The sequence below is a fragment of the Scyliorhinus torazame genome, chromosome 1 (assembly GCF_047496885.1).
Source record: "Scyliorhinus torazame isolate Kashiwa2021f chromosome 1, sScyTor2.1, whole genome shotgun sequence".
Lineage (NCBI taxonomy): Eukaryota > Metazoa > Chordata > Chondrichthyes > Carcharhiniformes > Scyliorhinidae > Scyliorhinus > Scyliorhinus torazame.
In genome coordinates, this window is record NC_092707.1 from 162,122,534 (window position 1) to 162,179,995 (window position 57,462).

The following is a 57,462-nucleotide window of genomic DNA, read 5'->3' on the forward strand; positions in this document are numbered from 1 at the left end:
GAAGGCGAGCTGCTTTAATTCTTTTTCATGTTCAAGTTGCTTAATCTGCAACTGGATCTTTGCCATTTCTAATGAGTCAGACTGTATCTCAGGCAACTTTAAATGCTTAGCCACCGCCATAATTACCTCATCTTTTCACATTTTGTCAGGTAATGTTAACTGCAATGGTTTTGCCAAATCTAACAGTCTGCTTTTAGTGTCTGTCCGTAAGGTACTGCGTGTGACCGTCACCACCCCCAAAAACATCTGATCCTCTGAAAGAGCCATTGTCCACAACACACTCCCCACTTAAACTAAAATACCACACCTGAAAAGCAACCCCACAATATGCTCACCCCTCACTGCCTTTAAGTTCACTAAGCCAATCCAATAGATAGACGTTTATCCCCCTTGAGCCCCCAATTGTTATGGGTCAGGGTTTAGAGACCCCAAAGTGTATCATGGAGTTCACCTGACCCACAACTTTGAATAGATTGTGGTGTGGGGAGCACACGGCTCACTCTACAGGTATGGTACAGCAGAAATGGACCAGTATTTTTTAAAAACAAAACAATGTTTATTCTATGAATTCAAGTTAACCTTTTTAAAACAAATAGCGAATATCTTAGCAACCATTAATTCAAAGATAACCCCCAAAGTATACAACACTAAGTAATCCTTTAAGCTGCCGTTTTAACATCCAAAAGACTTAACAACGTTTAAACAGAAGCACATCAGGGCTTACATTCAATACTGAAAACATTTAATTTTCTGAATTCACCAAATGATCAAGAGATAGTCCTTCATGGCAGAGAGATCAACAGTACAGCTGTTTTGGCTGAGTTCAGCTGCAATGCACTGCAAAACGAAACCAAAAAGACAGACACACCCAAGCTTTTCTCAAAGTGAAACTAAAAAGCAGAACCAGAGCTCAGCTCCACCCACACTCTGACATCACTGCAGTAACATGAGCAGCTAACCATTTCTTAAAGCGACATTCTCATGACAGTATCTTCTACAATACCTTCCTCACCGCTGATGTCAGGATCACCAGCATATAATTACCTGGATTATCCCTGCTTCCCTTATTAAACAAAGGGACGACATTGGCTATTCTCCAGTCCTCTGGAACCTCTCCTGTAGTCAAAAGATGATGCAAAGATATCAGTCAAAGCTCCAACTATTTCCTCTCTTCCCTTCCACAGTAACCTGGGATATATCCCATCCAGCCCAGGGAACTTGTCTACCTTAATGCATTTTAAGATATCTAACACTTCCTCCTTCATAATGCTGACATGCCCCAGAGTATTCACACACCCATCCCTAACCTCGACATTCATCATGGGCAGCACAGTGGTTAGCATTGCTGCCTCACAGCTCCAAGGTCCCAGGTTCAATTCCGGTCTCGGGTGACTGTCTGTGTGGAGTTTATACTTTCTCCCCGTGTCTGTGTGGGTTTCCTCCGGGTATTCCGGTTTCCCCCCACAGTCCAAAGATGTGTAGGTTAGGTTGATTGGCCATGCTAAATTGTCAGTTAGTGTCCAAATGGTTAGGTGGGGTTACTGGGTTACGGGGATAGGGTGGAGGCATGGGCTTAACTAGGGTGCTATTTGCAAGGGCCGGTGTAGACCTGATGGGCCAAATGGCCTCCTTCTGCATTGTAAATTCTATGAAACTCTTTGCCCCTCTCCTTGGTGAATACCGATGCAAAGTACTCATTAAGGATCTCACCCGCTTCCTCCGACTCCACGCATAACATCCCTCCTTTGTCCTTGAGTGGGCCTATTCTTTCCCTAGCTACCCTCTTGCTCCTTATATCTGTATAAAAGCCCTTGTGATGACCCTGCTTGCCAATTACGTTTTGTGGCCTCTTTTAGCCCTCCTAACTCCCTGTTTGAGTTTGATCCTACTTTCCCCATATTCTACAAAAGCTTTGTCTGTTTTTAGCTGCCTAGACCTTAAGTATCCTTCCTTTTTCTTTATGACTAGTTTCACAATTTCCCCCATCATCCATTGTTCCCCAATCCTGCCATTTGTGTCCTTCATTATCGCAGGGACATGCCTGTCCTGCACTCTAATCAACCGCTCTTTAAAAGACTCCCACACATCAAATGTGAATTTACCCTCAAATAGCCACTCCCAATCCACATTCTCCAGCTCTTGCCGAATTCTGTTGTAGTTAGCTTCCCTTAATTTAGCACCCTCACTGGAGGACCATTCTTGTCCTTATCCATGAGCATTCAAAACTTGTGGAATTATGATCACTGTTCGCAAAATGTTCCCCGACTGAAACTTTGGTCACCTGGCCAGGCTCATTCCCCAATACTAAGTCAGTGAAGCCCCCTCCCTGGGTGGACTGTCATCATACTGTTTCCAAAAAATCCTCTTGGATGCACCTAACAAATTGCTCTCCATCTGAACCTCTGGACCTAAGGGAATCCCAGTCAATATGGGGGAAATTAAAATCAACCACCCCAACAACTCTGTTTTTTCACATCCTTCCAGAATCTGACTACATATCTGTCCTCTGTATCCCACTGGCTTTTGGGAGGCCGATAGTAACATGTGGACAGCACGGTAGCATTGTGGATAGCACAGTTGCTTCACAGTTCCAGGGTCCCAGGTTCGATTCCGGCTTGGGTCACTGTCTGTGCGGAGTCTGCACATCCTCCCCGTGTGTGCGTGGGTTTCCTCCGGGTGCTCCGGTTTCCTCCCACAGTCCAAAGATGTGCAGGTTAGGTGGATTGGCCATGATAAACTGCCCTTAGTGTCCAGAATTGCCCTTGGTGCTGGGTGGGGTTACTGGGTTATGGGATAGGGTGGAGGTGTTGACCTTGGGTAGGGTGCTCTTTCCAAGAGCCGGTGCAGAATCGATGGGCCGAATGGCCGCCTCCTGCACTGTAAATTCTATGATAATCTATGAAACCCCAACATTGTGATTGCACCCGTCCTATTTGTGAGCTCTACCCATAATGCCTCACTGCAGGATCCCTCCAAGATATCCTCCCTCATCACAACTGTGATATGTTCGCTCACCAGTACTGCAATTCCCCCACCCTTTCTGCTACTCCCTCTGTCCCGTCTAAAACATCGATATCCCGGAACGTTAAGCTGCCAATCCTGTCCCTCCTTTAAAAAAAAAATATTTTTGATGAAGGCATTTGTATAAATAGTAAATACAAACAAAAACAAGAGCAAGAATAAACAGGAATATCATAATAAATAACTAGCTAACCAACATCCCAACCCCCCTGCCATTCCCCTCCTCCTGTCTTGTCTTCCCTATTTCAACCCCTTTACCTCCAGCAAAATCTGTCTCCAGGCTACCAGGGAGGCAAAGGCTAGGACATCGGCCTCTCTCACCCCCTGGACTCATGGATCTTCCGACACTCCGACTATTGCAACCTCTGGACCCGGGACTACCTACCTTCACCACCAACACCTCAGACATTACATCGCAAACCCCTGCCAGAACCCCTTCAGTTTTGGACAAACTCCTGTGAACATGGTTTACGGGCTTCCCCACGCACTGCCCACACCTGTCCTCTATCCCCTCAAAAAAACTGCTCACCCTGGCCACCATCATGAGCGCCCTATGAACTATCTTAAAGACTGGATAAGGCAGACGACGAGGACATATTCACCCTCCTCAGGGCCTCCTCCCACATCCTGGCCTCCACTCACTCCCCCCTCCCCCAATTCCTCATCCCATTTCAGTTTGACTTCCCCTATCGGGGCTCCCTCCCAATCCATTAGCTCCTTATAGATCACGGACACCTTACCCTCACTCACTCCTTCACTCGGTAGCACCTGCAATCCCAAAGGCGGCAAAACGGGAAAGGACCTGCTTCCTCACACTGTCTCAAACCTGTAAGTATCTAAATCAATTCTTCCTCCAAGTCCTCTAAACTCGCAAAGCTTCCCCCACAAAAGGTCCCCAAACCACTCGATCCCTGCCTGTCGCCACCCCCGAAACCTCCCCCCATCCCTCCGGGGCAAGCCTGTGAATGTCACAAATCAGTGTCTACACTGAGGCACCTTCCAACCTCAGATGTTGCCACCATGCCCCCATACCCTCTGGGTCGCCAACACCACTGGGCTCGTGGAGTACCTGGCCAGCGAGAACGGCAAAGGCGCCATTAATGATGCCCCTAAAGTCGTTCCCCTGAAAAATGCTGCCTCCATCTGTCCCCACACCAACCCGTTCCCCATTACCCACTTCCTCACCATTAGCGATGTTTGCTGCCCAGTAATAATTAATTATATTTGGCAAGGCCTGCCCGCCCACAACCTTGCCTCTGTTCCAACAACACCTTCTTAACCCGGGAAGTTAACCTCACAAACCCCAAGATCAAAGTGTTGACTTTCTCAAAGAATGATTTGGGGATGAAAATCGGGGGGTTCTGAAAAACAAATAAGAGGCTTGGCAGCACCGTAATTTTCACTGTCTGCACCCGCCCCACCAGCGACAACGGCAACACATCCCACCTCTTAAAATCCCCCTTCACCTGTTCCACCAGCCGAGCCAGAGACAGCTGGGACTATAAGAACTGAGCCCCAAATTCAAGTCGCTCTCTTCTCCAGCTCTTCTCCACCGCTTCTCCAGCTCTTCACTCTTCAGCAGCTGGTCGAAACTGTAAGTCTTACTTCAACGCTCGCTACGAGATAGGCGCTCCTAGCTATCAATCTGTACCAACTTCAAATCCCGCAGGCTCAGAACCCAAACGAAAGGCCATTTGTTTCCCTGACCTGGTGGGCCAGTTCCAAGTTAAGTATCGGCCTGTTAGTTGTAGAAGTAGCTTAAATGTAGAATTTGTGCATGAGTAGTGATTACTGTGTATAATAAATGTGCTTTGATTTAAATCTTACTAATCGGTGTATTGGATTATTGATCATTACTCGGACTTGAACCACGTGGCGGTATCATAAAGATACCTGGCGACTCGAGAGCAAAGGTAATAAAACCGAGCAATTGAACTAAGGCAAAGTTAGCAAATTATTTGGCGACATCCTGATGGGACCCGATCTAGAAATGGAAAACCATTCCGGGAGAACCCAAGAATTTGAATTAGAGATCCAATTGTAAACAGAAAACCACAAGTGTTCAAGCAGTTCTGATCAATACTCATAAATTCGGAAGTGTGTGTATGCATGCGTAACTAACAGGGCTATAAGGTAAAACTGATAGATTTTTTGTTGCGACAAAACTGTCGGAAGTTTGTATATCGGAAAGTAGCGAAAGCCGTACCCGTATTTACAGCACCGCCTTAATACCCCTGTCCCAAATTTGAAGAGCAGCATTCGGATTAATACCCCTGTCCCAAAATTGAAGAGCAGCATTCGGATAGGAAAGATGGCAATGCAGGCAATGCAGCGCCTAATGAACCCAGAGAAATTTGCGGTCGCAGCGACCAGCAGCAGTAGAGTGGGACAATGTCCCATTTGGGAGGAAGAGATCAGGAAATATCTCAAAGGGAAAGGATGGCCCCTTTGGAATGAATTCCGTGACAACGAGGAATCAGGCCCCGGGAGTATAGGACATACTTGGTGGGAGAACCTGAGCGAGATCCACAAAAAGAGCTTGGCACAATTGCGAGGCACAGAGGAGGTCGTTAGGATCCTCCGGAAAGACGTAGAATGCATACATCGAATGAGTAAGGTCGATGTAAGCAAGGGAGAAAAGGAGAATTTAGAATTGAGAAGGAAATTGGCAGCAAAAGATGTAGAGGTGGAGGATGCCAAAAGGGCACACCAGTCTTGTCTGGCGCACTTAAGCAGCTTCCAGTCTCAATACGAAAAGGCCTATCAGGACACGCAACGTGCAGTCCTGGTACGCGAAGAAATGGAAAAGCAGGTAGAGGCATTACAGAAACAGTGTAGTGACGTCAAGGCAGCATTAAGAGCACTTCATGCTGCCACCACAGAACAAAGACAAAGCACGCTAGATCACGCAAAGTGCCGGAAGCAGATTGCAGAGCTGCAATCGCTGCTTTCAGTTCAAAAAGTTTTCCAGGAAACCTTTGGAGAAAAATTAGATCAGGAACACGGCCCTGATTGGGAAGAATTGAACGAAACAGTGCAGAGATATGTTCAGGGAACATGTGCGCAAGGAAAGCCACAAAAGAGAAAACGCCCCAACCCCCCACACAGCAGATAGTTCAAGCTCCAATGAACCCAGTAACCACCCACCGCACAGCCACATCGGACGATGCGGAATTTCTATACTCCACCCCCTTAACAGTGACCCAATTACGGGACGCGTGCGATAAGATCTCACACCGTTCCTCCCCACCTCAGACCCCCACCATTTCTTTGCCACAGTTAAGCATCAGGCGACCATGTACGGCCTGGATGAGCGAGAGCATGCAAAGCTCACAGTTTTAAGTTTAGACCCTTCAGTAGTAGCAGCCCTTCCCGATCCACAGAAGGTAGGAGGAGGCACCCTTGCAGAAATGCATACCGCGATCCTGGATGCGATTGGGTATAACCGGGATGACCCCGTAGATGGCCTCAACAAATGTAGGCAAAAGAAATCCGAGCACCCCACAGCGTTTGCTGGACGCCTGTGGATTCACTTTGCAGCAGTCTTTGGAGACTTAGACCGTGCCCAGTTGTCCCCAGACAACATGGCCAAATGGACCCGCACCCTTATCTCCCATGCCACAGAAACAGGACAGAAAGCCTGCACGAGTTATGATCCCTCAGAGGAGGCCCATAACGAGAAGTGGGTCGTGAAAAGATTGTCCCCCACTTGGGAGCAATCTATACAGAGCAAACCCGCTGTTAAGAATACAGAGGAAAAGCAGGCCGGCGCAGATATGCAGGCAGTAAAGACAACACACCAGAACCCCGCATGGTGAATGAGGGAAAGAACAGTCCCCCACCCAAGTCACAGGAGTGTTACAACTGCGGACAGTTGGGACACTTCGCAAGAGAGTGCAATGCCCCTAAAAAGCCACAGAGAACCCAGCAGAAGGGCACTCTGAGTAAGAAAAAGACAGAGCCCATTCATAGCATTAGCGCCCGTTCAGATCAGACGGACTTGACCAGAACGGACTGACGGTGTACGGGCTCCCCCAGTTGGGTCTGCGACACCCTTTGGGATAGGTCCGGACGACCGGTAGTTGCAGCGAAAATTCGGGGACAGCCCATCGAATTTCTCTGGGACACAGGAGGGACCGGCACCACAATACATTCCTCCACCCTGTTTCAAAAAGACACGGGGCCCACTACAGCCACTATCACCCTCAGCGGCTTTACAGGCCACTCACAGCAGGGACACATCACAGCCCCTGTACCCATTCAAATCGGTACCATCACCACCAAGTACCCCGTAGTTTTAGTTGACCTGCCCCACACAGCAGAACACATTCTGGGAATCGATTTCATGAATTTCCATAATCTTTCATTCGATCCAGTCAACCAGTGTGTCTGGAAGATGGCAAAATCCGCAAGAGCCCCCGCAACGCTCAACATAGGAGAGTACGCGAACAAAATTAGCGCAGTAGGCAAATTTTGGTTCAACCCGACCACGCTTAGTACGGGCAAGCAGGTTAGGGCAGTTCTGCAAAAGAACAGGGCAGCATTCGCGACCCACAAGCACGACTGTGGACGGATGACTGGCTCCGTACAAATAACAGGACCTGACCCTAGACCCCCAAAACAGTATGGATTTCCCCAAGAGGCAGAGGGAGAAATCTCCATGGTAATAGAAAGCTCATTAGAGCAGGGCGTACTTAGATCAGTAGCCTCCACTAATAATGCCCCGATTTGGCCAGTGAGAAAGCCCGATGGATCATGGCGACTGACCATCGATTACCAGGAACTCAACAAAGTCACCACCGCAGCAGCCCCCACAGTAGCAACAAGTCCCGAGACCATGCTCAAGCAGGGACTCAATTCCCGATTCTTTACGGTTTTGGATGTCAGTAATGGATTCTGGTCCATTCCATTGGCAAAGGCGTGCCAGTACAAATTTGCCTTCACCTTTAAAGCACAGCAGTACACGTGGACATGTCTGCCACAAGGCTTCCACAACTCCCCCTCCATTTTCCACCGACAGCTGGCAAATGGTTTAGCCAAATTCTCTTGCCCCGAATGTCTGGTTCAGTACGTAGACGATCTACTACTGCAGACAGAAACCAAGGAAGAGCACATTGAGCTTCTGTGCGAACTCCTGGAACTAATTCACTCAATCGGTTGCAAAGTCAACCCCAAAAAGGCCCAGATTTTGGAAGAAAAGGTGATATATTTGGGAACAATTATCACACATGGTAAACTCGAGATCGAGCATAAAAGGATTGACTCAATTGCTAAATTGCCCCTTCCCCTGAACATTTCAGCCCTCCGGTCGTTTTTAGGACTGGTTGGCTACTGCCGAAACCACATTGATGGTTTCGCCAGCAAGGCAGCGCCCCTCTCAGACCTCCTAAAGAAAGGAGCCCCGTGGGAATGGCTTCCGCAGCATACGGATGCTGTGGACTCTTTAAAACAGGCACTCATAGCAACCCCGCACTACAAGTTCCAGACCCGCTTTCCCTTACGCCGTAGAGGTAGCAACCACAGACCGCACCCTTTCGGCCGTGCTCCTCCAGGAACGGCACGAACAGTTAAGGCCCGTAGCTTACGCCTCCAGAATTTTAGATGCTGTGGAGCAGGGATTTTCAGCCTGTGAGAGGCACCTGCTCGCAGTACTTTGGGCAGTGCAGTATTTTTCATATATTACCGGACTGAACCCCATCACAATTCTCACCGAACACACCCTCACCCAACTTTTACTGGACGGACGACTCAAGGGCGGTACAGTAAGCCAGATTAGAGCAGCTAGATGGACCCTTCTCTTGCAGCGATGGGACATCACTGTTAAAAGAACAAAGACGCACACCTTTTTAGCCAACAACTTACAGTACCCCGGAATCCCCCATGAATGCGAAATTATCTCTCCACACCACAACACAGGCCCCTTTATCGCTAAACCCCCCCCCCAGAAAGATAGATAGTTCAACCCAGAGCCCTCAGCACACAGACACGTGTGAGCCCATAAAGATCTATGTGGATGGATCTTCCACAGTCTTGGATGGGAAGCGCATAACAGGTTGCGGTATATATGTTGAGGACGCGCAAGGACGCGCCCTTGAGGAAATATCGTTAAAACTTCCAGGCCACTTAGGCGCGCAGGCAGCAGAGCTTGCGGCCATCGCAAGTATAATGGAGCACCCAGATTCCTTCCCCAGCCCAGCAGACATATACTCAGACAGCCTCTATGTCTGTAACAGCCTCACGGAATTCCTGCCCCTGTGGAAAGCAAGAGGATTTGTTTCCGCAGACGGAAAACCCCTCCCTCAGCCCCATTGCTCCATCACATTTTAGATCGAGCGCAGAACAGGACTTTTGGGATAATCAAAGTTCGCAGTCACCATCGTTCCTCCCCCCCCTGGAAATGTGAAAGCCGACGCACTGGCTAAGGCAGGTTCCAGGCATGGATATTTTTGGACACCCCCCAAAAGCGCACCAGTGAGTGCAGTTCAGGTCTCACAGACAAAGATCGAGGATCTAGTGGAGGCCCAGAAGCAGGACAGCAATCTCAGGGAGATTGTAAAAGGAAAATATCCAGCTCCCTATGAGAGGTTCAAAAATGGACTGACCACACATGACGGTGTGGTGTTAAAAGACACCCTTTATGTGGTTCCTGAACAGGACAGGAATCAACTGATTTGTTTGTTCCATGACGGTCATGGACATCAGGGAATCGATCCCACTACAGCCCATCTCAAGCAGCTTTGTTGGTGGCCGAATTTAAAGGAAGATGTAAACCACTACATCGAGAATTGTCTTATCTGCGCCCAGAATAATCCGGATAGATATGCCAAAAAGGCGCAACTCAGCCACACCCGACCCGTTAATGGCCCCTGGACTAACCTCCAGATTGATTTTATAGGACCATTGCACCCTTGCAGGAATGGCTATAAATATGTACTTGTGGTAATTGACACATTTACGAAATGGGTGGAAGCATTCCCAGCCCGCACAAATACTGCAAAAACCACAGCCAAGATTTTGACCCACCACATCTTTACAAGATGGGGACTCCGCCGCAGCATTGAATCCAACCAAGGCTCCCATTTTACGGGACGTGTCATGCAGAACGTCCTCACGATATTTGGCATCACCCAAAAATTCCACATAGCATACCACCCACAGTCGAGTGGTATCGTGGAGCGCATGAATCGGACCCTAAAATCCACCCTCAGAAAAATGGTCCAGCAGAACAACACCACTTGGGACTTAGTCCTCCCTTTTGCGCTGATGTTTCTGCGTAATACAATTTCTACTTCCACAGGTTACACCCCACACACCCTCATGACCGGACGCCCCATGAAAGGCACATAATATTTATTAGGTTTAGACGGCCCTCACACATGAGAAAGCAGTACAGCAATTAGTTGAAAATGTTAAAACGGCTCAGCTAGCAGCCGCAGTAAAATTGGGCATAAGGAAGAAACAGAGCAAGGCTTGTTTCGACAAGACAGTGCATGCGACTGAGTACAGTATAGGACAGCAAGTTATGCTCTCTGTATATAACCCCAGCACATTCCTGTCACCAAAATACTCGGATCCGTACTCCATTGCGGATAAAGTAAGCCCTTCCGTATATAAAATAAAGTACCCCAACGGTAAGACTGCGTGGTTCCATATAAACCAGCTGAAGGCATATGGAACACAGTCGAACCACGCACACCACGTCATGCTCGACGCAGCACACCACACCCCGCCCACAGCCAACGTAACCCTACCATCCCCTAACACGTCCAGCCCAGCCACGGACTCGACCTCGACTCCACCCCAGAAATATACACTCCGACCCGGAAGGCCCACAGACTGCAGCAGCAGAGACAGCGACTGTGACTCGGACGATAGCCACAGCACCCCTCCCTACTCTCCCCATGCAACAGGACCCACACCCAGCGATTCTGACTACGATCCAAGTGATCCCTTCATGATCACTTTCCAAAATAAACCCCACCACCGACCACCGAACTACACTGACGACCCCGATTCCGTCCCCACGCAGCTAGACACCCACTATTGGCACCGAGATAACTCGTTCCGACTCGTCCGCAACGACGAAAGCGACCCCACCTCACACCATGCAGCCCTTTCAGCCCTGATACACTCAAGACTTTGGCACCTGGGAGAAGATGACGACCTTGGGTCTGACTCCCAAACCGAGAACCCCTTTGCGACCCTGTTCGCAACCGAGAACTGAGGTGTCCAGATGATGTTTTAAAAGGAACCGCTTGGGAGAAGTGGTGTCCTTTCTGATGGAACCTGCAGCATGTTTTATGTTGTTTGTTAGTTTGTTCAATGTTGTATGTCCGACAGGAAAAAAAACCCAGCCCCACGCCTTTTCGGCCGAAACCTCTGAGGACTTGCCCGCAGAGACTCACTACTGCCAGACACTAGTTCAGCGGAAGTAGCTTGTCTGCAGAGACTTGTTAAGGTCCCAGACGCCAGTTCAGTGGAACTCGACTGTCGATGGAAACCCAGACCCCCGTTCGTAACTGCCCTTCTGGTTCGAAGGAAAGAACCACTACGGCAGCCCCACCACGATGACTACATTTCTTGCCCATTCATGTCGGTTGCTCAGGCAGTGGAGAAATGACTTGGGACCCGCCCTGCCTGGGAACCCCCCCCTCTGGTCAACTACGCTCGGGTAGGGAGACACGGCATTGGTAGCCGTCCTACCCAGGGACTCCATCCAACTCTTGCCCGTCGCGGCCCATACGCACCTCATTTTGGCAATTTTAGTTCAAAAAGTTTTGTTTTGTTTCAGGTAACCCTTGGGTTGCCAACCACATGCTATTTACATCCTGAAACATTTGGATGGTAAATTGCACAGGCTGCGAGGCGGCTGGCACTGGTTCAGTATTTGAAAGTGTGTCTTGTCCTATAATTCGGTTTTGAAAAAAAATGAGGGAGTCACACATAGTGACCAATTATAAAGGGAGTAATTGGCACTAAAGGACAGACAGACTATCGTACGGGATGTTGAACAAAGATAGTTACAGACGCGATGCTTGTTTCCACAGAAGCTCCAGGACCGGAAAAGAAAAGAAAAGGAAAGAGAAGAGCCATGAGGACTTCCTCCACATGGATCATCCTCATAATAATGGACATTTGGTTCGAGTGAACGTGAACCCCATGACTTCAAGCCCCCCAACCGTTAATGTTTTAGTTCCCCGCAGTACCCAGAGCCCAGTCACCAGCGACACCACATCATCTTGGTGTGCCAGGTTTATAAACCTGGTACTCTCTGTCATATGTAATAGAAACCTTACTAGTATTAGCGATACTCTGCTGCATCGTGCAGACTATGCGTCTAAGGAAATGGAGAAGGAGAGCCTACCGCCCTCGAACCCCGGTATATAGGATCAGATCCCCTGTTTTCGGATACGACCAGACCCCCGACCCCCGCGATCTATAATAAAGAGCATTCATTTGCGCTTTATTGTAAATAAAGAAATGTAAAGAACTGTTCATGAGCAAATTGTACGATCCTGAGCTTGACTGCCAAGCCATGAAAAATATGTATAAACTGCTATGATTTTGTTTGTATGGTTGAGGAAGGTAGAATGATGAAATGTTTAAGTGAGTGTAGTGTATTAAGAATAGTTAGAGGTTCCCAGTTTATTGTTTTGTAATGCATGTCCCTGTTTGACATAGCGCCCTTAGAACTGTCAGTTAAATTTTTTTTGCATAGTTATGGTCAGTGTAGAGGCCAAAAAAGAAGTGCCCCCCACCCCCCCATGTCAGGGAATGGAAAGCAACATAGTTATGTGATCCTTCATGCTTCGCGTTAGGATCACAAGGAGGGTATGTAGCCACTTAAAATGGCCAACTCCCGATTTGAAATGGCGAACGGCAAAGGCTGATGGGAAAGTCAGCCAACAAGACAAAAACGAGCAGCTGCAGGTTGGCTGTGTATTTACCTCTAGAAAAGCCAGACACTATCAATACCAGCAACCATCAGCATAACAAAACAACAGCCATCTGCATACTAATGAGCAATCCCCGGGAACAATAAGCAACATTCAGACACACAAAGCAAAACCAGACTCTTCGGTGCCAGCAGGAGCCTACACAAAAGGAGGTGAACGAGCACCTCAAGACCGCCCATCGATCAGGGAACCGCTCCAGCTTTGGAGAAAATCGAACCAAGCGATTGGGTCAAAGTCCAATCACATGGGACCAGGTACAGGGTCCACCCCGAAAGGCAGGAAGCCCCTGGGGACTATAAGAATTGAGCCCCAAGTTCAAGTCGCTCTCTTCTCCAGCTCTTCACTCTTCAGCAGCTGGTCGAAACTGTAAGTCTTACTTCAACGCTCGCTACGAGATAGGCGCTCCTAGCTATCAGTCTGTACCAACTTCGAATCCCGCAGGCTCAGAACCCGAACGAAAGGCCATTTGTTTCCCTTAGCTGGTGGGCCAGTTCCAAGTTAAGTATAGGCCTGTTGGTTGTAGAAGTAGCTTAAACGTAGAATTTGTGCATGAGTAATGATTACTGTGTATAATAAATGTGCTTTGATTTAAATCTTACTAATCGGTGTATTGGATTATTGATCATTACTCGGACTTGAACCACGTGGCGGTATAAAGATACCTGGTGACTCGAGAGCAAAGGTAATAAAACCGAGCAATTGAACTAAGGCAAAGTTAGCAACACACCGATCCCCTCACCCGATCTGTTGTTACTGCCCAGTGGTAATATTGCAGGTTTGGCAGTGCCAGACCTCCCTTAATTTTTCTCCTTTGCCATGTTGATTAGGGGACTCTTGGATTCTTGCCCCCCCCCCCCCCCCCCTCCCCACACAAACACCATAATTAAGCTATCTAGGTTCTGGAAGAAGGCCTTGGGGATGAAGATCTGTTGGGACCTAAACAGGAAGAGGAACCTCGGCAGCACATTCATTTTGATCAACGACAGGGAGAGTGGCAGTGTGTCCCACCTCTGTAGGTCCTTTTGAACTTCCTCCATCAGGCTGATCAGATTCCATTTGTGGATCTGTGTCCAGTCTCTGGCTATTTGGATCCCCAGGTATCGGAATCTGTTTTGGGCTATTTTGAACAGGAATCCCTCTAGCTCTGTCCTTCCCCTGTTTGGGTTCACTGGGAATGCCTCACTTTTGCCCGGTTGAGTTTGTAACCTGAGAAAGTTTTGAACTCTTTTTGGATCTGCATGATTGCTTTCAGTCCTTCCTGTGGCTTTGAGACGTACAGGAGCATAGAATGAGACTCTGTGCTCTCTGCTCCTCTTTGGAGCCCTTCCAGTTTTCCGCGCCCCGTAGGGCTATCGGCCGGGTTTGATTGCTAATGCAAACAGGAGTAGGGACAATGGCATCCCTGCCTTGTGCCTCTTTGTAGCTGGATGTATTCAGAGCTGGTGGTGTTAGTTCGAACGCTCGCCTTAGGAGCTTTGTACAGGAGTCTCACCCCAGGTGGTGAATCCTGCTCCTTGCCCAAACAATCCCAGTATCTCGAGGAGGTACTTCCATTCGACTTGGTTGAAGGCTTTTTCTGCATCCTGGGAGACGATCACCTCTGGAATTCTCTCCCCGAGGTCGGGGACGGGGGGTCAGTAATACGTTATCAGCCACCTGATGTTCGCAGTGAGTTGTCTACCCTTGACAAAGCCCATTTGGTCTTCGGTAAACACCACCGGTGCGGCGTTCTCCAGCCTTTTAGCCAGGGCCTTTGCGAGTATTTTCGCATCCACATTCAGCAGCGAAATGGGTCTATATGATCCACATTCCATTGGGTGTTTGTCTTTTTTGGGTATCAATGAGATTGTGGCCTGCGCTAGTGTAGGAGGCAAAGTGCCCCTTGCCAGCGAGTCTGCAACCATGGCCCTGGGATGTGGGCCAGGGCCGGTGCAAATTTTTTGTAGAAGGCCGCCGGAAACCCGTCGGGTCCCGGTACCATCCCACCCTGCATAGAGCTATTGCTCTCCATGATTTCACCCAGATCTATTGGTGCTTCCAGCTTCCCCCATCTGTCCTCCCTCACAACCGGCATTTCCAGTCCGTCGAGGGACTGTTTCATCCCGCCTGGGGGTTCGGAGGTGTATAGCCCTGGTAGAAGGTGTGCTCACATAAATAAAAAGGCCAATTCCTTATTTGTAATAGCCTTCAGCTGTGGAGCTGGGGCTGCTCACAGATAGTGGGAGTTAAAGTGACCTGCAGCATATAACCAAGAGTAAAGCTCTGTCCCGGAATTGTTTGGTGGGCGAGGCTTTAACTAATTTACAATTCACTCAATTCGGCCAAACTGTCTGTCGGTCAATTTGGAACTGCCCGTTCTTTCACACAATGGGGCCTTTCAGCCAGTGATGTCAACTGGCTGAAAGGCCCCATTGTGTGAAAGAACGGGCAGTTCCATTTCTAAGGAAACAGCCAGTCTAGAGATACTTTCTTAACAAAAACTGTGTTTCTCCAATAATGTCTAGATGCATTTGTGGATAAGTTGGAAAATTGGCAGGTGATGGTATGGGAAAATTTGTAGCAATATATTTAAATACATATCTCTCTTAAATTGACGGACAGACAGTTTGGCTGAATTGAGTGAATTGTAAATTAGTTAAAGACAATCACAGCTGCAAAGAAGGCGCGAGACCTTAAGATAATAACCTCCTCAAGAATCATTTGTCGGGATGTAAAAATCCATTCCGGAATCAATCTATCTCTTTCTGAAACCTATTTTCTTTGCTTGCTTTTGCTAAATCGCCATCTTTGTTTAATTTAAATCACTCAGTTATTTTATACTGTGTATTACGATTTGAAGAATTACCATGGTTTGTAATTGAATGAAAACTCAACTACTGTATTCGCTAAAGACAATCAATCTGACCTAATCTTGTATTGACAAATAAAGTTTACCAGTGGCACAAGCTGACAAACAAAGTTAAACTGAACTTGCCAAAAAGCACAGACTTGACCTCTGTTATTTGGGAACTACGAAGGGATAACGGATATCCAGGGTTCCGAATAGACAGAGATCCATCACACGGTCAACCTTTTGTCATTAGTTCTGTCCGGCCTGTAGTATTAGGGTGTTCAGAACCATAAGGGATAATGTGGGATCGGGGAAACAGGACTGTCCACATTATAATGTAGAGTCACATGGGAGTAGTAGTGAGTCTGGTCAAGTCGATGTGTCAATGCACCTAGTCAGGACAATATCTGCTATATTTGCACATAGTTTTGTATTATTAATAAACAATTATTGTTTCATCATACAAACCTCTAGAGCTCTTCATGAAGCAACATACCTTACAATACATTAACCCTTAGTCCCAAACATCCTAATAATACATATACTGCTCTATCACAGACCTACTTGATGAAAGACTATCAACAAGTATTAACTCTGACAGATACTACCAAAGTACCTCCAGCAGTTTCTGTTTTTCTCGGGTTTCCAACTGTGATTGAATAAATTCCTGGAGATTTCATTACATAACTTGTCTCCATGCTCCAGCCATTAGTTGGCCAATGCACTGCCTCAATCCCTATGTCAACTGGAAAGCAAAAGGACTCATTATACCCAGTTGGATGATGTTTGATTTTAGCCAAACAGCCTTTTTAGAGATGAGTAGAAAACTGGTTAGCAGAAAGAAAAAAGTTGGAATAAATGGGTCTTTTTCCTATTGGCAGGCAATGACTAGTGTGGAGTACCGGAGGGTACTGTGCTAGGACCCAAACTGTTCACATTGTATATTAATGATTTGGATAAGGGAACTAAATATATTGGGCGGGATTCTCCAATAATGGGGCTATATCCCCACGCCCGCGAGAAAACGCAAATCACTCTGGACTTTTTTTAGAAAGTCCGGAGTGGTTCTCCAGCTTGTAGGGGGCTCGCAGGGCCCTGGAGTGCTCCACGCAGCTCCGGCTGCCGATACGGGGCCCTGACTTCCAGCTACGGGTCCGTGCAACATGGCGGACACACACAACGGGCCTGGCCATCGTGGAGGCTCCCCCCGGTGACGGACCCTCTGCCCCCACCAGGACGGCCACCGTAGCCATGACTCCGAGGCCCGCCGGTAGAACCATACGTGAACCATGCCAGCGAGAACTCGGCCGGTCGATCGCGGAGAATCGCCGTGGGGACCTCGTTCAACGGCCCCCGACCAGCGCTGCGTTGACCGCTCACACGCGACTGGCGGCGATTCTCCAGTCGCCAGAGAATTGCGGGAAGGCGTTGGACCCGATCGCGGGTCCGGCGCCCCATTCTCCGCCCCGGCGCCGAGCGCGATTACGGAGCGGCGGCTCGGAGAATCCCAGCCATTATCTCTAAATTTGCATATGATACAAAGTTGGGTGGGAGGCTGAGCTGTGAGGAAGATGCAGAGCTGCATCAGCTGATTTGGACGACTGAATGTGTGGGCACAGCAGATGCAGTATAATATGGATATATGTGAGGTTATCCACTTTGGTCACAAAAATAGGAAAACATCATTTGAATGGGTGTAAATTAAGAGAGGTGGATACTCAGCGAGATCTTGGAGTCCTCGTGCACCAGTAGCTGAAAGTAAGCGCGCACAGACAGCAGGCAGTAAAGAAGGCCACACATGTTGGTCTTCATAGCAACAGTATCTGAGTATAGGAATAGGGATGTTTTACTGCAATTGTATAGGGCATTGGTGAGATCACACCTGGAGCATTGTGTGCAGTTTTAGCAGCCTTATCTGAGGATGTTCTTGCTAAGGATGGAGTGCAGAGAAGCTTTACCACACTGATCCTTGGGATGGCGGGACTGTCATATGAGGAGACACTATGTTGGTTAGGATTATATTCATTGGAGCTTAGATGAGTGAAAGGGGATCTCATAAAAACCTATAAAATTCAAACAGGATTAGTCATGGTAGATTCAGAAAGAATGTTCCCGATGGTGGGGGGTCCAGAACTAGGGGTAATAGTTTGAGGAAAAGGGAGAAACCTTTTAGGACTGAGGTGAGAAGAAATTTCCAGAGAATGGTGAACCTAGGGAATTCACTACCACAGAAAGTGGTTGAGGCCAAAATGTTGTGTAATTTCAAGGCAGGATCAGAGTATTGAATTTGATGATCAGCCATGATCACAATGAATGATGGGGCAGGCTCGAAAGGCCAAATAGCCTCCTCTTACTTCTATTTTCTATATTAGTGTCACAAGTAGGCTTACATTAACCCCGCAGTCTGTCCGAGTACACTGAGGGAGAATTCAGAATGTCCAATAACAAGCACATCTTTTGGAACTTGTGGGAAGAAACCGGAGCACCCTGAGGAAACTCACACAAACCACGGGGAGAACCTGCATACTCCGCACCGACAGTGACCCAAGCTGGAATCTAACCAAGGACCCTGGCGGTGTGAAGCAACAGTGCTAACCACTGTGCATCCAGCCATAAGAATATTATCAATAACTATTAATTATTATAAATAATCTAGAGTTATTACAAATTGTGACTGTCCACTACGAAGACCCTCTACCAGCACCCTGAGGTAACAGTATCGGGTGGTTGTTCTCTACTGTCACCTGCTGGTTGGAGGTCTTGTATATCACTATAGACATGACTGCTTATGCATATCATCACAGACCCTGTGACAGTGAAGGATAAGGGAGAAACTTTTTAGGACAGAGGTTTCTATGTGTGTTTCCTCCCATTTTCAATACTTTTATATCTGGTAAAGAAAATGGCAAAAAAAAACAATCTTTAAAAAATATTGCTGTGATGTATCTCCAGGATTGCAACACAGCAGTGTCCTGGAGATTGATCTTCCAATTCCTGCAGATGCTCCAGGCCAATCCTGGAGGGTTGGCAACCATTAAGTCCATGCCGTTTGTTTTTCAACACCCCTCTTTCACTGGTTAATTTTCTAACTTTACTCAGTCCTGCTGCAAGGTCACAGATCTGAAACGTTAATTTCCATCCCCCCCCTCCCCCCTCTATTTCTCTGCTCGACAGATGATTTCCAGAATGTTCTGGATCTTTTCCAACCGTCCCAGAGTCACCACGCGCTGAGGGCTCTGGGGGTCGTAGTCCATCAGCCTCATAATTATATCGCGATGGATTCTGGGTGCTGTAGTCCAACGCCTTTCCATTCCGCGCAGGCGAGGACCGGCGTGAAGAGACTACATCTCCCGGCGGACCCCGCGCATGCGTACTCCGCCTTCCTCGGGATCTTGCGGTCAGGATTTTGTTTCAGAAAGGAGCAGCGAGGCGCTTCCTTCTCTCCCCTGTACTCCGAGGTCGCCGGAAAATGTCTCGTCAGGCAAATCGAGGTACCGAGAGCAAGAAAATGGTAACTTATGGTTTGGAAATTCTGCGGTTAGTGAGGCCGAAAGCATATCGAATTAAGTTTTAAATCTGTCAGTGCTGGGCCTGGTTTGGAGCTGTTGACCTAACTCTGGATTTTTCCCCACGGCTGGGGCAGGCCCTCATACTTTGTTCCTTAGAACTGCATATGATATGCATGGAGGTACGCCCGTTGTGTTTTGAGTGTTCACCTTTTTTTGATGTACCTTAAGTATGTACAGTCCAGTAGATTTCTAGTCTCCCATATCCTGACTGTAACCATCACCCACCCATCGGTAGATCTGTTCTCATCTGAGTTCAGTGCTTATCTTCTTCAAAAAAAATGTAAGCCTTGTACTTGGGGTCATCGTTTGAGGATAAGGGTAAACCTTTTTAGGACTGAGCGGAGAAGAAATTTCCAGAGTAGTGAACCTCTGGAATTCACTACCACAGAAAGTAGTTGAGGCCAAAACGTGTAATTTCAAGAATGAATTAGACATAGCTCTTGGGGTTAAAGAAATCAATGTGTGATTAAGTACAAGATATACTGGTGCGTGTCACATGATGGCAATTTTTACAGAAACAACAACTTGCATCTATTTACAACCTTGAAACTTACCTTAGATGTGCAGGCTGGAGTGAATATGATAATTTTCAAATCCTGATATTTCAGGGCTCATAACATCTGCACCTAAGAGTTAAGAACATAAGAACTAGGAGCAGGAGTAGGCCATCTGGCCCCTCGAGCCTGATCCACCATTCAATGAGATCATGGCTGATCTTTTGTGGACTCAGCTCCACTTTCCGGCCCGAACACCATAACCCTTAATCCCTTTATTCAAAAAACTATCTATCTTTATCTTAAAAACATTTAATGAAGGAGCCTCTACTGCTTCACTGGGCAAGGAATTCCATAGATTCACAACCCTTTGGGTGAAGAAGTTCCTCCTAAACTCAGTCCTAAATCTACTTCCCCTTATTTTGAGGCTATGCCCCCTAGTTCTGCTTTCACCCGCCAGTGGAAACAACCTGCCCGCATCTATCCTATCAATTCCCTTCATAATCTTATATGTTTCTATAAGATCCCCCCTCATCCTTCTAAACTCCAACGAGTACAGTCCCAGTCTACTCAACCTCTCCTTGTAATCCAACCCCTTCAGCTCTGGGATTAACCTAGTGAATCTCCTCTGCACACCCTCCAGCACCAGTACGTCCTTTCTCAAGTAAGGAGACCAAAACTGAACACAATACTCCAGGTGTGGCCTCACTAACACCTTATACAATTGCAGCATAACCTCCCTAGTCTTAAACTCCATTCCTCTACCAATGAAGGACAAAATTCCATTTGCCTTCTTAATCACCTGTTGCACCTGTAAACCACCTTTTTGCGACTCATGCACTAGCACACCCAGGTCTCTGCACAGCAGCATGTTTTAATATTTTATATTTAAATAATAATCCCTTTTGCTGTTGTTCCTACCAAAATGGATAACCTCACATTTGTCAACATTGTATTCCACCTGCCAGACCCTAGCCCATTCACTTAGCCTATCCAAATCCCTCTGCGGACTTCCAGTATCCTCTGCACTTTTTGCTTTACCACTTCTCTTAGTGTTATCTGCAAACTTGGACACATTGCCCTTGGTCCCCAACTCCAAATCATCTATGTAAATTGTGAACAGTTGTGGGCCCAACACTGATCCCTGAGGGACACCACTAGCTACTGATTGCCAACCAGAGAAACACCCATTAATCCCCACTCTTTGCTTTCTATTAATTAACCAATCCTCTATCCGTGCTACTATTTTACCCTTCATGCCATGCATCTTTATCTTATGCAACAACCTTTTGTGTGGCACCTTGTCAAAGGCTTTCTGGAAATCCAGATATACCACATCCATTGGCTCCCCGTTATCTACCGCACTCTTAATGTCCTCAAAATTCCACTAAATTAGTTAGGCACGACCTGCTCTTTATGAACCCATGCTGCGTCTGCCCAATGGGACAATTTCCATCCAGGTGCCTCGCTATTTCTTCCTTGATGATAGATTCCAGCATCTTCCCTACTACCGAAGTTAAGCTCACTGACCTATAATTACCCGCTTTCTGCCTACCTCCTTTTTTAAACAGTGGTGTCACGTTTGCTAATTTCCAATCCACCGGGACCACCCCAGAGTCTAGTGAATTTTGGTAAATTATTACTAATGCATTTACAATTTCCCTAGCCATCTCTTTTCGCACTCTGGGATGCATTCCATCAGGTCCAGGGGACTTGTCTACCTTTAGCCCCATTAGCTTGCCCATCACTACCTCCTTGGTGATAACAATCCTCTCAAGGTCCTCACCTGTCATAGCCTCATTTCCATCAGTCACTGGCATGTTATTTGTGTCTTCCACTGTGAAGACCGACCCAAAAATCCTGTTCAGTTCCTCAGCCATTTCCTCATCTCCCATTATTAAATCTCCCTTCTCATCCTCTAAAGGACCAATATTTACCTTAGCCACTCTTTTTTGTTTTATATATTTGTAGAAACTTTTACTATCTGTTTTTATATTCTGAGCAAGTTTACCTCATAATCTATCTTACTCTTTATAGCTTTTTTAGTAGCTTTCTGTTGCCCCCTAAAGATTTCCCAGTCCTCTAGTCTCCCACTGAACTTTGCTACTTTGTATGTTTTTTCCTTCAATTTGATACTCTCCCTTATTTCCTTAGATATCCACGGTCGATTTTCCCTCTTTTTACCGTCCTTCCTTTTTGTTGGTATAAACCTTTGCTGAGCACTGTGAAAAATCACTTGGCAGGTTCTCCACTGTTCCTCAACTGTTTCACTATAAAGTCTTTGCTCCCAGTCTACCTTAGCTAGTTCTTCTCTCATCCCATTGTAATCTCCTTTGTTTAAGCACAAAACACTAGTGCTTGATTTTACCTTCTCACCCTCCATCTGTATTTTAAATTCCACCATATTGCGATCGCTCCTTCCGAGAGGATCCCGAACTATGAGATCCTGAATCAATCCTGTCTCATTACACAGGACCAGATCTAGGACCGCTTGTTCCCTCGTAGGTTCCATTACATACTGTTCTAGGAAACTATCGCGGATACATTCTATAAACTCCTCCTCAAGGCTGCCTTGACCGACCTGGTTAAACCAATCAACATGAAACATAATATTGTAATCCTGGTTTAGTATGTATATGTCCTGTATATGTAATCCTGATTTAAGACACTGTGGTAAACCACTGTGTTCTGATATTAGAGGTTGTATGGTAGAACCAGCACTACAGGTTCACCTGTGCTCCCTGCATGCCATCTCTGCGTGGCCTCCAGCTCGCAGCCATTTTGTCAGCTGCTGTGGGAGGCCACATATCTGATACTAATAAAGCCTCAGTTTGGATTCAACTTCGTCTCCAGTCAAATTGATCGTGCCTCAATTTATTAGTATCTGATTCAGAAGATGGACCTCCGGATTAAACCAGATCGCCTGCAGCTGGATCCACATGCAAGCGACGCCAGAAATGACTTTCAGCACTGGCTAGCTTGTTTTGAAGCGTATATCAACACGGTGCCGACCCCTGTTCCAGAGGCTCAGAAGATCCAAATATTGTACTCCAGACTCAGCTCCAAAGTCTTCCCGCTGATCCAGGATGCGCCCAATTACGCTGATGCCATGACTCGACTCAAAGAAAATTATGCACAGAAGACGAACACGCTCTTTGCCAGACACGCACTCGCAACGCGTACTCGACTACCTGGTGAGTCAATCAAGGACTTCTGGAGGGCCCTGATCCCACTAGGTCGGGACTGTGACTGCCAGGACGTTACAGCTAAGGAGCACTCGGATCTCCTTATGAGGGACGCTTTTGTAATTGGATTGGTTCTGATGTTATCAGGGAGTGGCTCCTAGAAGGTCGCCCTGCGCAATGTCGTAGGACTGGACGGTCGCCCTGCGCAATGTCCAGTCCTATTCCCCCAACTGCGCGGTCCACTCCTCCTACGCTTCATGGGCCCCACATGCAACCGCCCCAGCGGGGACACTACCCACCCAATACGCCTGCGCTTTGCACAAGCCAGTGATCTCTTGGGGGGGGGGGGGGGGCGCGATGCTATTTTTGCGGCAAGCAAAAACACCCCCGCCAACGCTGCCCGGCCCGCGCTGCCCTTTGTAAGGCCTGCGGGCAGAAGGGCCACTTTGTTGCGGTGTGCCAGGCCCGCTCAGTGGCCGCGGTCGCCCCCACCCCCCCCTCCGGTCACGAACAATGGGCGCCGCCAACCTCCTCTCCTCCCCAGGCCATGGGCGCCGCCATCTCCCCTGCACAACACATGCGTTTCATGGGCGCCGCCATCTTGCTCCACCCCTGCGACGTGCGTTCCATGCGCGCCGCCATTTTGTAATCAGCAGGATCTCCGGGCGCCGCCATCTTGTCCACCCCGCAGCACATGGACACCAACCGCGTTCAGGACCTCAACTCAACAGCCACCTCACTACCCAATGATCAACCATGGCAATCGACCAGTCCCGACCACATAATCTGACCAATGCATTCACCAGCGTGAAAGTCAACGGCCATGTGACTTCCTGCCTACTGGACTCCGGGAGCACCGAGAACTTTGTACACCCAAATACGGTAAGGCGCTACTCCCTTAAGGTACACCCTACCAATCAAAGTATCTCCCTGGCCTCCGGATCCCATCGCGTAGCGTCCGGGGGTACTGCACGGTCACGCTCACAGTCCAAGGCGTAGAGTTCCACAGCTTTCGCCTCTACGTCTTCCCCAACCTCTGCGCTGCACTTATCCTCGGCCTAGACTTCCAGTGCAACCTCCAGAGCCTGACCCTTAAATTCGGCAGACCCTTACCCCTCACTGTGTGCGGCCTCGCGACCCTAAAGGTCGATCCTCCTTCCCTCTTTGCCAATCTAACTCCAGATTGCAAACCCGTCGCCACCAGGAGCAGACGGTACAGCACCCAGGATAAGGCCTTCATCAGGTCCGAGGTCCAGCGGTTGCTTCGGGAGGGCGTCATTGAGGCCAGCAACAGCCCCTGGAGAGCTGAAGTGTGATGTGTTGCGTGTTGAAATAGTGCAACACTATTTTATTGAATCATTAACTGTTTAAACATATTCAGACTGTGGGTGAATACGATACTAGCTTTAACTAAATACCTTTTTGTTGTCCTAACCAGTCGATGCACTCAGCACATGGTGAATGTCTGTGTTACAGGCTGTGAGCTCTGTCCTCCTAGCTAGCTGCAACTCGAATGAGCGGGAACTCTGATGCTCCCTGTCTTTATCGTGCGTGTGCTCTCACTGGTGATTGGCTGCGGTGTGTGTGTTGATTGGTCCCACTGTGTCCATCAGTGTGTGTCTGCACCATGATATACTGGTGTATATTATGACAAAGTGGTAAAGTCTGGGGAAAGAAAACGAATGGTCGTGGACTACAGCCAGACCATCAACAGGTACACGCAGCTCGACGCGTAACCCCTCCCACGCATATCTGACATGGTTAACCAAATTGCACAATACCAGGTCTTCTCAATGGTGGACCTGAAATCCACTTACCACCAGCTCCCCAACCGTAAATCGGACCGGCCATACACCGCCTTCGAGGCAGACGGCTGACTATATCACTTCCTTGGGGTCCCCTTCGGAGTCACCAATGGGGTTTTGGTCTTCCAAAGGGAGATGGATTGAATGGTCGACCGGTACGGCTTGCGGGCCACGTTTCTGTACCTAGACAATGTGACCATCTGCGGCCATGATCAGCAGGACCACGACGCCAACCTCGCTAAATTTCTCCGCACCGCCACTCTCCTCAACTTCACGTATAACAAGGAGAAGTGTGTGTTTCGTACAAACCACTTAGCCATCCTCGGCTACGTGGTCCAGAACGGAGTTCTGGGGCCCGATCCCGACCGCGTGCACCCCCTCATGGAGCTCCCACTGCCCCAAGGCCCTCAAATGCTGCCTGGGGTTTTTCTCATATTATGCGCAGTGGGTCCCAAACTATGCCGTCAAGGCCCGCCCACTCATACAGTCCACTCATTCCCCTGACGGCTGAGGCCCAACATGCATTTGCCTGGATCAGAGCTGATATTGCCAAAGCTGGAATGCACGCTGTAGACGAGACACTTACTTTCCAAGTAGAAAGCGACTCATCGGACTTCGCCCTTACCGCCACCCTCGACCAGGCAGGCAGGCCCGTGGCATTCTTTTCCCGCACCCTCCATGCCTCCGAAATTTGGCACTCATCCGTCGAAAAAGAGGCCCAGGCTATTGTGGAAGCTGTGCGACATTGGAGGCATACCTGGCCGGCAGGAGATTCACTCTCCTCACTGACCAATGGTCGGTAGCCTTCATGTTCAACAACACAGCGGGGCAAGATCAAAAATGATAAAATCTTGCGTTGGAGAATTGAGCTCTCCACCTATAATAAGAGATTAAGTATCGCTCTGGCAAACTCAACGAGCCCCCAGACGCCCTATCCCGAGGTACGTGTGCCAGCGCACAAGTAGACCGACTCCGGGCCCTGCATGACAGCCTTTGTCACCCAAGGGTCACTCGGCTGTACCATTTCATGAAGGCACAAAATTTGCCCTACTCTGTCGAGGAAATAAGGACAATCACCGAGGACTGCCAGGTCTGTGCGAAGTGCAAGCTGCACTTCTACCGGCCGGACCGCGCGCACCTGGTGAAGGCCTTCCGCCCCTTTGAAAGCCTCAGCGTGGATTTCAAAGGCCCCCTCCCCATCTCCGATCGACACACACATTTCCTCAGTGTGATCGCTGAATACTCCCGGTTTCCCTTCGCCATCCCATGCCCCGACACGATGCCTGCCACCGTCATTAAAGCCCTTAATTCTACCTTCACTCTGTTCGGCTTCCCCGCCTACATCCACAGTGACAGGGGATCCTCATTCATGAGTGATGAGCTACGCCAGTTCCTGCTCAGCAGGGGTACCGCCTCCAGCAGAACGATGACCTACAACCCCCGGGGAAACGGACAGGCAGAAATGGAGAATGGGACAGTATGGGGGGCCGTCCAGCTGGCCCTGCGGTCCAGACATCTTCCGGCCTCCAGCTGGCAAGAGGTCCTCCCTTCACTCATTACTCTGCACTGCTACTAACGGTACACCACATGAAAGTCTTTTTGCCTTCCCCAGGAAGTCCACATCCGGGGTATCGCTCCCAACTTGGCTCACAGCTCCGGGAACCGTGCTTCTCCATAAACATGTGCGGCTCCACAAGACGGATCCGTTGGTGCAAAGGGTGCACCTGCTCCACGCAAACCCACAGTGCTCCTACGTGGCGTTCCCCGACCGCCGCCAGGATACTGTCTCCCTCAGGGACCTGGCATCAGCAGGTTCCACCCTCACATCACCCCCGGCGCCACCCTCTCCTCCCCCGCCGCTGCCATCACCCACCCTAGGACTGTCCGTCCTCCCCCTGCCCACCCCCGTTGATGAAGAGGATTTTGGCACGTTCCCGGAGTCAACTTTGACCACAACAGCGCTAACATCGCCGTCACCACTTCGTCGATCTCAAAGGACCATCAAAGCGCCGGACCGGCTGAACCTCTGACCGGCCCGTCGGATGACCAGAGACTTTTTGTACTGCTCTGTAAATATTAAAAATTGCTAATTGTATATAGTTATCCACCACCCCTGCCGGACTCCATTTTAACAGGGGTGAATGTGGTTAACCACTGTGTTCTGATATTAGGGGTTGTATGGTAGAACCAGCACTACAGGTTCACCTGTGGTGCCTGCATGCTATCTCTGCCCAGGAGGCGGGTTATAAATATGCGTGGCCTCCAGCTCGCAGCCACTTCGTCAGCTGCTGTGGAAGGCCACACATCTGATACTAATAAAGCCGCAGTTTGGATTCAACTTCGTCTCCAGTCAAATTGATTGTGCCACAGACACTTAAAACTGTCTTTTAATAAACTGATCTGGATTTTTTTGTGAGGGCTTTTGCCTGGATATGTTGTGAAGTATCATGTATGGAACGATCTGCCTGAACTGTATGCGGGACAATACTTTTCACTGTACCTCTGTACACCTGACAATAAATCTAAATCAAATCAAGTTAAAGCTATGATGATTTTAGTCCATTGAACTGAAAAGACGCTTGGAAAAGTTCAAAGCCAATGTTATATATAGTTTGTTTACAAATCATCCATTGAAATTAAAGCTATTCAAATAAGGCATTATTATTTGAATTTCAATCCCAACGGATTATAACTGGAGAAAATAAAGTAAACGTCTCTGATGTGGCAATTTCCTGTGCAAACTGTAATGTGATCCAATTAATGTTTCTGACTTTTCAACTGACTTATTTGCCCAGTTCAGTCGCGTTGCTTTATGCATACCTGGCCAGCATCTCCATTTTCCCTTAAATACTATATATGTGTGTCAAATTTGGTTCATTTTAAATCTTTATTTGAAAAGAAAGAGGTTCATTTTAAGTTTGCCAAATCTTGTGTGTCTCAAATTTGAATAATGTTTGTAAACGTGATAGCTGATGATAAGCATCTCCATTGCAACATTTGGGGTTTGTAGTCAGATGGGGGGGAAACAGAAAAATATTGGCAACCAAAGGCCATTTGTCTATCGATTTGTAGTCCTCTTCAGTGGTCACTCACTAATGCGTAGGATTGCCTACCTAAGAAACTCCGTGTCACTAGTCATGGGTTCTGTGGATTCTTGGATGGCTGATTGAGCCTGATCCTAAAGCAAAAATGTAATAGAGGAATAAACAGCTTTTAGATTTGAATTCCAGAAAAATTCTACTTTATGCAATCTTGTATTTATTTAAAGAGTATCTTTTGAGACTTTTTTCTGTCCTGTTTGGAATGTACAGAGGAGATATTAGGCAGTTCCTCAGAGTCGAGAATGACTTGCTTCCACACTAAAAATGAGTTCTCAGGTGATTGAGGAGTCTAATCCTCAACGTACAGTCTCTGTCCCAGGTGGGGCAGACGGTAGTTAGCGGAACAGTTGGGTGGGGTGCTTAGGTTGCCATGTGCTCCTTTCACTTTCAACGCTCTGCTTCAGCTTACTCTTGGTGATGAAATTCAAGGTGTTCAATTCCTTCCCAGATGCTTCTCCACTTTGGGCGGTCTTGGGTCAGGGATTCCCAGGTGTCAGGGACATTGCAAGTTTTCAAAGAGGCTTGAGGGTGTCCTTAAAATATTCTGCTGTATTGGTCATTAACTTGAACAGCAATGTCAGTAGTATGAGAAGAAGCCAGTCCACTTTGTATGTACGAAGAGCCTGATGGTTATACTTGTAGAATAAAAGTACTTAAACTAAAACAATGCACTAGTTTTAAGCATATGTCAAAATGGTAAGTCCCAGAGGTCTACAGCACAGAAAAGGCCTTTTGGCCCATTGTGTCTGTGCTGGTCAAAAGCAACCACCAATGTATTTTAATCCCGTTTTACAGCACTTGGCCCATAGCCTTGTATGCTTTAGCATCGTAAGTGCACCTCTACATACTACTTAAATGTTATGAGGGTCTCTGCCTCCACCACCCTTTCCGGCAGTAAGTTCCAGGCACCCATCACCCTCTGGGTGAAAACGTTTATCCTCACACGTTTATCCTCACATCCCCTCTAAACCTCCTGTCCCTTAGCTTAAACCTATGCCCCCTGGTCATTGGTCCCTCCACCAAGAGGAAAGTTTCTTCCTGTTTACTCTAACTATGCCCCTCATAATTTTATACATCTCGATCACGTCCCCCCCACAGTTTCCTCTGCTCCCAGGAAAACAACCCCAGTCTATCCAATCTCTCTTCATAACTAAAACACTCCAGTCCAAGAAACATCCTGGTGAATCTCCTCTGCACCCTTTCCAGTGCTATCAGGTCCCTCCTATAATGTGGATTCCAGAACTGCACACTGCTCTAGCTGTGGTCTAATCAACATTTTATACAGTTCCAGCATAACCTTCCTGCTCTTAAACTCTATGCCTCAGCTAATAAAGGCAAGCATATCATGTGCTTTGACCACTTTATTCACCTTGCCTGTTACCTTAAGGGACCAGTGTACATGCACACCAAGGTCCCTCTGATCCTCTGTACTTCCCAGGGTCCTGCTATTAATTATGTATTCCCTTATCCTATTTGTCCTGCCCAAGTGCAGCACCTCACACTTACCTGGATTGAACTCCCATTTGCCACTGATCAACCCATCTGAACAGCGAGTCTATATCCTTCTGTAATCTAAGGCTATCCTTCTCACTATTAGCCACCCCACCAATTTTCGTATCATCCGCAAACATACTGATCAACCCTCGTACTTTAAGTTTAAATCAATTTATATCAACCACAAACAGCAAGGGCCCAACACTGATCCTTGTGAGACCCCATTGGATGCAGTTTTCCAGTCAGAAAAAAAAACCTTGGCCATCACCCTCTACTTCTTGCCACTCAGCCAAATCTGGATGCAATTAGTCAAATTTCCTTGGATCCCATGACCTCTTACCTTCGCTAACCACCTCCCATGTGGGACATTATCAAAAGCCTTGCTGAAGTCAGTTTGCTACTGAGATCAACTGGAGAATAGGTTGTCTGTAGTTTAATTCAGTAGTAATTTAATCAGACTGTACCTTATCACACATCATGTGGTTAGACTAATGCTTCCTTAAATGACTCCTTTTTGAAAAATGTTGCCCATATTAATGTCATGGACTGCATCTCTATATTTTAAGCAGTAAATTGGTAATACGGCAGTTTTAAGAAATGTGTAAAGAAATCTGGATTTGTTAGTATTAGAATTGCTCATATTGATCCTGTGGAGCAGTTTCCATACAGTCAGTTCCCAAACTTGGTTCCACTGTGGTGCTGAGCATCATGTAAGGGAGCAGAAGGTGAAAAGCATAAATAAAGGGTCAGCTGGGAAGAAGTTACTTTCGACCGATCTCACATCTTATCCAGGAAGATTAAGTAAATGAGAAGAGACCTGATTAAGTGCTGTTGATCAGTGTGGAAAAATGAGTAAGTACTGCTAAATTAATATTTTTAACTGAATACATGGCAGAAACACAAATGTTTCCAACCAACTATTCTAATGTTGCTTGTGGGGGCATGAAACTATTCCAGTCATGGTTAGAAACCAGCTGCAGCACAAGTAACTCCTTTCTGATTTTTGATGATCTGAGATCATCTTCATATTTCTTCAAACAGTGCATTAATTACTTATTTGGAACCTCTAGTTTGGATCATAGTGTACTTTTTTGGATAGTTGTCTGAGTTATTTCATACATAATGTCACTATGTACTCATTTTCAGGATGGTTATGAAGTTTGATATCTTGCGTTTTTAGCATTGGTTTCACTTCAGAGTCTTTTTCCTCACAGGCTAATTTGTGGCAACAATTAACCATAGCACAAGATTCAGTCCTATATGTTGGTACTGTTTATCGTGATTATCCAATGTTTGTGGCCCTGTGCGCACAGCAACCAAATTACTGTGGCTAAAAGCCATAAATGCCTATCAATTTTGTTTTTTGTTCAGGATTATACAGATTGGAGGGACAAAATATTGGCACAGGTTAAAGTATGTTGGCATAATATTTGTTTTTGAACTTTAAAATTTAGGTCATTTTTTTTTTTAGCAAGCATTGTCTATTCAAGCATAGTTTTTAAAAATAAATCAAGAGTATGTTTTACTTAAATTTTCACCCAGACAAAATTGATGAAACTTTCTAAACTTCCTTAATTAATAGTACATTCAGAACCAAATTCCCAATGTGTCCGGGTTAAAACTGATGAGTTCCCTACTTTGTTGTATGTACAGGACTGCAAAATCTTCTGTTATATTTAATATGGATAATACATTCTTTTGATGTGTACTTCATTGTGTACAAGTTTTGCTTTATGTGTGATGTCACTAAATTTCGATTCTGTCTTTTTCCTGTCTCCTCTACCTAACGCACTCATTCTGTAGTACTGGTATTTGCCATTCATTTCACCTTCTGCATCTCTGCATCTCATGGTAGGTGTTAGGAATATTAATCTCTTTGAAAATGGGTTTGCCGCAATGCATGTTTTCATTTTGCTTTCTGATTTGCTTCATGGCTATTCCTGTGCAATTTAAGAGTCTCCTTAAAATTATGAAATGTGAAATGAAATTTGTAATCTGAGTTCAAAACCTGATTTGTTTTACAATATCTGCAAAACTATTTAAGATTATCGCAATCAATTATTTGAAGTTTTGCTGCAGGAATTAAGAAAATACATTTGGTTAATTTTGATTGAAATTGTTGCATCAAAGCTTGACTAGGACATGTCTGGCATTATAGAAACTCATTTCTTATTTAAGGAGAGTTTAAAAAATCATGTGCATATTCCTTGTCAGGATCCTGTTGCAATGGTCATGTGCATTTATTTCTAGACACCTTGGGGAAAGATAAGATTGGGTTTGGCTATGATCACCTATTCTTCTCTCCTCTCTTTCTCCCCCTCCCCACCACCCCCGCCAATAACTTATCAGCGTTTACACACATAAAGAATAGCCATGCGGAAGAGGTGCAAGTCAGCTCACACCTGTAGAACTTGCATTTGCAACTTCAGGTCTGATAGCTGGAGATTATTTTTTTCCTACTCTTGAGGCCCCATTATCCTAAAACCATTGGATGTGCGAGTAGGGTATAAGAAGCCAGAGGAACGTGCATTAGATCCTACCATCTAAGTGTGTAGCATGATTATCGATGGTTTTCTGGTGTTTGTCTGATTGTTACAATGAGCAATTTCCCAGTTTTTCTAAAATTGACGACTGTTTTTGTTTTCTGTTTTATTGCCTCCCACAGAAGTTAAAATTACTGGTAATTGGAAGAAATGTTTCACCTGGCTGCAAAATCTAATGCCATGTGAGGAATCTTTTCACAGTTTCCCTTTTGTATGTGCGGATAGGAATGCAATCCTGACTGTCAGGTTACCCAAAAGCTCACTGGGTTTTGAGTGCATAGCTGAGTTAATTGAACCAGGGAGATCCTATGATTCCTGGTTTGTGCTGGGTTAATTAATGTCAGCCATTAGGCACTACAGTTGGGTGAGAGGGGAAAGTATTGGGCAGGTTTCCTACACCACATTGTTTTTCAACTCCTTGGTGAGGATTGGATTAGAATTCCCAGTGATGTCCCATGATTAATTAGCCTTCCCCTGCTTAATATTGAGACTCGTTAGCACCAGGAAATTGTATCATGGCAGGAAGGGGGTGAAGTGAAATATGAACCGCAATGCTGCATTTAGCTTTTGTTTGCTGCACTTCAGCTCTTTGTGATGATCATTTAAAACATAACAATGAGTTTATTAAATAATGCTGCAACATGCAAACATTTATAACAGTGACCCATTCTATGATCTCATTGATCTAATATGGTTATCAGTTGAAGCACTCAGCAGGGGAATAAAATGGTGATCACACTGAAATTGTGGCAATCCTGCTACTGATCTGTACTAATCATTTGATTTGTCTTTCAGTTTTGGTACTTATCAATGTTCATCAGATGAGATGTATTTGAGTTTAAAAATGAACCTTCAAAGTCACTCCATTTAAAATTCCCTCTTGCATAAAAAAACAATAATTGTGCATATTTTATTATAATTGCATCCTACAACGCTTTTCCTATCATACTTTGTTGATAACATCATAGTCCACTGACTCGGCATCCACATTCATTCCCATGAAATACAGGTATACATGTTATCTCGTACACAAAAACAATGTTAAAATTCGGCAGAAAATATTAATGCATCCTTATTTTGCTGGAAAGCTACTTGAAGATTAAATTTCTAAGACACTTTTACTATGGGCAATTCCTTTTGTAATAATTGAGTCATTTTACCTGGAATATTTAACTTCCAGCAGCCATGAAACTGGAATACTATTTTTGAAATTATATTCTGATTGTGTTAAAATAATAGATATATAAAATTTTATACTGTAGGTCTCAAAGGCCAATCATCCTTAAATCGCTCCAGTCTTTTGCACTAACCTGCATTGGTGTGCTGTGGTGGTAACCAACAGTAGATCAAATTGCTTGACCTGAACACTTATTCTTTGCAGAAATGAATTAAAAATGCATAGAATTTTGGCCAATCATTGCCATTCTTTTTTTTTCTGTGCTGAGTAAGCACTATGGCGATGTCAAGGTTAACAATCCATTCAATAACTACAGCTGACAGTGAATGGCTGTGATGCCACCAGGAATGGATCTCTCAGAACAGAAATTCAGTATGTGGCGATAGTCTGGCAAAGATGACCGCAGTCACAATTTGAGCTGTTCCTCATGTTCTATTTGTGAAGCAAGTGAAACATCTTCCTTGGCCCATCTTCAAGTGGTTGAAGATTGGCCAGACCTTCCCTCGAAGGTTGAAACATAGGACTCGGCCTCTCAGGTCAGTTATCAGGTTACAGTTGTTGATGTTTACAGTCAAGCAGGAGATGTGCCATTGAGAGGTAGGGTGGTCACATTTGTAGGTGTGACATGTCTTCCACGGGGGGGGGCTATGGGATTTCAGATGAGTGTGTAGGATTCTTTTGAGGCTTCCTGTATCAATGGGAGTGCTTAGGTGGCTGTGGTGGTGTTCAGACTATGGAGATCAGAATGTGCAACGTGTGCTAGCACAGGAAGCTTCTCGACTACGTTTGTCTCATCGTCCTAGAAGTAAATTTCATGACTTCCTGGAGGTGGATATCTACCATGGTTGTGAGACAGTTCCTGATGGATTGAACTAGTGACATTTTTCCATTTTGTAAAAAAATTAAAATTTAGAGTACCCAATTCATTTTTTCCAATTTAAGGGGCAATTTAGCGTGACCAATCCACCTAGCCTGCACATCTTTCAGTTGTGGGGGCGAAACCCACGCAAACACGGGGAGAATGTGCAAACTTCACAGACCGTGACCCAGAGCCGGGATGACATTTTTCCATTTTGATCCTGAGCTAAGCTTCATGACTTACAGCCTTTCTATCACTAAGATTATGTACTTCAGCCTCCACAGCATTGTTGGCCTTTGCCTCAATCTCAGACTGCCTCCTGCTGAAACCCTTCTTTGATCCCAAAAACTTGATTAGACCATCATCCAGGAAATAGCACAAGAAGAACAGGCCAATAAATTTTGAGGTGTAGGAATTAAGCAGACAGCATGGAATCAGGACAGCGACTGAGGAAAACTACGCTAAGTCAAAAGATGAAAAATTGAGTAAATAGTACGGTGCATATCCATCAAAAATTGAAATTTATAAGTGTGATTCATGCATTTGTTTAATGGAAAATACACGTGACACAATGGCAGTGATTTATGCAGTATTGTCGCAATTTACTGATGCATGAATGTTGTTAACAAGGCTCACTTGTGATACTCACTTAGTAAACAATAGTATAACTGACCTATAGTTTGACGCGAGGCAATGATGTAACTACAGGCATTAGACAATATCTTACACCAGTAGAGAAATCCAAAAAGGAAACAGAAAATGAAAATTGTGTCTTTATTTTGTATTTAGTCAACACTGTTTCCCATCTCCCCATTCCTGTCTGTTTATTCTGTTGGTTAGAGGTGACCTGACACATGACTGTACCCAATGTGTTCCTTGTAATTGATGTAATAATTGGTTCAGTTGGTCAAGGAGTCGTGAAAAATGCAGTCAATATTGCTACTTGTTAGACAAGCTCCTGATGGTCATGGTGGTCAACAAACTTTGGATTTTTTTAGGGTAAGAGCCATAGAGGTTGTTGATGCGGTTCTTGGTGTTTCTGAATGTTTTGCTCAATTTCTCAACAGAATTCAGAGCTATTTACTCTGACCTATGGAGCTCTAGTTACTCAACTGTGCAAAGATTATGAAAATGATGAAGATGTCAATAAGCAGTTGGATAAAATGTAAGTATTTGAAAACTTAAGTCACTATACATTGGGCCAACAGTTCCCTTTGTACTTGCCAGACTTAGTTAATCTTCCCTTTCTGATGTTAATGCTTTAACTTCAGCACTGAATCTTTTCTGTTATTGATAACAAAAACAAGTATAGTTTGTTAGAATTAGGTTAACATGTAATTTGTAAACCTGTGGAAAATCTTGCTGTGCATGAAACAGTATACAGCTTTATTATTTTTCAGAATTGCTATACTTTGGACAATGCATGGAGTTTCTCCCTCACTTGAGAACATGAAAAATTATACATTGAATTTTTAAATTATTAACTATAGATTATGGAAGTGTTACAAATGTTACATTACGGCGCAGGGTATTTCAACATTTAGGTTTTCATTAAGTCACATTCTCCAAGGGAAGTGTTAAGATTATATTTGTGACTAGCGGCCAAGAGCCAGTGTATAAAGCTATGTAAATATACCATCTTGCCATGTATATATCTTGCTCAGGGAGAATTTGTGCTATTTTGTTACCGGGGTGGGGGTGTGTGATTGTTTGTAAGGGGAAAAAAGTTGTGTTGTTAAAAACCTTAATAAAAAAATATTTTTAAAAAAGATTATATTTGTGACTCATCCCACCTGTCATAATGTCTGTGCTTTTATGATAGGTAGTTAGGTCCACTTGGATAAATATTATATCCCATGTCCCAGAAGTAAATGTATGATGTCCTTTCTGCAGTACTTCAGTCTGTTGGCTTCAGACTGAACTAATTTGTTAACTCGGTGTTGATGTATCTTAGTACAAAGTAGGACATGTCATCTGAATCATGTAGACATAAAACTCACTTGTGTACGTTGTCTTTTCAGTACAGCTGTTTGACTGATACCTTTGAACTGAATCGCGGATACATTTGAGCGTTCAAGGAAATGTCACCCTACCTTAATGGATAATAGAAAGTGGCAGGAAGTCATTGCCCAAGTTTTGGGTGATTTACCAAGGGTTACAGCATAGAACATAGAAAATACAGCACAGAACAGGCCCTTCGGCCCACGATGTTGTGCCGAACCTTTATCCTAGATGAATCATAGATTATCATTGAATTTACAGTGCAGAAGGAGGCCATTCGGCCCTTTGAGTCTGCACCGGCTCTTGGAAAGAGCACCCTACCCAAACTCAACACCTTCACCCAACACCAAGGGCAATTTGGACATTAAGGGCAATTTATCATTGGCCAATTCACCTAACCCGCACATCTTTGGATTGTGGGAGGAAACCGGAGCACCCGGAGGAAACCCACGCAGACACGGGGAGGACGTGCAGACTCCGCACAGTCAGTGACCCAAGCCGGAATCGAACCTGGGACCCTGGAGCTGTGAAGCAATTGTGCTATCCACAATGCTACCGTGCTGCCCTTGAGAACAAATAAATCTACACTATATCATTTAACCGTAATCCATGTACCTATCCAATAGCTGCTTGAAGGTCCCTAATGTTTCCGACTCAACTACTTCCACAGGCAGTGCATTCCATGCCCCCACTACTCTCTGGGTAAAGAACCTACCTCTGATATCCCTCCTATATCTTCCACCTTTCACCTTAAATTTATGTCCCCTTGTAATGGTTTGTTCCACCCGGGGAAAAAGTCTCTGACTGTCTACTCTATCTATTCCCCTGATCATCTTATAAACCTCTATCAAGTCGCCCCTCATCCTTCTCCGTTCTAATGAGAAAAGGCCTAGCACCCTCAACCTTTCCTCGTAAGACCTACTCTCCATTCCAGGCAACATCCTGGTAAATCTTCTTTGCACCTTTTCCAAAGCTTCCACATCCTTCCTAAAATGAGGCGACCAGAACTGTACACAGTACTCCAAATGTGGCCTTACCAAAGTTTTGTACAGCTGCATCATCACCTCACGGCTCTTAAATTAAATCCCTCTGTTAATGAACGCGAGCACACCATAGGCCTTCTTCACAGCTCTATCCACTTGAGTGGCAACTTTCAAAGATGTATGAACATAGACCCCAAGATCTCTCTGCTCCTCCACATTGCCAAGAACTCTACCGTTAACCCTGTATTCCGCATTCATATTTGTCCTTCCAAAATGGACAACCTCACACTTTTCAGGGTTAAACTCCATCTGCCACTTCTCAGCCCAGCTCTGCATCCTATCTATGTCTCTTTGCAGCCGACAACAGCCCTCCTTACTATCCACAACTCCACCAATCTTCGTATCGTCTGCAAATTTACTGACCCACCCTTCAACTCCCTCATCCAAGTCATTAATGAAAATCACAAACAGCAGAGGACCCAGAACTGATCCCTGCGGTACGCCACTGGTAACTGGGATCCAGGCTGAATATTTGCCATCCACCACCACTCTCTGACTTCTATCGGTTAGCCAGTTCGTTATCCAACTGGCCAAATTTCCCACTATCCCATGCCTCCTTACTTTCTGCATAAGCCTACCATGGGGAACTTTATCAAATGCCTTACTAAAATCCATGTACACTACATCCACTGCTTTACCTTCATCCACATGCTTGGTCACCTCCTCAAAGAATTCAATAAGATTTGTAAGGCAAGACCTACCCCTCACACATCCGTGCTGACTATCCCTAATCAAGCAGTGTCTTTCCAGATGCTCAGAAATCCTATCCTTCAGTACCCTTTCCATTACTTTGCCTACGACCGAAGTAAGACTAACTGGCCTGTAATTCCCAGGGTTTTCCCTAGTCCCTTTTTTGAACAGGGGCATGACATTCGCCACTCTCCAATCCCCTGGTACCACCCCTGTTGACAGTGAGGACGAAAAGATCATTGCCAACGGCTCTGCAATTTCATCTCTTGCTTCCCATAGAATCCTTGGATATATCCCGTCAGGCCCGGGGGACTTGTCTATCCTCAAGTTTTTCAAAATGCCCAACACATCTTCCTTCCTAACAAGTATTTCCTCGAGCTTACCAATCTGTTTCACACTGTCCTCTCCAACAATATCGCCCCTCTCATTAGTAAATACAGAAGAAAAGTACTCGTTCAAGATCTCTCCTATCTCTTCAGACTCAATACACAATCTCCCGCTACTGTCCTTGATCGGACCTACCCTCGCTCTAGTCATTCTCATATTTCTCACATGTGTAAAAGGCCTTGGGGTTTTCCTTGATCCTACCCGCCAAAGATTGTTCATGCCCTCTCTTAGCTCTCCTAATCCCTTTCTTCAGTTCCCTCCTGGCTATCTTGTATCCCTCCAATGCCCTGTCTGAACCTTGTTTCCTCAGCCTTACATAAGTCACCTTTTTCCTCTTAACAAGACATTCAACCTCTCTTGTCAACCATGGTTCCCTCACTCGACCATCTCTTCCCTGCCTGACAGGGACATACATATCAAGGACACGTAGCACCTGTTCCTTGAACAAGTTCCACATTTCACTCGTGTCCTTCCCTGCCAGCCTATGTTCCCAACTTATGCACTTCAATTCTTGTCTGACAACATCGTATTTACCCTTCCCCCAATTGTAAACCTTGCCCTGTTGCACGTACCTATCCCTCTCCATTACTAAAGTGAAAGTTACAGAATTGTGGTCACTATCTCCAAAATGCTCCCCCACTAACAAATCTATCACTTGCCCTGGCTCATTACCCAGTACTAAATCCAATATTGCCCCTCCTCTGGTCGGACAATCTACATACTGCGTTAGAAAAGCTTCCTGGACACACTGCACAAACACCACCCCATCCAAACTATTTGATCTAAAGAGTTTCCACTCAATATTTGGGAAGTTAAAGTCGCCCATGACTACTACCCTATGACTTCTGCACCTTTCCAAAATCTGTTTCCCAATCTGTTCCTCCACATCTCTGCTACTATTGGGGGGCCTATAGAAAACTCCTAACAAGGTGACTGCTCCTTTCCTATTTCTGACTTCAACCCATACTACCTCAGTAGGCTGATACTCCTCGAACTGCCTTTCTGCAGCTGTTATACTATCTCTAATTAATAATGCCACCCCCCCCACCTCTTTTACCACCCTCCCTAATCTTATTGAAACATCTATAACCAGGGACCTCCAACAACCATTTCTGCCCCTCTTCTATCCAAGTTTCCGTGATGGCCACCACATCGTAGTCCCAAGTACCAATCCATGCCTTAAGTTCACCCACCTTATTCCTGATGCTTCTTGCGTTGAAGTATACACACTTCAACCCCTCTCCGTGCCTGCAAGTACTCTCCTTTGTCAGTGTTCCCTTCCCCACTGCCTCATTACACGCTTTGGCGTCCTGAATATCGGAATGGGATATTCACCTAAACATGGAATGAAAACCAGTGGAACAGAAATTACATTAGCCAAATTTAATCTTTCTAGGGTTGAGAGATTACTTTGTCAGGATTGGTGTTGACTGCATGAAGGATCTCAGTTTTGGCCTCTGAAAATTTGATGAATATTGCAAAAGTGAGTCCTACTGTATAAAACACTATTGGTGAACAAAGGTTGTTTTTGTTATACAGTAGGTTAATTTCCCCAATCGGAAACATTTGACCTCACATTGTGAAAAGTCTGATCCCAGATTCCCCTAGCACGCTCTCCCTTCCCCTTTTGTTGTTCCTATGAAATAATTTTTTAATACCTGCCTACTGGTCTTCATAAGACTTCAAATGTATTTGAAGTGGCAGCACGGTAGCATAGTGGCTAGCACAGTTGCTTCACAGCTCCAGGGTCCCAGGTTCGATTCCCCGCTGGGTCACTGTCTGTGCGGAGTCTGCACGTTCTCCCTGTGTCTGCATGCGTTTCCTCCAGGTGCTCCGGTTTCCTCCCACAGTCCAAAGATGTGTGGGTTATGTGGATTGGCCATACTAAATTGCCCTTAGTGTCCAAAAAATGTTAAGTGGGAGTTACGGGGATAGGGTAGATAAGTGGGCTTCATTGTAAGGGCCGGTGCAGATTCGATGGGCCGAATGGCTTCCTTCTGCACTGTAAATTCTATGAAGTGATTTTTCTTTAAAATTCATACATGCATCATATTTGCACTTGAACAATTTTGAAATTTTGTTTGCAGTTTAGCATGAAAGTGAAGGCAGCTGACTCTGGGTGAGAGCAATTTAAATTGGTGATGAGTTTGGGATCGTGCAAAACACATGTTTTAAATTACCAAAAACTCACCATTTAAAATCCCAACATCACTGTTTCATTTCTGATTGATTGGGAAACTAAGATGAATGTTGAAGATGCAACACAATATGTTTGAAGAGATAAATTGGGATGCAGTGATTACATAAGGTTTAGATTATTTTTTAATTGAAGGAAAGTGAAAAGGGAATGGAAATCTTCATTCCATTCATTTCAACAAAGCTAATTGCATGCGACATAGGTTTTGATAATTCTGAATACCATACTGTCATATACATTATGCTCATGGCATACATTCTGTCTGTTGATTTGTGTTGCAAATAGCAATTATATCTTTTGACAATGTAAATGTTGTAAATTGTTTTTCCCTGTATCTAATTAGTATTTTGTAATAAATAAAGCATAATCTTCTCTAGTGTTTACAAAGGATGCTAGGCAATGTGTAAACATTTAGTTTGAAGAGAATGTATACATGACTTTTTGATAGCCATTGTTTTCTGTTAAATTAACAATGTTGGTTGACCTTGTGTTCCAAAATAGGGGGTACAACATTGGTGTCAGACTGATCGAAGATTTTTTGGCTCGTTCTAATGTTGGAAGATGCCATGATTTCCGTGAAACTGCAGACGTAATTGCAAAGGTAAATTAAAAATTTGGCATGAATTAACTCAAATTAAATGTACTTTCAAGTTATATGTTCAACTTTATGCAACAGGTGCTGCTTAAATTGAGTGGAGTATGAAATGAGAACTAGTTTTTGTTTCGTATTGATAGTACTTGGGAAAAATAAAACTGGTCTAAAATCATACTGTTTGTTATGGGCGAGGCTTTTCAGAACCCCAAAATGTATCATGGAGTTCAACCAACCTCTCTCTTTACTGGATTTGTTGTTTTTCCAAGCACACGGCTTTTTTCCCTAGGTGTGGGATTACAATTATGGACACGGGGGTTTTTAAATACAGAACACTGTTTATTCCATGAACTCAACTTAACATCTTAAATAAACATTGGATCTCTTAACACCCCTTACTTCAAAGTTAACTCAGAAAATATTGCAACAATAAATAATTCCTTAAAATGTTCCTTCAAACTTCCAACACCTTTAAACAGGTTAAAGGATATATATATTTTCTGTAGAATGGCAGAGACTGTCGCAAATGATTTTCTACTTTTAAACTGCTCTCATCAAAACCAGCCAGGCACTTTTTAGCTGCTCTCAGCAAACCAAACTGCAAAACTTGCAGCTCTCTGGAAACACACAGACACTGCTTTTAAACTGAAACTAAAAACCTGCAAAATGGCTGAACTGAGATGAGCTCCACCACACTCTGACATCACTGTTTTCTTAAAGGTACATTGCTTACACATCCATTTCTTAAAGGCACTCTTGCATGACACTGTTACAGACACTATTTGTAATATCCAGTAACGTTGAAGGTCCTTTCTCTCAATCTTCTGCGTGTTCCTGAACCAATCTTAGCGGCACGGTTACTCCAATAATTCTTCCTTGGCCATGCATGGAGGAATCTTTCAGAGTCCTAAAATATACAGGGGTCTATTTAACCAAGGAACATCTTGCCTGCATTTTGCCTTGTGAATTACTGCGAAAGCAGCCTTTTCTGCCTGCAGAAACTTCTCCCTGACACTGACTCCAAGGTGTGTTTTCTCTCTCTCTCTGTGACAGTAAGTCTGCAGAAGCAAAAACGTCTGCCTCAAACATAGTGTTCAGGTGTTGAATCTGTCACGTGCATATCAATAGCACTCGACCTGGGCCTCTGGTTCCCATGGTAACTAGGGAAGCTGGTTGTTGGGCAGGAATTGTAAGAGATCACATGCCTCTCTTCACAACTGTATTTTACCTTAAATTAAAGAGACAAATAATTACCATCTTATAAAACATTGGATTCATAACAGAATTCCAAACTGGCTAGAATTTGCTATCTCATAGATACATAGCAGATAGGAGCAGGAGGCGGCCTTTTGGCCCTTTTGAGCCTGCTCAGCCATTTATCACGATCTTGGCTGATCATCCAACTCAATAGCCTCATCCTGCTTTCTCCCCATAGCCTATGGTCCCATTCTCTCCAAGTGCTATATCTTGAATATATTAAATGTTTTAGCATCAACTACTTCCTGTGGTAATGAATTCCACAGGCTCACCACTTTCTGGGTGAAGAAATGTCTCCTCATCTCTGTCCGAAATGGTTTACCCTGAATCCTCAGACTGTGACCCCTGGTTCTGGGCACACCCATCATTGGGAACATCTTCCCTGCATCTAGTCTAATCCTGTTCAAATTTTATAAATCTCTGAGATCCCCCCCCCCCCCCACCCCATTCTTCTGAACTCCGGTGAGAACAATCCTAACCTAGTCAATCTCTCCTCACATGACAGTCCTGCCATCCCTGGAATCAATCTGGTAAACCTTCGCTGCACTCTCTCTCGAGAGCAAGAACATTCTTCCTCAGAAAAGGAGACCAAAACTGCACACAATATTTTAGGTGTGGCCTCACCAAGGCCCTGTATAATTGCAGCAACATCTGCAGACTTTGCGATGTTACATTTTGTTCCCTCATTCAAATCATTAATATATATTGTGACTAGCTGGGGTTCTAGCACCAATCCCTGTGGCACCCCACTAGTTACTGCCTGTCAATTTGAAAAGGATCCATTAATTCCTACTCTTTGTTTCCTCTCTGCCAACCAGTTTTCTATCCACCTCAGTACACATCTTCCAATCCCTAATTTTGCACAATAATCTCTCATGCGGGACTTTTGTCAAACTCCTTCTGAAAATCCAAATATACCACATTGACTGGCTCCCCTTGTCAATTGTACTGGTACATCTTCAAAGAATTCCAACAGATTTGTCAAGCATGATTTCCCCATCATAAATCCATGCTGACTCTTGACTGATCCTGCTACTGCTTTCTAAATGTTACGCTATAAATTCCTTGATAACGGATTCAAGAATTTTCCCCACTACTGATGTTGGGCTTACTGGTCTATAATTCCCTGCTTTCTCTCTATCTCCCTTTTTGAATATTGGAGTGACATGAGCTACCCTACATAACAAACACAATGTTGTAATAACTATAATTTGGATTATTTTGCTTTCTAAAGTAGCTGGATTACCAAAATGGTAATATTCAAATTGGATTTCCATTTCGCAACCTTGTGATTAATTGTATAACATCCTGTCACATGGTCATAACAATAATAATTGTTTATTGTCACAAGTAGGCTTCAATGAAGTTACTGTGAAAAGCCCCTAGTCGCCACATTCCGGCCCCTGTTCCGGGAGGAAGGTACGGGAATTGAACCCGTGCTGCTGATCTTGTTCTGCATTGCAAGCCAGCTGTTTAGCCCACTGTGCTAAACCAGCCCATTGTGCAACTGATGCAGGATTTTAGATATATTGGATTATAAACATTTGGTAATTTAAGTGTTAAAAGCCTGGGTTAGAACGTGTTTGTCACGTTTTTATAAATCTTGGTTTGCAAGACCATAAAACAGCAGAATTAGACCATTCAGCCCATCGAGTCTGCTCTGCCATTCAATCATGGCTGATAGGTTTCTCATCCCCATTGTCCTGTCTTCTCCTTGATAACCCCTGATCCCCTTATTAATCAAGAACCTATCCAACTCTGTCTTAAAGACATTCAGTGATTTGGCCTCTACAGTTGAAACAGCTTTTTGAAGACATCCAGCTCGAGTCTGGAGGGGTTCGAACAGGAGCCAAAGGTGTTCTGGAAAGCAAGTATTGCTCTGTGTCATTGGGATGTAGGATGGATTGACAGCTGTATGTTTCTTTCTTGTTGTTTAATTGGAAATAGAGATAGTACTTAAGAATTTTGTATTTACTGTATTTAGTAATATAGTGTAAGGATAATTGTAAGCTATTTTCAGGTGTGTGGTTAAAGATTTTTAATACTCTGTTAATAGTTTTGTTTTAAAAATACCAAATCCTTATTTTTTGATGTAATCTTTCCTGGAGCGAAGTGTTCTTTCCCCACAGTTTTGCAAGATAAATTAAAATATTGGGGTTTTGGTCCAGTATCCGAGCCACTTGGGGTCTGGTCTGGGGTTGTAATAATTGACATGGATATAAAGGGTTTTAAAATTTGACTCGCAGAGGATGAATTGTTGGAGGAGTTCTAAAAAGTTCTTCCATATTCCAGTATTCCTGCATGGGCCAAATTTGCTCAGCTTCCAGGTTTGTTTTTTTGGCAGCAACTTCCAAAGCAATCTGATTATTATGTAGGTCGGTTACTTCTCTGGTTATTTGTTCACTGTCATTGTGAAAATTATTGGGCCAAATCTTGTGGTCAGCTGTGAGAAAACTTCACTGCACTAACAGTTGCCCATATGTTTCTCACGGGTCCTTCGCAGAATCATAGACTTGTTACTTCACCAGTTTTTTGTTTTTTTTGCTGATCGGGTGATCAAAAATGGGTAATACAAGAAGAATCTTGAGTGAAGACTTTTTCTAATCCAGAGTCTGATTCAGCAGAAGATTCGCTCGGCCAATTCCTGGGATGGGGTTGTCTTATGAAGAAAAGTTCAGGTTGGGCCTATACTCATTGGAGTTTAGAAAAATGAGAGGTGATATTTTTGAAGCATATGAGATGCTGAGGTGGCTTGACAGGGTAGATGTTGAGAGAATGTTCCTCATGAAGGATTTTTGATCTAGAAGGAAGTTGAGGAATGAGGGGGCCAAACTTCTAAAATGAAACTTTCTGGGCAGAGAATTGTTTTTGACAGTAATTATCGTTTACCAAGCTGTTAAAAATTCCCTTCGCATCGAAAGATTGAGCTCGAACTCTGGCTTTTTTTCATGGATAAGGACCCCAAATTCACATTGTTGCATGTATTTTAATGCTGAGGAACTTTCACAGCCTTTGGAAGAGCTTGTGAGCAAAGGGACTGGAACTTCTGGATTCTGACATTTAATTGTGCATGTACATGATGTGCATGCTTCAGAGATTCCTGTCACATTTACTCCCATTATAATGGAGAGCTGCTAGTTTCACTGTTATTTTTCTTGCAGACTAAGCCTTTATTTTATTAATGGTATAAGGTAGTTAAATTGATTTTGCTTTGCATTTTTAACAACATTATTTTAATTCACAGGTTGCTTTTAAAATGTATCTGGGTATAACTCCCAGTGTGACCAATTGGAGTGCAGCTGGCGATGAATTTTCTTTGATTCTGGAAAATAATCCACTCGTGGACTTTGTGGAATTGCCCGACAACCATTCCAGTTTGATCTACTCCAATCTACTCTGTGGAGTTCTGAGAGGTGCATTGGAAATGGTGAGATTGTGAAATACTCTTTTAGTTGAACAAAACAAAATGCATTAAACTGAAATCAAATGAAAGGGGCGACAGCCCCTGATTGGGCATGTTGTCTATTTATATTATTTTAAGAAAAACAATAATCGATAAATGAAACAAAAGTAGCAGGGGTAACAGCCTCTGGTAGGGCAAGCATTGTGATATATTTGGGCATTAACACTATAATTTTCATCTAGAAAATTCTGCTTCGCACATGGGTTAGTTTCAGTAATTAACCTATTACTATCATCATCATTATTATTGGTATCTGTCTCTCTTGGACTGAAAATCCATAATATATATCCAAATGAGAACAGTCTACTCAGTAGCAAATGTTTCATCGTAAGTTAATGACAATTTAAATGTGTGTGTGTACTGCACTGGAGTGCTGCTTTGGGCTATATTATTAAGTTTGGTGAGTGAGGGAGTTTCTGATTTAGTTTGAGTTAATAAAATTGTTTATTTAAAGAAAGAAATGAAATTGAGGTATTTTTGGCACATAAAACAGCAACATTATACCGTTGTGAACAAAAAGCAAATAAGACATAATGCAAGCATCGGCTCCCCTCTCGCAAGAACCTGCCTAAGCAACCCCCTACTCTACGCGCGCGTAGAACTTGTGTACATGGTTCGCTGGTCCTCTGCCACATCTAACACATTTGTCCTCCTGCCCAAAGAATTTGCTTATCCGGGCCACCGTCATGTGGGCCCGATGTACGACCTTGAACTGGATCAGACTGAGCCTGGCGCATGTTGCGGTCGTGTTTACTCTACTCAAAGCGTCTGCCCATATGCTATCCTCTATCTCTCCCCTTCCAGGAACAGATCGCCCATCCTCGCAATCCCCACCCTCCGCCATAATTGGAACCCACCATCCATGTTCACCGGGTCAAATCGGTGGTTACTGCAGATTGGGGACCAAACCGATGCTCTCACCTCCCCTATATGCCTCCTGCACTGTCTCAGATCCGTAGAGCCGCCACCTCTATAGGGCTGGTGGAGTATCGTGCTGGTGGGAGCGGCACAGGCGTCGTAACCAAGGCTGCTAAACTGGTGCCCCTGCACGAAGCAGCCTCCATCCGCTCCCACACCAACCCCCGTACCCACCATCCATTTCCTTACCATGGCTATGTTAGTTGCCCAGTAGTCGTGGCTAAAGTTCGGCAACGCCAGCCCCCCATCCCCTCGGTTCCTCTCGAGCATCGCCTTCCTCACCCGTGGGGATTTTCCCGGCCAAACAAATCCCAGGATAATTTTACCTAGCCTCTTAAAGAAGGACCACGGAATTAAAATTTGGGGACACTGAAATAGGAACAAGAATCTCGGGAGAATCGACATCTTCACCGTCTGCACTCCCCCCGCCAATGACAGCAGGAGTCCATCCCATCTCCATAACTCGGCCCTCACTTGCTCCACCAACCGGGACAAGTTTAGCTTCTGCAACTTACCCCAGTCTCGCGCTACTTGTATCCCTAAATATCTGAAGCTTTCTCCTACCAGCCTGAACGGCACCCCCCTCAGCCTACTCTCCTGACCTCTCGCCTGCACTACCCACATCTCGCTCTTTGCCATGTTCAGTTTATATCCTGAGAACCGACCAAATTCCCTCAGGGTTTCCATGATTCCGTCCATTCCAGCCATTGGGTCTGACACGTATAACAGCAGGTCATCCGTGTACAACGAGACTTTATGTTCCACCCCCCCCCCCCCCCCCCCCCCCCCCCAAGCCCTTTCCAGTCCCTTGAAGCTCTCCGAGCAATTGCCAGCGGCTTTATAGCCAGCGCAAACAGCAGTGGCAAGAGGGGGCGTCCCGCGGTGCAGTCTGAAGTAGTCAGATGTCCTGTTTGTTCTCACACTAACCTCTGGGGCCTGATATAGCAGCCTAACCCAGTCAATGAATCCTACCCCGAACCCAAAACATCCAAGCACCTCCCATAAATAGTCCCACTCAACCCAGTCGAAAGCCTTTTTGGCATCCATTGCTACCACTATCTCCGCCTCCCTGCTCTCCGGTGGCATCATAATCGCATTGAGCAGCCTCCTTAGATTGGCCACCAGTTGCCTGTCCTTTACGAATCCGGTTTGGTCCTCCGCAATCATGTCCGGTACACAGTCCTCGATTCTAGACGCCAAGATTTTGGCCAGTAACTTAGCATCTGCGTTAATCAAAGAGATCGGCCTCTCGGACCACATACCTCCGGGTCTTTATCCCGTTTCAGTATAAGCGAGATAGTGGCCTGCGACATCGTCGGGGGTAAGACCCCTCTGTCTCTTGCCTCATTGAACAGCCTGACCAGCACCGGCCCCACTATCTCGGAGAATCTTTTATAAAACTCCACCGGGTATCCGTCCGGCCCCGGGGCTTTACCCGACTGCATGACCTTCAGGCCCCCCCAGTACCTCTTTGGTCCTGATCAGGGCCACCAGCCTGTCTACCAACCCCCTACCTACTCTTGGGAAGGTCAGTCCGTCCAAAAAGCGCCTCATCCCCTCCGGTCCCGTGGGGAGTTCTGAGGTGTACAGCTTGCTATAGAAGTCCCTAAACACCTTGTTCAGTCCTACCGGGTCCCCCACCAGGTTTCCTCCCCGTCGACAACCTTTCCTATTTCCCTAGCCGCTTCTCTCTTTCTTAGTTGTTGTGCAAGCAGTCTGCTGGCCTTCTCCCCATGCTCGTATATTACGCCCTTTGCCCTTCTAAGCATCTCTACGGCCTTCCCTGTAGACAACACCCCAAACTTGGTCTGCAGCCTCTGTCGTTTCCCAAGTAACTCTGGCCTCGGGGACTCCGCATAGCTCCTGTCCGTCCGTAAAATTTCCTTAACCAGTCGGTCCGTTTCTGCCCTGTCCTGTCCCTATGGGTTCGGATTGAAATCAGCTCCCCTCTCACCACTGCCTTCAGTGCCTCCCAGAGCACCGCTGCTGAGACTTCTCCAGTATCATTTCCCTGCAGGTAATTATGCATGCATTTCCTCAGCCTCTCACACACCGCCTCGTCTGTGGGCGCTGAAAGCTATCTTTGCAAATCTGCAGATCAACCCAGTGCGGAGCATGGTCCGAGATGGTAATTGCCGAATATTCTGCACCCGTCATCCCTGTCAGCAAGTCCCTGCTCATGATAAAGAAATCGATTCGGGAATACATCTTGTGGACGTGAGAATAGAACGGAAACTCCTTCGCCGATGGCCGACTAAATCTCCATGGGTCAGCTCCCCCCATTTGCTCATGAACCCTCTCAGTTCCTTTGCCATCACTGGCACCCTACCTGTTTTTGAACACGACCGGTCCAGGCCAGGATCAAGAACTGTGTTAAAGTCCTCACCCATGATTAGTTTGCGTGAGTCCAAGTCAGGGATCTTCCCCAGCAACCTCTTAACAAAATCTATGTCATCCCAATTAGGGGCATATATGTTGACCAGGACTACTCTCACCCCCTCAAACTTACCCCTAACCATAACAAATCTGCCACCCCCGTCCACAACTGTGCCCTCCACCTCAAATTGGACCCGTTGATCAAGATCGCAACCCCCTGGTCTTAGTGGCGAGCCCCGAATGGAAGACCTGACTAATCCAGCTCTTCCTTAATCTGACCTGGTCAGCCAATTTCAGATGAGTCTCCTGTAACATGACGACGTCCGCCTTCAAAACCCGTAAATGCGCAAAATCACGTGCCCTCTTGACCGGCTCGTTTAGCCCTCTAACCAGGTGATCAGCCTGGTCGGGGGGCACCTCGTGCCCCCCCCCCCCCCTTTGCCGATCAGCTATCTCCCTTCTTTGGCCAGCCCCCAAGCCATGTGGCGCGCTTCCTCTGGCCCGCCTCCACCCCTGACCTCCTCACTGTTACCATGCCCAATTTTCAACATCGTCAGCAGACCTACTCTTTCTCCCCCCCCCCCCCCCCCCCTGCCAGCAACACCACCCTATAACCTAACCCCTGACATAAACTAGCTAAATGAACACCCCCCCCCCGGCTTCCGTTGACTAGCCCACCCAGTTAGCGTGGTGGCTCCAAGCGAGTCTCTCACCTATTGTTCCCTGGCTGCCCTCCCCCCAGCCCATTCACACCACTTCCCCAAATCAGCCCTGCTTGCACAAATACTCTAAACAGGACAGAGACAGCCCCAACAATAATGCAATTTAAGTCATACAAAACAATATAGCAGGCACTGTCAATCATTCTTATTTGAACGCAGAAAGAGATCGCAAAAATTCCCCAAAAAACACCTCCCATATCCGGCCCATTCTAACTATTCTCTTTTTCTAACAAAACTCAAACACAAAAGCGAAAAAGAGACCTGAAGAGAAAAAAGACAAAACATACATAAAAACCAAGGTACAAAAGCATGAAAAAACATGCAGGCATCTCTCTGAAACATGAGAGAAAGAATTCAAAGTTCCAACACGAGTCCTCCGCTCAGGACCAGCCCTTGCCTCTTTGCAAAGTCCATCGCCTCCTCGGGTTCCTCGAAATAATGGTGCTGGCCCTTGTGCGTAACCCACAGTCGCGCCGGATGAGCAGCCCAAATTTCACCACCTTATATACAATCTCTTTAACTTGCCTGTAGCCTGCCCTTCTTCTGGCCACCTCTGCGCTCAGGTCTTGGTAAACGCGCAGGGTGGTATTGCCCGAGTTGCAGCTCCGTAAGCTCTTGGCCCATTGAAGAACCCTCTCCTTATCCAGGAACCTGTGGAACCGGATCACAATCACTCGTGAGGGAACCCCTCACCACGGCTGCCTCACCTGTGCTCTATGTGCCCTGTCCACTTCCGGCGGGCGAGCGAACACCTTGTTCCCCAGCAGCTTCTGGAACAGACCTGCCACATACGCGGCAGCATCCAGCCCCTCAGCCCCTTCCGGGAGGCCAATGATTCTTAAATTCTGCCGGCAAGACCTGTTCTCCAGGTCCTCCCAACTTTTCCAGGAGCAGTTTTTATTGGTCTCTCAACCTTCGAATCTCCATGTCCGCCACCATTTGAAAGTCCTCCTGCTCCTCCACCGGCTTCTCCAGCTCCTGGATCTTCTCAGCCTGGGCATCCAGCCTTTTCTCCATTCGGTCAAACGATTTCTGGAGCGGTTCCAAATGATTGCTTTTCAGTGCTAAGACGTTCTCCTGCATAACCTGCAACAGGTGCTCCATTGTTGGCTGAGCTGGCGGTGCCCGGGTCTGGACATCGACCATATTGGTTTCCCTCACAGCCTCCCCTTTGCCCTTGCTTGTCCACTTCTTCAGCTGTTTGTGATCCTTCCTCTTACTTAGTTCCATACACATCTGTATGGATTCAGTGCCTAAGTACTATTACTTTCCAATCCAGCGCTTAAAAGCGCAAAAAAGTTGGGGGAAAAGCTCCAAATGTCCGACAGGAGCAGGAGCCACCGCGTGTGCGACTTACTCCCTCAGCCGCCACCGGAAGGCAGTTTGAGTTAATTTCTATCTTAAGTCTAGTCTTTCCTTTAATTTAGTAATTAACTAATGGGGGAAGAACATACGAGTTGGAGAGCAATAGTGGTAGAAGATTAAATTGTATGGGGAACAAATAGACATTTCTGTGGCCCTAGGTGTGACACCAAGATGTCATGTTGCCACCCTGGTGCCAAGGTTAAGGATGTCACACCATGGCTGCAGGGCATTCTGAAGGGGAGGGTGAACAGCCAGAGATTATGGTCCATATTGGTACCAACAACATAGATCAGAAGAGGGTTGAGGTCCTGATATCTGAAAATAGGCAGCTAGGCAATAAATTTAGAAAGCAGGACCTCAAAGGTAGCAATCTCCAGATTACTCCCAGCGCATGTGATGTTGAGATCAGGAGAATAGACAAGATGAATGTGCGGCTGGTGAGATTATGTAGGGGAGAGAGATTTAAATTCCTGAGGCACTGGGATCAATTCTGGGGGAATAGGACCAATGCAAACTGGACTGGGCCAAATAACCTGACGGGATAGTCACTAGAATTGTGAGGGAGGGTTTAAATTAGAGTGGCAGGGGGATGGGAACCTGAGCGGGGAGACGCAATGAAGTGGGTCAAAGATAGAAAAGTAAAAAGCAAAACTAGAAGGCAGAGGAAATGAAGGCTGGCAGTAAATATAGCCATAGTTTAAAAACAAAAGAGATGTGTGTAAAAATGGCAGTATATTGGAATGCACAGAGCATTCACAATAAGGTAGCTAAATTAACAGCACAAATAGATATAAATGGTATGATATAATTGTAATTATATTATAGAGACATGGCTGCAGGGTGACCAAGGCTGGGAATATCCAAGAGTATTTGATACTTAAGAAGGACGCGCAACATAAAAAGCAGATGAGATGGCGTTGTTAGTCAAGTGCAGTAGCGAAAAAGGATGTTGGCTCAGAAAATCAAAATGTAGAACCAATCTGGATGGAGCTAAGAAGCAACAAGGGGAGGGAAACCTTAATGAGAGTTGCCTATAGGCCCCCAATAGTAGTTGTATGGTAGGGGACGTTATTAAACAGGAAATTAGTGATGCATGCAGCAAGGGTTCTGCAGTAATTATGGGTGACTTTAATGGGTGCGTTTCGGTATTATCTTCTAAAATTCTGTAGATTCTGGAACAGTCCTGACAGATTGGAAGGTGACTAATGTAACCCCACTACTTGAGAAAGGGAGAAAACGGGGAATTAAGACCAGTTAGCCTAACATCAGTAGCACGGAACATGATCTAGTCTGTTATAAAGGATGTAATAACAGGACTTAGAAAAAAGCAACAAATGGGATTAGAAAAAGTCACCATGATCTATGAGAGGGAAATCCTGTTTGACAAACCTATTTTTGGAGGACATTATGAATAGAATAGATAAGAGAAAAGTGGTGAATGATATATTTGAATTTTGAGAAAGCTTTTGATAAAGTCCCAGATAAGAGATTGGTGTGCAAAATTAAAGCACATGGGATAGGTGGCATGGATTGAGAATTGGTCAGCAGGCAGGAAAAGGTAACAATGAGGATTTTTCAGAGTGGCAGGCGATGACAACTGGGGTGCCACCGGGATTGCTTGAGTCCCAGCTATTCACAAGTTTGCTAACGACACAAAACTAGGTGAGAATGGAAGTGGAGAGGAGCATGTTGAAGAGGCTTCAAGGTGATTTGGGCAAGTTGAGTGAGTAGGCAAGTGCATTGCAGAAGTAGTATAATGTTGATAAGTGTGAAGTTATCCACTTCAGTCGGAAAAACAGACTGACAGAGTATTATTTAAGTAGTGATACATTGGGACATTTTGATGTACAAAGAGACCTGAGGTATCCTTGTACACCAGTCATAAAGCAAGCATGCAGGTGTAGCAAGCAGTTAGGAAGGCAAATTATATCTTGGCCTTTATTGCAATAAGATTTGAGTACATAGAACATACAGTGCAGAAGGAGGCCATTCGGCCCATCGAGTCTGCACCGACCCACTTAAGCCCTCACTTCCACCCTATCCCCGTAACCCAATAACCCTTTCTAACCTTTTTGATCACTAAGGGCAATTTATCATGGCCAATCCACCTAACCTGCACATCTTTGGACTGTGGGAGGAAACCAGAGCACCCGGAGGAAACCCACGCAGACACAGGAAGAACGTGCAGACTCTGCACAAACAGTGACCCAGCAGGGAATCAAACCTGGGACCGTGGTGCTGTGAAGCCACAGTGCTAACCACTTGTGCTACCGTGCTGCCCTAAATACAGGAGCAAGAATGCCTTACTGCAGCTGTGCAGGGTCATGGTGAGACCACACCTGGAGTATTGTATGCAGTTTTGGCCTCTTTACCTAAAACTATACTTGCAATAGAGGGACTGCAGCGAAGGTTCACCAATCTGTTTCCTGGGATAACAGGATTGTTTTATGGGGTTAGATTGGATCGACTAGGCCTGTATTAACTGCAATTTCGAAGAATGAGCGGGGATCTCATTGAAACATATAAAATTCTGACTGGACTGAGCCACTGGATGCACAGATGTTTCCTCAGGCTGGGGGTGGACTAGAACAAGAGGCCACTGTCTCAGGATACAGGGTAAGCCATTTAGCACTGAGCTGATGAGAAATGTCTTCACTCTGGGTGAATTCTCTGTAGAATTCTCTAACTCAGAAGGCAGTGGGGGCCAAGTCACTGAATATATTTAAGAAGGAAATTGATTTCTAGAAACTAAAGGGTTATGGGGCGAGGACAGAGTATGGTGTTGACATAGAGAATCAGCCACAATTATATTGAATGGCGGAACATGCTTGAGGGTCCGAATGGCCTACTCCATTTTCAATAAACAGTTGTGACCTCTGTCAAGAGCACTAGCTGGTTGAATCAACAGTACTGTGTATTCTGTCTTTAACTGTTTCTATATTATCAGGTTCAAATGGCAATAGACGTGAAATTTGTCCAGGACACACTCAAGGGTGACAATGTGACAGAAATCAGAATGAAATTCGTTAAAAGGATTGAAGAAAATCTTCCAGCTGGAGAAGAATAGCATTTCATAGTGCAGTATTTTCCTGGACAGTAAGAAGATATTCTCTCAATACTGTAGATTGTTGCATTGTGAAATTTGTTTATAGGCAAAAGTTTGATATTTATAAGAACAGGAATGGAAAACAATTTATTAGCCATGGAATTAACCTAGAGACTCCTGAAACTGAATACAGCAGTGTATTCCTATGCTCATGCTCTTCTACCTTTTTTGAGATCATATTCATAAATTTGTGTTTTTCCATAATCTGTATTTCTGTGGATTGTAAATCTCTGTTTGGGGTCTGCAAGGTAAAAAAGGATTGCTACCTTCACCTGTTCTGACAACCCTATGGGTTACTGTTTAAGAATGCAATGTTATTACGTTTAAGGTGGCTACTGCACCCCCTGACCCACCCTGTCTTTTTTAGTCAAAACCTTCTACTTCGAATGACCGAAGAGCCATATCATGAACATGTACCTTTGTTTCTAGTTGCTGACATCATGGATTTGTGGGATATTATGTTGGTAGTAAAGTGGAGATGCATGGAACTTGAAGGAATCTAGGCTACTTTAAAATGGTACATGTTGGAAATATATTCATATACTGACTGATCTGCTAAAGAGAGAGGTTGGGTTAACGTGTTTTGGGTGAAGACTAGTGGAGTTTTATATTTTTCAGTATTTTCATTGTTTCTGGCATTTGCAGTTTTTTCTTTATTAACACAGTTAAGCTTATTGAGGGTGCTATATACCCTGCATCATGGTGATCGGATTCTCATTCTACATTACATTACTTTGTTGGGACTTGAATTTGGTAGACTGTACTCCAATGTAAATCCTTTCCTCCAACTATGAATTGAGATAGTCCAACTGAATAACAGAAGCGATCCATGAATTTCTTTCACAGTAATGCTCCAAAGTAGGAGCAGCGGAAATCCAACACCAACATCCTTCCAATAACAGACAATATAGCTGACTGACGGATGGTTCTAGCAGGTTGTTTTCAGGAACACATTGTATCAGTTTCATCTTGTTCGGATTATGATCACGGTACAAAGCTGCACTTCGTAAAGAAGCTGCAACATTGAATGTAGGTGTGTGACTGCAACTGTGGGGCTCCAAATTGCAATCTGTAGTCTGACTGGAAAGCATTTATTTTGTGCTTGGGCAATGGTAGATACAGGAAATGTTTCAACAGAAAGCTGAATATATGAGTTCAGAATTTAAACATTTTACCCATCTCCAATACTGCATTGTTGGAGGCATCAAAATCAGTTACTGAAGCTTTATTTGGGTCCATGATGTGATTAACTTATCCATATCTTTTTTATTATTTTAAATTTTCCTGATCTGGTAACTGCTTTTACAGGTGTCACTTCCATTGCTAATTATAATGTAGTACTGGTATTCTAATATATTCTGTTGTTTCTAATGCTGAATCACATTGTCGTTGGCACTTCATTTCATGATGTGGGAAAATATGCATATTTACTTATTTGTGTGTGACGGTAGTCCATGATGATAGTGGCAGTGAAAGATGAATGGGAAACTGGATAACAAAATAAAACATACTTGTTCAAGTTCTCCAGAAGAGAAGAAAGAAAAATTTGGTTCAAATTTCATTAAACCGATTTAGTTGATCTTTTTCACTACCCATGTCATTCTTTTCAATAACATTTTGCTAATTAGTTTTTGCCTGACCGAGGAAGAACATTTTTTAATTGAAATTATTTTTTGGAAGCAATGTACTAATTTGCCCCTTTCACTTAATATTATGCTGCTTTGCTGCTAAGAGGATTCCAGATCTGTGGACAAAATGAGAGAGAGAGAGAGACTTGAAACAAATACTGAAACAAGCATGATATTTCTGCTTGCATGCAGCTTGGAGAATTTTCTAAACTTGATACACCTACAGAGATTATTGAAACAGTCTTTTTGAAATTTACTGTAATTACGAATTCATAAGAACAGTTGATCTGACTGTCACTGTCCAGTTCCCCATTTACACTGATATTCAGCACTAGAGTTGGTTTGAAAGCTACTTTGAGCTATTTTGTTTGTTTATTATAGGTTCTGTCTGCACAAGTTAATTTGAAGGATGCAAATGAAACCCACTCCCTCTTTTCCCCCCCCCCCCCCCCAACCACACACAAACCTGGCTTCAGAGCTGGAACCCTTGTTCAAATCAAAAGTAGTAAATGTGCAGCATTGCGCTGTACAGGAGATGTAACATTTAAAATGTGAATTTAAATCTAATAAATATATAGAGCTGATAATTTATACTATTTTAAGATAATTAAGACTTTCTTCAAGGGACATAGTAAAATGCGACATGAACCAGGAAGAAGACATGTCTAATGGACCATTAATATAATTATTTTTTAGTCCAAAAGCTTTCAATATTTATATGCACCAAAATATCGATGCAGAAAAACACACGGCATGATTTTGTCATCAAAATTTAAACTTGACAATTAAAACTTAATTGAAAGATATATTTTATAAATGAGATTTAAAGCCAAATCTTAAAAGAGTTTACCAATTAATATAAGGACTGCAGTTTAAAAAAAGAAGCTCCACTCATCAAGCTCTTTTCTTATAGGCTATGTACCATTTGCTTTGTAATTAATGTTGCTTTCTGAAGGAAAAGAAGAACATTGCTACATTTCTAAGCTGAGGGTAACATTTCAAAAACTATGTGGATGCCCGTGAGCCTAATTGGCCCAGTTAATTTTACTTGGGAACAACAATCAATAAAATAAACTGTAGATCACCTGAGCAGATGAATTGATGGAGAGTTGTGCTAAGATAGTGCAGTGCTGTGGTCAAATTATAGCAATGTCTCCTGATGGTACAGCAGACATGTTCAATCCCTTGGAAGTGATGTCTTTAAATTCTCCAGTCACAGAAGAATGTTTTGCTTTATCTTTGTACAGTTGTTATCAAATTAATGATGGTTTCTGGGTTTGTATCTGAAGAAGAGAGCTAAGTCATTCAATTCTAATAAAAATCTTGTGTGATTTGTTCAAGTCCATATTGTTGACAGCTCTTTTTGAATTAAACTAAAGTTATTTAAATCCAATGGGTCCGAGTTATTTATTAAGATATATTTTAGGCATGTTTTGAGTTTTCAGAGCCCAAAAAACTTCTGGTAGGAGAAAGGCAAAACCAATTGCTATTAACTTTTTTGTCAGTTACGAATTATTTTCGATTGATCATGAAGTTAGGTAAATTTAACTATTAAAATTATGTTTTGTGTTAATTTACTTATTTTTAAAACTTGGATACATTTACCAGTTAAATCTCGTCAAACACCAGTGTGGTGCGATTCTGTGCCTTAAAACTTGGAAGAGGATTCTCCTTTGATGTCCT

At 45.0% G+C, this 57,462-nt stretch overlaps 1 protein-coding gene across 3 annotated transcripts; it reads left to right on the forward strand.

Moving 5' to 3' along the window:
- Positions 1–19,173: 19,173 nt before the first annotated feature.
- LOC140415881 (trafficking protein particle complex subunit 3) lies at positions 19,174–57,167 on the forward strand. Of its 3 annotated transcripts, none has more exons than XM_072501089.1 (5): positions 19,174–19,318; positions 35,102–35,199; positions 40,854–40,953; positions 45,446–45,628; positions 53,993–57,167. In XM_072501089.1, the coding sequence occupies exons 1-5, from the start codon at positions 19,277–19,279 to the stop codon at positions 54,110–54,112; spliced, it is 543 nt and encodes a 180-aa protein (XP_072357190.1). In that variant the 5' UTR covers positions 19,174–19,276; the 3' UTR covers positions 54,113–57,167. The 3 variants fall into 3 exon arrangements, with proteins under 3 accessions (XP_072357190.1, XP_072357192.1, XP_072357191.1); XM_072501091.1 differs by having other exon boundaries at positions 19,184–19,298; XM_072501090.1 differs by lacking the exon at positions 19,174–19,318 and adding an exon at positions 31,263–31,306.
- Positions 57,168–57,462: the final 295 nt, after the last annotated feature.

Bases quoted from the DNA above. Each gene is read 5' to 3' on its own strand.
- LOC140415881 (XM_072501089.1), top strand. From the start codon at position 19,277: ATGTCTCGTCAGGCAAATCGAGGTACCGAGAGCAAGAAAATG. The intron at 40,954-45,445 runs GTAAATTAAAAA...TTTAATTCACAG, and splicing joins CTGCAGACGTAATTGCAAAG to GTTGCTTTTAAAATGTATCT. The intron at 45,629-53,992 runs GTGAGATTGTGA...CTATATTATCAG, and splicing joins TGAGAGGTGCATTGGAAATG to GTTCAAATGGCAATAGACGT.